Source organism: Mixophyes fleayi, chromosome 2 (genome assembly GCF_038048845.1).
Source record: "Mixophyes fleayi isolate aMixFle1 chromosome 2, aMixFle1.hap1, whole genome shotgun sequence".
Classification (NCBI taxonomy): Eukaryota; Metazoa; Chordata; class Amphibia; order Anura; family Limnodynastidae; genus Mixophyes; species Mixophyes fleayi.
This window is the reverse complement of record NC_134403.1, coordinates 38,575,031-38,639,259: the sequence shown is the minus strand read 5'-3', so window position 1 is coordinate 38,639,259 and position 64,229 is coordinate 38,575,031. Positions and strand designations below refer to the sequence as shown.

The 64,229-nt window shown below is 41.4% G+C and overlaps 1 protein-coding gene across 1 annotated transcript; it reads right to left on the bottom strand.

Moving 5' to 3' along the window:
- Positions 1–6,828: 6,828 nt before the first annotated feature.
- On the bottom strand, positions 6,829–34,618 carry LOC142139791 (hydroperoxide isomerase ALOXE3-like). The gene is made up of 14 exons (XM_075197661.1): positions 34,472–34,618; positions 33,164–33,368; positions 32,731–32,812; positions 15,173–15,295; positions 12,198–12,301; positions 11,535–11,707; positions 11,227–11,373; positions 10,455–10,658; positions 9,671–9,757; positions 9,309–9,478; positions 8,909–9,030; positions 7,978–8,078; positions 7,256–7,426; positions 6,829–7,008 (listed from the first exon to the last, which is right to left on the bottom strand). The coding sequence occupies exons 1-14, from the start codon at positions 34,616–34,618 to the stop codon at positions 6,829–6,831; spliced, it is 2,016 nt and encodes a 671-aa protein (XP_075053762.1).
- Positions 34,619–64,229: the final 29,611 nt, after the last annotated feature.

The window sequence follows — 64,229 nt, the reverse complement described above, 5'->3', positions numbered from 1 at the left end:
CCCAAAGTTCATGTCAACATCAGTCACACTTTTAGAGTTGCACACCATTGTCAGTTCATGGGTTGTTGAAGCAGATTCCTGGTAGCCCTTGGTTACTGGAATTTAAGAGCAAGTTAAATATTGGGGCTGCATGACTCTGGTTAACAACCCCAAGGAAATAGCTGCCCAATCCCTTGGGTGGGTATTCCTTCCAACATTTCAACTTCCACCTCCCCCACCAGCACCCCGAATCAAGGTGAACATGGGCCATGGGAATATCCCGCTCTTGTCCTTCTGCTAGGGTAATTCAGATCCTGCAATTTTTTAGCACCTGTGATCTGATGACCAAGTCGGCATAAACTAAAGAAATGGAAACACTCAAATCCTGCATGCCCTGACAACTTTGTCCTTTCAACTTAACAGTGTGCAGGTGGTCTTGCATATTCTTAGGTGAAGCCATCCCAAAGTCCGCTACATCTTCCACCTTGTAAACTACCTCCTCCACTTTTGGCGCATCAGGTTGATAGTACTCCCCTTGTCAGGTTATCCTGCTGTCTCAATGAGTATTGACTAAAACTTCCCTGGAGGCACTGAGTCTAACAAAATGGAAGGTGTTCACCAGGGATTCCCACAAGGGAATATGGGCTTCTGCGGCATCCACCTTGCAGGTCGCGGCCCTCCAGGAAAGCTCCCACTGTGACAGCTAGAGAACAGGTTACATAGCAGAATAATGATCCAATACGGACATCAAATGGTGGTAATGAAGATTACCATTTATTATAAAACATTAATACAAGAGTTCAATGAAGACTTGAGTAATTTGCAAATGATGATCACAAAGACATGCAAGAGTAGTAACTGTCAGCAACATCCATTAATACAGGCTGCACATGCAATAATCAAAGTCTCCACTAATAGTAGAATTGAGGCACAGGAATCAGCAATGTCCAGACATACTCAGCCACGATAAAACACAGCTTGTTATGAATTGTGGAACCAGTTAACAATAGTCAGTAGTGCAGACAAAATAGATGCAGGAGTTGATCATGGCATTTACCACCAGCAGTGGAATAGGTAGACAGACATCAATTAAGTCCAGCCATACAACAATGATGAACACACAGCAGCGATGAATAGCAGCTTACTACGAATTGTGGAACTGGTAACAGTAGTCAGCAATGCAGGCCGAGTAGGTAACAGGTGTAGATCATAGCGTTTACCGCGAACACTGGAACAGGTATGCAGAGATCGAGGAAGTCCAACATACAGCAGCGATGAACACACAGCAGTGATGAATAGCAGATTACCATGGATTGTGGAACAGGTAACAGTAGTCAGCAATGTAGGCCAAGTAGATAACAGGTGTAGATCATAGCGTTTACCACGAGCAGTGGAACAGGTATGCAGAAATCAAGGCAGTCCAACATACAGCAGCGATGAACACACAGCAGCGATGAATAGCAGCTTACCACAGATTGTGGAACAGGTAACAATAATCAGCAATGCAGGTCGAGTAGGTAACAGGTGTAGATTATAGCGTTTACCATGAGCAGTGGAACGGGTAACAGTAATCAGCAATGCAGGCCGAGCAGGTAACAGGTTCCATGGGTATGCATCCCAGCAGAGGCATCAGAATTAACAGGTATGACTTGAAGAACCAACAATGCAAGAAAGAAAGGAGGGACCTTATAAAGGGAGACTGACCAATGGCAAGAACTGATCAGCACACAGGTGTAACAATCACAGGTGCAGGCCATGACTAATAGTCTGCACTAAGAAGAGAAGTTAAAGTGGCAGTCAGTGTTTAGAGGCTCAGGTAGAGGTACCCGGAGAGCGGAGTGTGACACCCCTCCTGCAGGTTTTGTTCCTCTCGACACACAGCAATCCATGGTTTTGGCTGTGGGTTGCCTGAAAGTGTCCTTGTGAGCATTTTTGAATCAGATGTCCTCGTTGTTGGCAGTTGAACATCTGCATGACTTAGAAAATGCAGGTACTCGTTGTCTGATAGGGCTGGTTTGGGCTATTAGGGAACACTGCACAGATAGCTGAATTGCTTTCGGTAGAGTCTTCGGCCCTTGCTGATACCTCCAAGTAGCTGTACTGTCTCTGATCCACGACCCATTCCTTTATTTCTGTAGTCATTTAATTAAGCAGCTGATCCAGAATAGCAATGGCCATGATTTGACCGAATTCAACATGGGGGAACTCCTCGCCTTGAATCATGCCCTGAAATTTGACTCTGTAATTCTCCTGGCTGACAGAATAATGTGCCAGCAATGTACCTTCACTTTCTTGTGGGCTCAGGACCTGATACGCCGCCAGAGCTTTCCCCGTGAGACTGAGTACTAGATATTAAGCCCATTCCTCCTTATCAATCCTGTGTACTATCATCAGCGATTTAAACACAATTAAATGATTGTTGATATTGGTGGTAGTTTCCACATAGGTTGGCACATCTCTATAGTCCAACCTTGGTGCATATCTCATTGGAACTGCTGGAGCAGGTAAACAAACTGGCACTTTCAAAACCACTTCCAGTACCTCTGTCCTCTCATTTGGTGCCATCACCACTTATGTGTCTGCTGCGGTAATCTCAATTCCTCACAGATGACATAACTCTCTTAGATGCGGTTTCTTGGATGCTTTTTAAGCCATCTTTGTTTAACTTGTTCACTCTATTTCCCTTGTCGGAGAGTGATCCCATTCAGCTGTCACTAAATGTGAGGTTATATGGTTCTTTATATCACTAGAACCATCACAAGCTATAAATCCAACGAGATTTATTTAAGTGTTCAAGGTATTCTTAAAAGTCAGGAACATCAACAGAACACTTCAGAGTAAAATACAATCACTAACTGGGTAACAGTCCGGCAAATTGCAGGTTATAGTTCCCAAAGTAAATGACTGGCAAACAGCCCCAATAAAGCACAAATCCAAAAGAGTACTGATGGCAAGTCCACCCTAACCAAAGCATCACATCTTAGGTCAGCCTTTTTCCATAATGAGCACACCTCAGGATCTTCCTTATCACTCACCCTGGGTGACCATGGGAACTGAAAGCCCCCTGCCCTGAGGTATCCTCTGATAGGATAAAATAGCACCATCAAATGACCAAATGATATGAACTAGGTACCCCCACCCCCTCCCCACTATTAGGGCTCCTGGAAGTCTGCTGATGGGCTGTGTAGAACAATGTGACCACTGGGGATGAAACAATGGGACAGTAAATGGGGTTTCCACATGATTACAACCATTGTTGAACATTAACCTGTGAAGGGCTTTTTACGATCTGTGGGTAGAAGTCCTCACGGATACTTCCAGTCAATGGAGTCTATATTGCCATGTTTTTACGGGTCATCCAACTGGCATAATTTAAACATAACAAGTCCTATAACCCAAAACATTGGTTCTACAACATCTCCCACTGGTGCAGTCAGAGTCCACACAGAGTTTATGAGAGAAGTACAACAGGGCACAATGGCAATTACATCTTAGGAAGTGTGGGCCGGGTGAGATAATTGCCTCTCCTGGTTCTCGGCATCCTGCTTCCCTCACATTCGGTATATTAGAGATATGAATGGTTAGAATGTATGCTACAATGCCCTCCTTCCAAATTTACACAGTGCCCCCACTTTGGAAAATGATGGACACATTAAAAGAACACTATGGTGTTCACAACATTCAATTTTATCTTTGTCTTCTATTTAAGAGAATTCATTGAAATGAAGGTTAACTGGCTGCGTGGCTGACTAAAGATGTTCATCTCATGTCACTAAAAGCCAATATCTGTCAACACAAAAATTAGCTGATTTGTTTCAAAGGTGAGTCATTGCTTTACTTGCTTACAAGCAATAAATAACTGCAGAACTAAACCCTTATCTAACATTTCAGCATTTGGGTGGGTGCAGCTCCATAGCAGAAGTGGTAAAATAATATAGCCAATTGCATCTATACCTGAGTGCTGAATTTCCTGCTCTGAAATTATCATCCTAATGTCAACCCCATTCATCCACACACCAAAAGAACTCCACCCTTTCGTCAACTGCCTGTAGTTATAAATCAATATCAAAACACAAGGAGCAATTAGAGATTGTTTGAGCCCCTGGAATTTTATTAAATAATGCGACATGCGGCATGTTCAAAGAATAAGGAATCCATAAGGGATAAAATATGAACATGTTATTTAGGATTTATATGAACTATATATTTGAATGTAAAGAGCTCCCCTTGACAACTTTTTATCACATTTCTGCGAAAATAATTCTAGCTTATCAAAAACTGTCTACTCCCTAACTTTTTAATGCACACAATACCTGTATAAGACAAAGATATCTTTGACATAATTACATGAGGGTTATTGTTTAGATAGTACCAAACTTAAGGTGTAGATGAAAGAAGTAGTACTATAAAGACGTATCTATGAATATGTAGATTGTAACTATTGATAAAATAAATTGATGAAATAACACAAGACAATTTCAATTATTTAATTATTTTATTCACGCTTTCTGATGTAGAAACTACTTTATTTTGTTTTATTTTGCTGTTTATAACAATGGAAGTTCTATAGAGAAAGACATACATTTTCATTTACACCCAAGTGCAATGTTAAAAAGTAACCAAACCTTTACCTTCTTGTTACTTCTAAGTTGAAGTTAACACAAGAAATACACCTAGACCTCACCAACACTCTGCAGGATAATTTAAAATATGATTTGATGCAACAAGGTATCTCAGAACATTTTAATGTATACCAAAGAACAGCACTGTGGTAATTGACTATGAATTCAGTACGGCTTGAGATTCAAATGAACAAACACATATAAAAGGGATTGGTTATTATGCCGTAGGGCAGCACAGTGGCCTAGTGGTTAGCACTTCTGTCTCATAGCACTGGGGTCATGAGTTTGATTCCCGACCATGGCCATATATCTGTGGAGTTTGTATGTTCTCCCTGTGTTTGAATGGGTTTCCTACAGGTGCTCCAGTTTCCTCCCACACTCCAAAAACATACTGGTAGGTTAATTAGGCTGCTATCAAAATCGAACTTAGTCTCTCTCTCTGTGTATGTGTGTATGTGTGTGTCTATGTTAGGGAATTTAGACTGAAAGCTCCAATGGGACAGGGACTGATGTGAATGAGTTCTCTGTACAGCGCTGCGGAATTAGTGGTGCTATATAAATAATTGATGATGATGTTAAAAATCAGAATTTAATCATATAAATCATGTATATATAGATGTGTGTATATATATATATATATATATATATATATAATATAAATGTCTAGTGGCGTGTGTTAGTCTGTCTGTGTGTGTGTGGAAAAAATAAAACCAAGCTGCAGCGCCACCTGCTGGGCGGAGTTATACACTGACCTACTAAATTCTTAGTGTGTGTGGAAAAAAAAATTCAGAAAGGGCTGAAATTTGGTATACTAAGATGTTTTTAATTTGTTAATTTAATTTGTTAATTGTTAAAAGTGTTTATAAAGATTTTTTAAAAAAATATATATATTTCTTGAAGGAGAAGTGACAGTTGGGAGTGGTTGGTGGTTGCCGGGGGTGACAGTGGGGAGTGGTTGGTGGTTGAGGCCTGGGCTATGGCCCAAATGCATGACAAGAACCTTTTTAACACCTTAAGTAGCTTGATTTGACTAGAATGCATGAGTATCATGCACGGGTTAACTTGTATATATATATATATATATATATATATATATATGTATATATATATATATATATATATATATATATGCAAATCTACACATATGTATAAATATACATATGCCCCACCTCAAAATTGAGAACAGTAAACTTCACCAAAGAATAAGAAAATGTCCTTTTCTATAATAGCTCCTATATTAGTTCCCAGCCCTCCAAGGGTTAATGGGTATCTATAATATAACCACCAGTCTGCTTTATAATTCAATACATCTCTCCTCAGGATTCCTTCACCGACATTCTTAGAGAAAAATATTCCCAAAATGAATAATATTAACCCCGGCATACGGATCCATTAGATTTGGGAAGTGCTCTCACTTGGTGTATAGGTTCCAATAGAATGCAAAAAGTCCTTCAATTCAACTTTTCTCCTTAATGCATTAATCACAAATCATGTTCCAAGTTGCCAGATAAACTCAAAAAAGACTTCCTTACCGGTATTCCGGTAAAGAAGGTAAAGTTTACTGTTCTCAATTTTGAGGTGGTGTATGTGTATCCGTCTGATTTGTGTGAACATATATATATATATTTTTTGTATGTTTTATATTATTAAATTCTGATTTTTAACATAATAACCAATCCCTTTTATAAGTTTTTTGTTAATTTAAATCTCAAGCCGTACTGAATTCATAGTCAGATTCCACAGCGCTGTTCTTTGGTATATTTATGTTTCCTTTCTGTGGGGTTTGCATTAGGCTCCAAACTAGCTGCAGTGTCAAATTGCATCTGATGTATATTTATAAATTTGTATTTTGAAGGTGGTAATATTCCCTAACCCTCTTTTGAGTAAAGAGTATTCCACCATCTCTGTGAGTGCCGGATTTTGCCCCTGGTGGGAATTGGGTTGTAATTCTAATGTATGTAACATAATCACCATATAAAGAGAATTTCTATATCAAAATGTAATCTTAGTGTTGCTAGAGTCAAGCTATATAGTTCCTGTTATTGAATTAGTCTCTGAGTCTTTTAACAGTGTTGCAAATATGTTCCAATATTGAGCTTGAAGATTTTCAACTGGGATTACAAGGGCATCAAATCATATCCCAACACCAGGTACTCAGTGCAGATCAGGACACATGAGAAACGAATACCTAGTTTTGTCACAGCTATTAGATCCACCACTATTAATGTTAGGCAGAGACACTGTTCTCAATCACTTTCGGGTCCAAGTAGGAATAAGCCAAACGCAAGCCTGTGTTCCGGTCATTAATTAACTGGGAAATTTCAGCCACTTTGTTTTGGAAATCTTTTATGAATTTCTGCGGGACCTCCTCTGTAAAATGCACATCAGGGTAATCCCCTAAACGTCTCTGGAGAGCAATGAGAAATCTAGTTAATGGAAGTTATGTTAGTCAAAATGTAGCCGTCATTTCATTATGTATTGACTGGGTCTATTCATCAATACAGTACAGAACAGAGCTGCATGTACATGGACAGCTCTATACACTATTTCCTGTGCAGTATTTTTTTATTACATATTCTCCAAAACCACCAACAAACACTAAAGGAGCAGATCTGCCTATTGCTTTTATATCCGTACAGGATCGTAGTACTCACCCGATCTTTTGGCTCATTACTAAGCAGCCACACTGTGGTCATTCCAGTAGTGGTAGTGTTTACTTCTGGCAATGCATCCAGGATACTCTGGGGTGTGCTGACCCCTTTAGCTGTGGGTGGGGGGCTTTTCATGGATGTGGGACCATTGGGCATCCAGGAATAGAAGTCAAACTGCAATAGAAACATTGATTATCTGAAACATGTTTATATGCATGAATAATTTACCGAAGATGAGTAATTCTCTTCTCACTATTTTCTTAATTATTCAGAGAATATTTACACATTGGCATAATACATTATAAAGGAAGATCTACTGCTCCAGTTTGTAAATGTAACATATAATCTCTGACGCTAAATATATATTCCACACGTGTCAGTAAATATTGTCACATGACACGCACATATGGTTTTTTTGCAGAATATTAAATGTAGGCTTAGAACACGCATGTATCAGTTGTCGGTTGAATGTCTAATCTGTCAACCATGCATATAGCAAATGTAAAAGGGGTAGGAAAAGCTTGAAATGAGTTTGTGCAGCACATACTGTAGTTAATATTGTGTTAGGAATCCTGATTTTTCAGTGACTGATATAGGTGATCTTATTCATAATGCTTGATGTGTAGCCTCAAATCCTCCAAATCAAGGATAGAGTAGGAAAGACTAACACTGCATAGCATAGTAACTTTATACCCTTATACGTTGTGATGCTCTATGTCACTCACCTGACCACTGTTGACAGCTGCATGCTGAGCAGAACAAGTAAAGATAACCATGGTTAGGAACTTGATCAGAGCGGATTTGGTCTCCAAAGATGATGGCATTCCTATCACAGGGAAAAGTCCATTACTAAACTAGACCCCACCAAGACTCTGCAGGATGATCTAAAATGTGATCCAATGCAACAAGGTATCTTGGAACATTCTAATGTATGTAACATAATCACCATTTAAAGAGAATTTCTATATCAGGATGTAATTTTTCTAGAGTTGCTAGAGTCAAGCTACATAGTTCCATATAGTTCCTGTTATTGAATTTGTCTCCAAGTCTTTTAAAAGGTCGGAAAAGCTTTACCATGAACAGAACACTGTATATCTAAAGCCAGACACACACAAGCTGATCTCTGCTGTTTGGTCTGAATGCCAAGATCAATGTCCAAAGTAACTGTACATGTAAGTAAAGGCAAAACTGTGACCTGTTAGTACAGTCAGGAGATGATCATACCACAAGCTGATAGCCAGCTTCAAAACAGTTTTAATAGTATCTGTGAAAGAACATATTGAGCTCTATATATTATGTATAACTGGGTGTTTCCTTAGAAGCATAAATATACTAAATGTTACCTTTTATTTTATGGGTATATAATGAAAGTTGAATTTGAATTTAGAATTTGTCTAGGTTGGTAATTTATTCTGTTGACTAGAACCATAATGTAAATAATGACACTGCACCACATGATATTAGTATTCCAGGAGTGCCCCATACAAGTAGTTGTTCTTCTTCTTCACTTTACCATATTAGACAAATTGAGTGTGAGGCCGGCATAAGAGTTTTGGAAAAGGGGATTGTGATGGAAGGAAATCAAAAAGTCGGACTGACCAGTGTGCTTTGTAACCCCAGTTTAACTAAATACAGAAGAAAGTTCTTAATTCTTACCTGAAGATTTATATGACAAGAAACCTTCTTTAAAGATCTCTGCTACCCAAGCCTGAAGTTCAGGGTCTGCACTGACCACTGCATCACTCTCATAGTAGTATTGAATTATGTTGGACACAAAGCTGAGTGGAGAAATCAACAAATTTTGAGGTACAAAAAAATTGATTTTCAAGTATGGATAATGTACATGGGCAATAAAGGGGTCTGGGGTGTCTGGAACACCCCTTACAAGATATGTTTGAGAAATTGCTATATGTTGTTTGCTTTATAGCACACTTATGCTGTATGAAAATTATGTATAACCCAGTTGGAGGATTTTTAAAGATGGAAATTAGGTCATCTCCCTCTGGTTGGGTGGTTGGAAAAGGCGAATGTTCTGCAGATCTACTTGCATCTCTACCTCTCTACAGCCAGCCAGATCTTCATCCCATCATCCCTGTACAAGTAATTGGGAATGGACTCCACTCCTCTTGTCTGGATGTCATCTGGGAGACAGAGGCTGCTGTAAGTGACCCCATCCATTGCTCTTTTTAGCAGTATTGCAATACCTCCATTTCCAATCGCCACGGCCTGGAGAAAAGTAGACTAAGTGTTAGATTTGTTTTCTGCAATTTTGCATCTTGTAATTCCCTGTCAATCATTGATAGACTACAGTACTATAAATGCTGATAATACAGGATCAAGCCAAAATAAAAACTAAACAGATTAAAGCAGGCATTGGAATGGATACTGTGTGTAACCTTTGCATAGTAAGGGTCTGACCTGATCAAAGAGGCCTCCAGGATTAATCAGCTGACTTCTGGCAATGACATTGATTTCCAGGGTGAAGCGAAGATGTGGAATTATTAGCTGGGGAAAAAGAAATAATGTTTTTAGATACATCTATTCTAGGCCTTAATGAGGACCTGATATAAATATAAACCCTTAAAATCTGCTTCAATTAGTAATTTGTGCCTTAGAATCAGCAATTTATAAAGAAAGTAAATACAAGTCCTGCATTAGTGGTTTTTACAGCTCTGGCATATATTGGAATGGTTGATGTCAAAATATTTAATCAAGTCTTAGACAAGTGGTCATGGTAGTTTGTGAGGCATGATCATAGCACCATTTCATTTTGTCCCATCAGAAAGCACAATGACTACACCCTCACTTAAAATTAGGACATCATCTGATGCTCTGTATGCCATAAAACTGTCTTTTTATACAAAATTTTAACCAAATCAAACCAAATTCTACAATATTAAAATATTAATACAGATCCTTTGCTGTCAGGCAGTGGATGATATTTGTATTCTGCTATTCCAAATTCTCCATATGAACCACAACTATAACATGAAATTTAAAGACCTAGGAGACAAGATTAGCAATTTTTAGCAATGCTAAATGACTACATATGCCTTGATGGTAACTAAATAGTTAGCATCCACATATGTTTCCAACAATAAGCCACAATGAAAGTCTTCATGTGGTTGGTCCTGTAGCTCATTTATTGAAACACTGCAGTAAGACAAACTTTCTTCAGGACAATGGTTTAAACAGGTTTCACCTTGTACACTGGATGGCCCATTGGAAGTTGCCTGGTGGTTGCAATGTTAAAGACCTCAGCAAAGAGATGAGTGCGGAGAAGGTGAGTGTCGATTTCATGTACTTGGAATTCAGAATTGCGCACCCAGATCTTGGCCAGTAACCAGTCAGATTCAGAGTCATTGGGTAGAAAAATTGGAGTGTTCTCTCCTGGGGTTTGAATCAACTGTAAGAGAAACAGATCTGTCACTCTACAGCACCATCTAGAACCACACATTTATCCTTTACCAGTGTTGTACAATCTGTTTATCGTGCTACCAACTGGGGTTTGAATATATATTTTGATATGTACCTGCTGAAAAGAAATTTAATTCTAGCTCCTTAATACCTTTTCCCAATTCATTTTCTGATGTTCAAGGACATTCAGTAACTAGAGTCATAGGAGCTAAAACTGTTACTGGGAACAAAACATATGCAGTTTCCCACATTGTATACAGTTATCAGCATGGTGATATACTAAACCTTTAGTATGCATTAAGCAAGACATGTAATATGCAAAACTCATGTGGAAAAACTGGTTCCCTGAACCATTAATGTTCCAATTACTGGATAACTAACCCACAGGACTAGAGAAAACTGGAGCCAAGGAAGTTTATGTTGTCTATTGTCATGTGTCTAGATTATTATATTGGACACCAGGTTAGATATTTCAAAAAGAACAGAATTCTGGAAAAGTTTATATTTATTTGTTTTCACCACTTACAGTAAATGGACATTAAAACATTGAGACTTGCCTGAATGGCTATTGGGACAAGTTGATCTTGAGGATTTTTCCACAGTAGACACATAGGGACAGCAATGTATTGTTGCTTTCCATTAATGGACTTATTGGCTGGGATCCCCTGAAGAATCTTGTAATCTGCCAGAAAGATGTTGCCATTCTGCAAGACATATGAGCCAGTTTACTGAAAGATATATGGGTCATGAAGGATAAGTTTGAATTAACTATGTACTAAAGGAATAAATGGGAGACTCAACAAGTTTCAAATTAATTTACTTTCAAGAACCAACACTGGTCATCACTTGCCATACAACACCCCACCTCTAGTTCTTTGTGAAGGTTGGTGGACGTCCCCAGAGATGCAGCCACCATATCATCACTAACTGGAAAGTTATCAGGGATTTTGAAGCATTTTTTGATTTGCCTAGGGTTAACTCCATTCAGATACTGGCTACCAAAGAACGGATCCTCTTTCCAAATTGCAGCCACCACATCTAGGGAGAAAAAAAACCCACGATATCCAGAAACATTATACAATTATTCTGTGTGAATGGTGGAGCTACCAGGATCATTTCACAAGATTGTACAACAACATGGGGATAACAGTCTAATGTTATGAGAGGAGAAACTTCTAATAATGATTGAGACATAATCGTACAAACCTTCATTAACAAGTCAGTTGTTCCTAGTCTCAATAGTGTATGATTACCAACCAAATATAAAAGTAAACTTGTATTTTGCCAACATCATATGTTCTACAGATTAATTTTATTTTAGTCATTACAGGAAAGGAGTTTGGAGTTTAAGACCTTTGTAGGCTGACATATAAGGAAATCTCTTTTCATGCAGAGTTAGGTGAGTGTTACCAGAACAGATAAATTGCATAGTTCAAAGAGTAACATAAAGCTCATTTTGCATGAAATGTTTTTGTGGTAAAATTCTGCTGTATAGAAGTAGTTCTTTAAAGAGACAATATAAACATACCTGAATAATCTGACTTTCTGAGGCAAGACACCAATTTAATATCTTCTAGATCAGACCATGAATTCTGATTGGTTGTGAATCCTTCCAGCTTCATTTCATATCCTCTGTGAGAGTAAGTAGGATAAAGGTGTCAAACAACCATATGCACAGTACTGACAACTGCCTGGACTAAATCTTTTACTCCAACATCTAATAGCTTAGTTGAAAGAGAAGTAACCCGATCAATGCCCAAGATGGGAACTAGTATGTTCAGATAAGAAGATAGAGATCACTGCTGTAATGTTATTTTGTGGGGGTCAAGAATTCAATTCAATTCAAGTCTTCCTTTCCTGAATGCAAAGATAAAACATTAGGATACCTTGGCTAAACAAGAGGGATGTCATCGTCTACAAGTTCATCATCATGATCATCATGTATTTGAAAAGAACCCCAAAACTCTGCAGCACCGAACTGTCAGAGTTACAAATACTACAAAATACAATTGCACATAAATCTAGATGGAGAGGGCAATGCTGACACATTAGGAGCTAGAGGGAAAGATAGTGGATACAGGACTGTAGCTGGCAGAAAAAAGGATTAGTATAAGTTGGGGGTAGGATAGAATATAATGAAGAAGTGGGTTGTGAGAGAGCACTTGAAAGTTGGGGGTGGAGTTCTGTCAGGTAGGGTAGGGATCTCCATATGTGAGGAACAGCATGGGAGAAGTCTTGGAAGTGGTAGTGAGAGGTGTTTACCACAGAGGAGGAGAGGCATATTTCAGAGGCAGCTGAAAGAGGCAGAGAGGTAGTATATCGCATGATGAGGTCAGAGGTATATGAGGGGAGCAATCGGTGGAGTTTGAGGATGAATGTGAGTCGCTTGAATTGAATTCTGGAGGAAGAGAAAAGCCAGTGTAAGGTTTAGCAGAGTTTTACAGCAGATTTGGGGTGACAAGAGAGGAAGATTAGTTTTGTATCAGCATTTAGGATGAATTGTAGAGGGGAAAGACAGATAGAAGTAGGTTGTAGCAGTCAAGGCGGGAGATAACTAGATATTGGATAAGGGTTTGGGATCGCCCTGAAAGAGAAAGAGGCATAATCTGGCTATGTTTAGAAGGTAGGAAGTGAACCAGGAAATAACAGTGCAGAGAAGGCCAAGGTAGTGAAGGGTTTCAAGGAGATGAGGACATAGAGGTCAAGGAAGAGGAGTAGTGAGAAGTGAGAATTTGGAACTCTAGCGAAGACAGTCTCGGTGGCATGCAGAAGGAGGAAGCTTGATTGCAAAGGGTTAAGAAAAGAGTAAGCAGAGAGAAAGTGTATCATCTGGTTGTACACAAATCATTTAAGTAGTTTGGAAACAAAGTGGAGTAGAGAGATGGGGTGGTAGCAAGAGAGAGAATTAGGGTCATGTCATGGATTCTTGAGGATAAGAGAGATGAGCATATGTTTGAAGATGGAATGAAAAGCATTAGTGGAGAGGGTCATGTTGAAGAGGTGAGCTAGATGCAGTCAAGTATTGGGGGCAAGGTGTGGAGGAGTTGGGAGGGAATGGGATCGAAAGGACAGGTTGAGAGGGAAGAGGAATCAAGGAATATGACATTGTTTTCAGTAATAAAAGAGAAAGAATGGAGGGTGAGTAGCTGAGTAGAAGAGAAAATGGCTATAGGGTGATAAAACTGGTGAGAGGCGATTTTGTAACAGATGGTGTCGATTTTGCATTTGTAATAAGTGGCAAAGTCATGAGCAGTGAGGGAAGAAGTAGAGAATGGTGGGGTGGACAGATAAGCAAGTTGATGGTGGCAAACAGGTGGTGGAGGTGGGTCAACTTAGTGGATATTAAGGATCTGAAGTAAAGTAAGAAAGGGACGACGGTATAGTAAGAAGACAGGAAACATTTGTAAAGGAGGAAGTCTCCTTTGGAGTAAGAATTTCTCCATTAACTGTTGGTGGCACGTGAGCACTTTGCAGGTGATGGGTCTGTTTGGAGTGGCAGAGTTTGCATTTGGATTGGCAGCTGTGAATGTTGTGTTATAGAATGACACTATGGCATTAGGGCAGAACACGGTAGAAATAGGAGAGAGGAATATTTTAAGTGAGGCAGAAAAGAAGATGAGGTCAAGGCCATTTAGGTGTTGCTGTGTGCACATGGAATTCGGTACAGGAGGGGGCGGAGGAGGCAAGGTGAGGTAGAAGGAAATGAGGTTGTGGTCAGAGAGTGGGAAGGCAAAGTTTGAGAAGCTGAAGGTGAAAGAACACCTGGTCCAATGAGTGTACATCATGATGGATGGGAAATGTTCATCAAGGACTGAATGATACATAAAAAACACTAGGCAGAAATAAATAATCCCATATAATTCCCATATTACTCATCTTTTAGGTCCATAAATGAAAGTTTACCCTATGAACACTCACTTATTTTAATATTAGAATATTTCTCTTTTTAACATTGCCCCATTTTATGGGTATAAAATAGAAGTTAGATTTTATTTCTATTTAGTATCTTATGTATCTTTCTGTCCTTAATGGCGACATATAGAATTCTATGACTGTCTCCGATTGGGGGATCATAATCTGGAACTATTTACACACCTAAATTTATTTTGATCTGTATCCCTTATGTTGGGAGTGCCCCTCATAAATAGTATTTCTCCTTGTTCTCCAATATTTTACATAGGGGTCAAAAATCCCGGTCACTTTCTCTGTTAGCACTTCAACATGAATGCTATCCATGGAGAAATATACTTTCTTCATGAGTATTTGTAATGTTAAATCCCAAGATTCTACCTTATACTGTGAACTGATCAGTACACTTTGATGAAGTTCAGTTATATGTCTGCACACAACAGATAAGAAGATAGATTAGAACCTTGATACACTTTAGTCAACCCCCACAGAGATGGAAGGTAACTGATAGAAAGTAATAAGACTCAGGTTTGGGATTCAGGTGTCATTACAGTTGTATGACTTTACTGCAGTCTTCTCAGACTAGATACATACGTGGATGTCAGGGTGTAGTTAAAGCTGCTCTGTTTTAGGAAGGAATACTGGTCATCAGGGGGCAGATCCGTAACCTTTTCTACATCCATGCAGTGAGGGGCACCATCTGCATAGCATTTCCACCTGCAGGACACAAAATAAGTAAATGCTATAGAATATATTCATATAAGCCAATCCTACATCAACAATGCATCTCTTGATTCACAGACCTTCTGTTTATATATATATATATATATATATATATATATATATATATATTAAGTGTGGAATTCCACTTCGTTACTACTTCTTGCAGGGTGTGATACATATGTTCAATAGTTAAATGATCTATATTTATATGGTCAACACCATAATATAGATAGTGTTGGAAAGTTGACAATAACAACATCGACAGTATTATGAGGTCGTCAACTGAAATGTAGACAGTATTATTAGGTTGACAATTTGAATGTAGAATGTATTAGGTTGACAATTCATATGTAGACAGTATTTTTAGGTTGACACTAATATCCCTAACCCTAACACTAACCATATAATACTGTCTACATTTGAATTATTGACCTACTAATACTGTTGACCATGTGAACTGTCAACCTAATACTGTCAACACTTGAACTATCGAACCAATGTTGTCAACTTTTTTAATGTTGACAAAATTAATGTCTAGTTGTCGACCACATACACGTTTACTTGAAGAGGCAGTAATAATCAGAGGTCATTAGACAGATTGCGGATGGTGTATGGAATGTTAGCTATTTTCAATTTTTGGACAAATCACTACATTCATCAGAAACTTTTCTCTTAATGCTTACATGAAGAGTTGATGTTTTCTTTGAGATTGACAAACATAGTTTGGATTTTGAGCACCCTTTCTAACACTTTGTTCCCGCATGACCTTTTACTAGTAGAGTTCAAAAAAGTACTACTACTGCCAGTACTGGTACTGGGATGCTCCTGCTCTATGGACTGAGTTAAGCTACTTGAATGTGGAGCTACTTGTAGCTGCCACCACACAAAGTGATCACCCAATGAGATAGGGAAAGGAGGGAATGTTACCTTACAATTCTTGTGATACTGCTCCACAATATAATTCAAATTTAGACAATTGGTTCATAAAAAAAACATTTTTTAAATGTTTTATTTTTTGGGGGGTGGTGCTCAGAATCAAAGAACTCCCTGCTTTCGGGCTGTATACTACTAAAGAAGTCTCTGAAACCGCCCCTTACACAATTGCATTCAGATTGAAACACTTAGAGCTAGATTTACTAAGCTGCGGGTTTGAAAAAGTGGGGATGTTGCCTATAGCAAGCAATCAGATTCTAGCTTTCATTTATTTACTACTTTCTACAAAATGACAGCTAGAATCTGATTGGTTGCTATAGGCAACATCCCCACTTTTTCAAACCCGCAGCTTAGTAAATCTAGCCCTTAGGCTTTTAAACTCAAAAAATATATTTGTTTTTTGGCGCATGCTGCTCACAGTCAGTGGGCTGTCACGGTCATGTAGTCTTTTGTTTGACCAGTACCGCTTATCCACATGTCCGTAGTTAAGTGGATAGTCGGAACAATGGCATTTTCTAGGGACTGACTTATTTATTTCTTCAACTTCCCGGCACAGCTGAAGAATTGCTGTTCGGCAGAAATAGATACGAGATGAAATTTGGTAGCTTGGACACATTACCTTAACTAATCAGCTAAAACCTGATGCATTGGTGGTGGAAATTGGACGCACATCCAATGCTAACATAGCTGTCATGGCTTTAGTGATCCACTGTGCAACAGGATGCTGAATGTTATTCTTGGCACCTTTTGTAAAACACTTGCTTCACAGACAATTGTTGTTTATAACTCTGATTACTCTTCTTGGTACTCTTCTGTATAGAAGTACCACCCCTAGCAGTAGCAGCTGTAGCGCACAAGGATGTCTCTTGAAAATCATGAATTTGCATTAGGGGAGTCAGTTTGAACTGGAGAATTTGATGCTTAATATTGAGGAAGTTGATGATGAAGGTATTGACGGTGAAGAGGTGGCTATTCATTTGGCTGCTAGCTGATGCTGGGCTGCTTGCTACTATACACAGTTTCCCAACATTTGAAAAACTTCTTGAATGAACTTGCTGCAAGTAACATAACAGGGAGGAGGTGACTAGATGATCAACATCCCTTCCGCTACTTATTGTGGCATCACAAAGGTTACAAATGACTTGACAAATGTTGTCTTGGTTGGGATAAAAATATTTTCAAACACAAGGGGGTATATTAACTAAACTGTGGGTTTGAAAATGTGGAGATGTTGCCTTTAGCAACCAATCACATTCTAGCTGTCATATTGTAGAATGCACTAAATAAATGAAAGCTAGAATCTGATTGGTTACTATAAGCAACATCTACACTTTTTCAAACCCGCAGTTTAGTAAATATACCCCACAAGGTGCATTTTTTAGTCTTATGCACTGGCATGAAAGCACACTTATCATGGGCATCATGGGCATGATGGCTGCCATTATTTGACACAATCATCATCATCTGTATTCAAGTACAACACATTCATTTTCAAATCCACAATTATTTCCCTCATCCTCTTGCACATTTGTAAGTTCCAAAGCAGCATCCTGAATTTATTTGTCTAAATCATCATCATTATTACCCATACTCATATTTCCAAATGATTGAGAAATTTTGGAAGGCGGCTGGTCTATAATTACAGTGTCAGAATCTAAAACACCAGACTCACATATAACACTCATGGATAACCTTAGGATCTCCTCAGGATTCTGTGGGTTCCCAAGTTGTTCTTCAGCCTCACTGTTCTTTTCATGTATTGATGTGGCTATTTTGGAAGTGACAGACCTGCACTCTGAGCCAGAAGGTGGTGCAGGGGATGTTATCTGCATGACTGTGTTGGGCACTCTTTTGCAATATGCATTCCAGTATGTGTGTCAGCAGTAACAGGACCCCGACTAGCAAACTCTGGGCATAGTCTGAGTCTTTTTTTGCCACTGTGGGTTGTATATGGAATATTGGATTGGATTGTTTGTTAGCGTGTACTGCTCACAGTCATACAGCACCCTGCTTTTTCGCCACTAATTAGTTCAGATGTCTATACTATATATACTAACTCTCTTAATCTTCTTGCCATCACCAAAACCTGGCTTACTTCACCGAAACCTGGCTTACTTCTTTTGACACTACCTCACCTGCTGCTCTCTCCTATGGGGGCCTCTCCTTCACCCACTCCACCAGACCAGACGAGCATCCAGGAGGTGGAGTGGGCCTCCTCCTGTCTCCTAACTGCACTTTTCGGGTCATTCCCACCTTACCTTCCCTCTCCTTCTCCTCCTTTGAAGTTCACTCCATCCGTCTCTTCTCCCCTATCCACCTCTGTGTCTCTGTCATCTACCGTCCCCCTGGCCCTACCTCTCTTTTCCTCAACAACATCGCTGCCTGGCTCCCCCACTACCTTTCCTCTGACCTCCCCTCCATCATACTTGGCGACTTTAATATCCCCATTGTTGAAGAACCTTCTCCTATGATATGATTCTCAAGCCATTTCATGCATTGTTCAAAAGTATCTCCCATCCTCCCAGCCACATGGCATGATTAGCTATTTTGCAAGTGTTTGTAAAACCCCCCACACAACTCTGGTCAGTTTCAGATAACAGCTTTGAAGCCTAAGACAAAGGAGGGTGTTGGGACACTGGGAGGGTCACTTGCTTTTTACTGCTGGACACATACATGGGGGGGAGAACCGACAGGGGTGATGACATCATCATCCCTGGACCCAAGAAGCTCCATGTGTGTGTGGTGAATCACCACTCACATGCTGTTACTTGGGAGGCTGGGAGTTTCCAAGTTTGGACTATAAAAGTCCAGATCCGGGACCCCCTCTCTCTCTCTGGATGCCTGCTGCCCCTTGACAAAGAGCTCTACACTACACTGCAGGAAATACACTAGGGATACATTACACTAGGGATACACTTCACTAGGGATACACTACACTGCAGAAAACATCTATAGGATTACAACACACTAATATATATATATTACACTAAGCTACAAAAAGGATTCTATCACTAGGGATACATTACACTGCAGAAAACATACTAGGAACATTATACAAATAGGGATACACTACACTGCAGAAAAGATCTATAGGATCTACTATACTATATAAATATATATATATATATATATATATATATATATATATGTATATATATATATATATATATATATATATATATATATTACACTAAGCTACAAGAAAGGATTCTATACTACAGGAACGTTCCCTACACTGCAGATAAGAATCGGACCGAGGATACAAGGACTTGATAAGTATCATTAATATATATATATATATATATATATATATATATATATATATATATATATATATGTGTATATATATATATATATATATATATATATATATATATATATATATCCATAGAGCTATACGTGTATTTGTAATGTGGATTTCACTATGTATATACATGTAATTGAGTAGCTATTGTCTGATATCTGAGATAGTTAAATCAATATTATAAATACTGATTCTTATTAAGGATACATATGCAAAGCTAGGATAGTGTAAGGAATAACGGTGGTGAACCTAGGGTTAATGTTATATTTATATACTATGTTATGTTGAACAACGTTATGATATATGTGTGAATTCTGAATACAAGCTTTTCTGTGTTAACAGTAAAATACTTTGATTTAAATACATACATATGTTGTGTGAGTATTGATTATTTATAACGAATATATACTGTGAAGTACTGCTGAGATACAGTGAATATTGGATAAATAGTTCTGTAAAACTTGTGTTATTTAGTGTGGTCAAAAGACTGAGTAAGGCAACACTGTGTAAGGAAAAGTGCATAAAAGTGTGAGTTTTATAGCGAGTGTATCTAAGAATATAATTAAAGGATAGCGTGCGCATGTGAGGAGCTACCACAGGTCCTTTAACATTGGCAAGCTTAGCCCTGGCTGTTTTAATTGCAATATACTAGGATATAGTAGTGAAAATTGTTATATTGTTAATCTAATTCGGTAGAGGAGCGGGGACGAATAGCATAGGTACACAAAGGAGGTGATACTTATGTGTTATTAGCGTACGCTTTCTCTGGAAAGAGGTTTGGACAGATAACATTGTTTTACTTGAGGCCTAGAAGAAATACAATTAATTACAGCGAATCTAGTTTAAAATTTAAAGTTTCTTGGATACTCGTTGTTTTATTTCTTTCTTTAAGAAGGAACGGTTTGTCGCACTGTGAGCGTTTGTGAGAAACGTGGATTCACTTTTCAAGGTTGCAACAGTCATTTGGAAGAGTCCTGCTGTGAGGAGAAAGACGTTCCTGCACTGAAGAGGATCTTTCTGGAAGCAGCATTTTTAAGTCTCGGAGGCTTAAGGGGACCTGTATTACTACAGTGAGAAGTAACACTCAACACAGAACAAAAATGACTTCTGTATCTGGACAGGTGAGTATGAGTTTTATTACCATTGAGAAGTTGTCAGCAAATAGTATGTTTAACCCAGTGATTCCTAATAACTACACATCTGCTGAAACATTATAGGCAACACTTTTAGAACAGGCTTATACACATGATACGCTGTGTATTAATAGGAGAACCGTGTTCAACAAAAAAACTAAACGTCTCCAAATGTTAGCTAAATTGGTACATGCTTATGAAGATAAGATTTGGACATCTGAACACGCTGAAATGATACTTAAAAACAAAAAGGGCACTGATGCAAATTCTCATTGCCAGTGCTGCATTGAAAAGGTTAAAAGTGTTTCCATACTTGAAGCACAATTGGAAGACAAAGATATGGCTAATATAGATAGGGGAAGGCAGATTTGTATGCTCAATTCCTAAATATTAGAGAAAGAAAAATATTACACAGATGTTGATAAAGAATTGGCAGAACTGTATACAGCAATCAATGTTTTCAGGGATAAGGTAGCATCTAATGAAGTTCTAATTGCTGAATTACAAAGTGATTTAATCAATAGAGCACAAATGATAACCAATATGCAAAAAATTATCAATGAGTTATCACCCTTCTCCACAACACAGAATACATCCATGGCTAGAAAGCAGGTATGTATAACAGATAAGAGAAGCAGTGAAACAGGGAGTATAGGACATAATATACATATGCCCATACTTACTCCTGTGATAGATCAGCGAAATCCAATAGTCTCAGTGGCTGATCCTGTAGCACACACATTAACTTAATCCCCAACACCCATGGGGAATGGCTCTAATGGTCGTGCGCAATTTTCAGATGATCAAGTTTTTGGCCTAGGCAGTGGTTGGGAAACTGTACATACCGCTCCTACACCACAAACAAGTCACGGTAATGGCACAGGATTGCATGTTCCCCATCGAAATTATAGTATGGAGAAGACTCAATTTCTGTTGAAAATCCGTAAGGAAATTCCAAAATATGATCCCATTATAGACCCTTTTACCTCCTGCGATATTTTTGAGGGACATTGTGACAAATTTAGTGTCGCCCCAGAACATCGCATGGACTTGTTTAAATTGTGGTTACCCACTCACCTCAATCAGAGGTATGCAGCAACTGGAAAAACTGCTCCCAAAAATGGTAAATTTCACAATGAGGAAGAGAGACTTTCTGTCCTCATGAAATTGGCAACTGGCCATTGGGAAGTTACCACAGAGATCCTATCTAACTTAAAACCAACCATTCACGATGAGCCATTGTCTCTATGTGGTAGGTTTGAAGCAATGTATAGAAAAGTCACCAAAGATCAAGGGGCAGACGTTCCACAAGGCATGATACGCATGTTTGTGGAAAAGTTTCCTTACGTTGACACAGCAATTCGCTTAAGTGCGGCTAAAGAACCAATGCTTGCAGATGCAGCAATGGTTATAGAAGAGTATAGACAAGATTTGATGAAAAATAGGAAGTCACTGAAGATGAGGGAATATGTTGTGGTAAATGGCAGATCACAAGATAACCGTTACACAACATATGGAAATGTGCGCAGACAGACACATATTACACCTACAGCTCCTCCACAGGAGAAATGGGTGAATGTGCAATGTTATGCATGCCTAAACTTTGGCCATGTAAGACGTAACTGTCCACAAGGTGTTCGCAAAGAGTATATAAGGGACTCTGAACACCTGGGCAATAACAATGGCTTTAAAAACAAGCCTCACGTTACAGAGTTAGATAAGCAAACACATACCCAGTCAAAACTGCAGCACCTGAATCAGATGCAAAAATAAGTGTCGCTTGTAAGTACACATACTGGCCAAACAGGACAGTCTCTTGTACAGTTACATAACTCAGTGACTCCACAGACACAGAACTCTTTAGAACAGGTAAACAATTGTGACGTACAGAAAGCACAAGTAGCAGTTTGCACAGCAGATATCCCTACTGGGAGTCTGGTGCAACTAGATTGAAGGTTAGGGACCCCTAAGGATCTGGCACCAATATGCGATATCATATTGGATTCCTCAGGGAGACCCCACATAATGGCCAAAATAAAAAATGAATTACTGAAAATTCTGCTTGATACTGGGGCAGAAATTTCAATCACTAATGTAGAACATGACTTACTACCAGACAGCCCTCAGTGTGTGGTGACTGGATTTGATCACCAACAAGGGGGGGTAAAAGCCCAAAGAATTGAGGAAGTCACTGTGGAAATCAACAATGATTTCACCTTAAAAATTCCTATGTGGTATTATTCAGGTTCTGATAACATTATTGGAACTGATGTAATGACACAGAATGGCTGGATCTTGGATCTAGCAAACTGTTTACTATGGAAGGGACCACGAAACTCAAAGGTCTGTGTGATAAAGAAACATCACTTAGGACCACCCATACATGAAATTGCTAGAACAGTTAACATGGTTGTACACAAATGGCCAGAGGTCTCGCATAACACAGACCTTGAACCTATTGTATACAAATTCCCAGTGCTGTGGGCTCAAGGGAAGAATGATTGTGAAAAGATGATTGATGTTCAGGTGGACATACAAGGACCAGATCCACCACCTCAACGCCAATATCGTTTCCCCCCTGAAACTATGTAACCAGTGATAGAAGCTGTGACTGACTTAGAAGCAAGGGGGGTGGTCATAAAGGGAAATTCCAAGTGCAATAATCCCTTATGGCCTGTCAAGAAGAAGGAGACTAACACCTGGAGACTCACAATTGATCTCAGGGTTTTGAATAAATATACCCCCATGTCAGCACAGGTGGTAGCAGAGACACCAGACATATTGGCAAGAATAAACGGCAAAAGTAAGGCATTCTCTACCATTAATGTAGCCAATGGTTTCTTTTCGATATCATTGACAGAAAGCTGCCGTTACAAATTTGCATTCACCGTGCAAGATACTCAATACATGTTTTGCGTATTACCCGAAGGATTTCACAGTAGCCCCACATACTTCCATCAGGCATTAGCAGAAGTACTGAGTGTATTTTCACACCCAGAATGCCTGCTGCAATATGTGGATGATCTACTACTCCATACAGAGACTATGGAGGAACATTTGACTCTCCTAAAGGAATTGCTAGCCCTCCTTGTACGTGCAAGGCTCAAACTGAGTCCTCACAAAGCAAACCTGGCTAGGTCAGAGGTCATTTTTCTGGGAGTCAAGATCGCTCATGGGACAAAAGGTATAATGGCCGCCCGAGTTGAGGCAATGGTCAAATTACCTAGACCAAATACCCTTCAAGATTTGCGAAAATTTCTTGGGGTTACAAACTTCATGAGGGAGTTCATAGAGGATTTTGCTACAAAAGCGAAACCTCTGTATGAATTGCTCAGAGGTGAGGAACCTTCATTGAGAGGATGGGCAGAAGCATAGGAAGAGGCATTTTCTACTCTGAAAAGAGATCTCTCTTCTGCCCCAGTTTTGGCCACTCCACACCCAGAGGGTGAGCTGGCAATTCAAGCTCACGCTGGCCCAGAGTCCATATCAACAGTCTTACTACAAGAAGTAGGATCTGAGACTAGACCACTAGGCTATTTCTCAAGACTTTTTTCTCCTGTGGAAAGAGGTTTTGATGAATGTGCAAAACAACTGGGTGCAATACATTATGCTGTCAAAGTGACAGAACATATTGTGGGCTTAAGACCCCTTACTATACAGACTCCACACACTCCATTAACCCTTCTACTCCGGGACATGTTGCCTGGAGTCTCTCAACAAAGGTTTGGGAGATGGATAATGGATTTGAGTGTACACAATCTCCAAGTAAGTCACAAGGCCAAATATGTATTGTCCCAACTGCTAAACAACACAGCAGGGATGGAACACGACTGTGGACAAATGTCATATGATGAACCAATGACATTGTTTAGACAAACAACACATCTGGGTGACCGAGTCATTTTTGTTGATGGGTCTCGGTCTCACACGGATGGGAAATATGTGACAGGTTATGCAGTCTTGGATAATACTACAGGGCTTCAGAGTCTTGTTAAATTACCTGGTCACCTGTCAGCACAAAGGGCAGAATTGGAGGCTGTAAAGGAAGCCTTACTACTCCAACCGTCAGGACCACGTACTATATATAGTGACAGCTCATATGTAGTTCGGTCCCTGACATTACACTTGGATACCTGGCACAAGCGCGGATTTGTGGACAGCCAGAATAAACCCCTTGTGCACGTTTCAGTGCTCAAAGAGTTATGGGAATGGGGAATGATGCATCCTGAAGAGGCTGCGATCATTAAAGTTCCTGCTCACCAGAAAGGGAATGATCCCCTTGTCCTTGGTAATAACTCTGCAGACGAAGCAGCCAAACTGGCTTCTTTATCTGGGTTTTTCAGAGACCCAGATTACAAGGAAGTATCATCCTATAAAGTGACGATACGAAACAAGATTCTGGATGAAAGCCCAGTGTCATTTGAAGAGGAACAAGCAAAGGATCCTCTTCTTATACCCCACATTACCATGCCACAAGATCCCTGGTCAATCAAAGAGGGCATCCTGTGTCATACGAACAATGAGGGTTCAGAACCCCTGCCAGTTGTTCCTGTACATCTTCAGGTAGAGCTGACAAGACTCAACCGTCAGCTCCTCGGACACCCTGGCCGAGATAAGCTCATGTCCCTCTTAAAGGACAAATTATACTGGTCAGAGATGTCAAAGACAGTGGAAATTATCACACAACAGTGTCTTGTGTGTGCACAAGTGAACCCCAGAGCTCCAGCTCTCAAGCCGGTTTTACAGCGTGTGCCCCCTGCAGAAGGACCCTGGGCTGCCCTACAGATAGATTTTATAGGACCACTACCAGCTGGCAGTCGCAATTGTCGGTATGCCTTGGTAGTGGTGGATGTATTTTCAAAATGGGTTGAGGCCATTCCTACTGTAAATGACTCTGCTACTACAACAGCAAGGGTCTTATGGGAACAGATTTTGTCACGTTGGGGAGTTCCCAGGATCATTGAATCTGATCGGGGAACACACTTTACTGGCAAGGTCATGAAAGCTCTTTGTGAACTACTGGACATAAAACAGTGATTTCATGTACCATATCATCCCCAATCAGCAGGAATAGTAGAACGAATGAATCGAACAATCAAATCTTGTTTGACCAAGACACTGTTAGAGAAGGGCTCCTCTTGGATGACAGCTCTGCCCGCAATACTGATGGGTATTCGGGCAACTGAGGCAACGACAACAAGGATCACCCCATTTGAGCTCATGACTGGTCGCAAAATGCCTCTTTGCTTCCCCAATGAACCACAGTTGTCAAACCCCATCAAAGAGGTGATTACCAGAGATGTGTTCTTACAACAGGTGCAAAATAACCTGAAAGAACTGCTGCCATACGCAGCCATCCGGCTGAACAAACCCTATCTACAGGGGGAGACTCCCATGCCTCCAGTAGATAGTCTGGTAATGATCAAGACATTCCGAAAGGCAGGTCCCTGGGATGCAAACTGGGAGGGACCATATCAGGTCCTTGAAATCCTGGGTGACACAATGATAAAAGTACAAAGGCCAACGACTACAAAGAAAGACTCTCAGAGAAGACGTAAAGTTCTCTGGGTACACGTTGATCAAGTGAAAACCACGCAAGCCTGCTTAACTTAATAGAGTGCTTCTGAGCTCATTGAGATGGGTAGATTGAGAAATCATACTCCTTCCAAATAAAATTAAAAATAAAAGTTTTAACTGATCATTGAGAACCAAAATGTAAGGAAAGGAAAATCCTAGAGCCCTACCCTGATTACATCTTGTACTGTATATGCAACTAGCAACGCTCCAAGAGGGACACTCCTCTGAGGAGCATATTTTACTCTTTCTCCCACTGTAGGTGTGGATGTAGCGGAGGAGATGGGAAGAACACCAGCAACCCCAGAGAAGCGACTAGGTACCCATCCAGATACTACTGTGTGGCTTCAGAAAATCCTGCTTGGTTTTGGTTCAGAACTCAAGAAATTGCAGAAACTTTCTGGGAATAAAGCTGAAACATGATGCCAAAGTATAATTTTCTCATTCATCCCATAATAGTTCTCATTATATTGGTATTAGTAACACATGAAGACTAAAGGACAACAAATGATGAACTATTAAGGAAAGGGGGGGTATGGACTTTGCGGGCATCATGGACTTTGCGGGCATCATGGACTTTGCAGGCATCTTGGACTTTGCAGGCATCATGGACTTTGCGGGCATGGGATCTGTTTTACATGAATGTCTTTGTTTTTTTTATTATTCCCTTGTGCCTTTTTCTCTTTTCCTCTTCTCCTTTCTTCTCTCCTGCTCTTCACACCCTCGGGGAAAGGGTGGTTTTTTTTCCACTATGGTTCCCCCTCTAGGAGGTTTTTTTTCCTGTTCTGCGCCAATAACATAAGAGGTTTTTTTTTTATCTCCTCCATAGTTGGTAGGGAGAGGAAGAGAGAGTTGAAAATTATCGGGGTCTCTCTCTCTCCCTCTCTCTTTATTTTTTTTTAGTTCACCACCAAATCTAGGGACATGTAACTTCTAACTTGTAGTGTCGGTTTTCCGACAACAGGGGGACTGTTGAAGAACCTTCTCCTATGATATGATTCTCAAGCCATTTCATGCATTGTTCAAAAGTATCTCCCATTTGTAAAACCCCCCACACAACTCTGGTCAGTTTCAGATAACAGCTTTGAAACCTGAGACAAAGGAGGGTGTTGGGACACTGGGAGGGTCACTTGCTTTTTACTGCTGGACACATACATAGTGGGGAAAACCGACAGGGGTGATGACATCATCATCCCTGGGCCCAAGAAGCTCCATGTTTGTGTGGTGAATCACCACACACATGCTGTTACTTGGGAGCCTGGGAGTTTTCAAGTTTGGACTATAAAAGTCCAGATCCGAGACCCTCTCTCTCTCTCTCTGGATGCCTGCTGCCCCTACACTGCAGGAAATACACTAGGGATACATTACACTAGGGATACACTACACTAGGGATACACTACACTGCAGAAAACATCTATAGGATTACAACACACTAATATATATATATAACACTAAGCTACAAAAAAGGATTCTATCACTAGGGATACACTACATTGCAGAAAATATACTAGGAACATTATACAAATAGGGATACACTACACTGCAGAAAAGATCTATAGGATCTACTATACTATATATATATATATATATTACACTAAGCTACAAGAAAGGATTCTATACTACAGGAACGTTCCCTACACTGCAGATAAGAATCGGACCAAGGATATATTTATATACATATAATTGAGTAGCTATTATCTGATAGCTGTGATAGTTAAATCAATATTATAAATACTGATTCTTATTAAGGATACATATGCAAAGCTAGGATAGTGTAACGAATAACGGTGGTGAACCTAGGGTTAATGTTATATTTATATACTATGTTATGTTGAACAACGTTATGATATATGTGTGAATTGTGAATACAAGCTTTTCTGTGTTAACAGTAAAATACTTTGGTTTAAATACATACATATGTTGTGAGTATTGATTATTTATAACGAATATATACTGTGAAGTACTGCTGAGATACAGTGAATATTGGATAAATAGTTCTGTAAAACTTGTGTTATTTAGTGTGGTCAAAAGACTGAGTAAGGCAACACTGTGTAAGTAAAAGTGCATAAAAGTGTGAGTTTTATAGCGAGTGTATCTAAGAATATAATTAAAGGATAGCGTGCGCATGTGAGGCGCTACCACAGGTCCTTTAACACCCATCAACAACTGTTCTGACCCCGCCACCATCAAACTTCTCACCCTTTCCTCCTCTCTAGGCCTTACTCAGTGGACCTCCCCCCCACCCACTGTCTTGGCTACTCCCTCGACCTTGTCTTCTCTCATCTCTATGATCTCTCTGACTTCTCTAACTCTCCCTTCCCACTCTCTGACCACCATCTCCTCTCCTTCACGCTCTCCTCTGCTATTGACCCTACCTCTTTCTCCTCTCTTGAAACTCTCCTCTCACCCCTTCCCTCCCTTGCCTGTCCTGACCAGGCGTCCTCTCTCTACAACCTCTTCCTCTCTACTGCGCTGGACGCTGTCACCCCGGCCTCCGCCATCCGCTGACGCCGCCTTATTCCTCAACCCTGGCACTCCAAAATCACCCGCTTCCTCTAAAAGTGTTCTCGCACTGCTGAACGCCTCTGGAGGAAATCTCCTTCCCTGGCTGACTTCCTTCACTTTAAGTTCATTCTCTCCTCTTTCAGCTCTGCCCTCTTCCTCGCTAAACAATCCTTCTTCAAGTCCCTCATTTCTTCTCAGTCCTCCAATCCCTGCCGCCTCTTTGCCACCTTTAACTCCCTCCTCTCTCCCCCCCCTGTTCCACCTTCCCTCTCCGCTTCTGACTTTGCCACCTTTTTCTCTTCCAAATTGAGGCCATCAGAATGAACATTTCCTCCTTCCCTTCCCCCGCCACCCTCATCGCCTCACCTCCCGCCAACAATCAACTCTGGTGCTCCTTTTGCCCCACAACAGGTGAAGAAGTCCGCTCCCTTATTCTTTCCTCCCCACCCTCTACCTGTCCTCTCGACCCTATCCCCTCACACCTCCTTCGCTCTCTCTCTCCCACTGCCTGTTCTTACCTCGCACACCTCTTCAACTTATCACTCTCCTCTGGTGTAGTCCCCTCCTCTTTTAAACACGCTCGAATCTCTCCTATCCTCAAAAAACCCAAGCTTGACCCCAACTCTCTTGCTAATTATCGCCCTATCTTACTACTCCCCTACGCCTCCAAATTACTTGAGCGGATTGTCTGCAGCCGCCTCACCAGACACCTCTCAGAATATTCACTCCTTGACCCTCTCCAATCCGGCTACCACCCCCTTCACTTTACTGAAACTGCCCTGGTCAAGGTTACTAATGATCTCCTATCGGCCAAGTCCAAGGGTCACTTCTCCCTACTCCTCCTTGACCTCTCCGCGGCCTTTGACACTGTGGACCACCCCCTCCTGCTGCAAACCCTTCTCTCTCTCGGCCTCTCTGGATCTGTCCATGCCTGGTTCACCTCATACCTTGCTAACCGCTCCTTCTCTGTATCCACGTCTGGTTCTTCCACCTCCCCCTACCCTCTCCCTGTAGGCGTCCCGCAGGGCTCTGTTCTCGGCCCTTTACTCTTCTCGCTCTATACTTCCTCACTTGGCGCTCTAATCTCCTCCTTTGGTCTTCAGTATCACCCTTATGCTGACGGCATTGAACTCTACATCTCTTCTCCTGATCTTTCTTCCACCCTCCTCTCTCGGGTATCTGACTGTCTCTCCGCCATGTCCTCCTGGATGTCCGCGCGTTTTCTCAAATCAATATCTCCAAAATGGAACTCATAGTCTTTCCTCCGCCCAGACTCTCATCCCACCATGACCTCTCTATTGTCGTCAACAACACCACCATCTCCTCTGTTACCCAACTCCACTGCTTGGGTGTCACCCTCGACTCCTCTCTTTCTTTTGCCCCCCACATCCATTCCCTTGCCCAGTCCTGTCGCTTCCAACTGCGCAACATCGCCCGCATCCGTCCCTTCCTCTCTCAGGATGCCACCAAAACTATCATCCACGCACTCATCATCTCCCGCCTGGATTATTGCAACCTCCTCCTCACTGGCCTCCCCCACTCCCATCTCTTCCCCCTCCGCTCTATAATCAATGCGGCCGCAAGACTCATCTTCCTCTCTCACCGCTCCTCTTTGGCCTCCCCTCTCTGCCTCGCCCTACACTGGCTTTTCTTCCCCTACAGAATCCTTTTCAAACTCCTCACCACCACGTACAAGGCTCTCTCACACTCTACTGCCCCCTACATCTCTAACCTCCTCTTCATTCACACTCCTGCTCGCTCTCTGCGCTCAGCCAATGACCGCCGCTTCTCCTCCTCTCTTATCACCTCTTCCCACTACAGAATCCAAGACTTTTCCCATGCAGCCCCCCTTCACTGGAATGACCTCCCTCGTTCCATCCGTCTCTCTCCTACTTTGTGCTCCTTCAAACGTGCACTGAAAACTCACCTCTTCCGTAAAGCCTACCAACCATCTACTTGACCACCTCACCACCTCCACTCGCTCTCCCTTCTCTCTTCTGGCTCCCCTTGTGCCTGTTCTGTCTACCCTCCTTTAGGATATAAGCTCACATGAGCAGGGCCCTCTTCCCTCCTGTCTCCTCACCTGTTCTTCTGCTCCGTGCTTATTGCATCAGCCTGCCTGGAGTTTCTGAAGTATTGGTATTTTTTGTTTATTGTTCTGTACAGTTTCACCCTGTATAGTCTACTGTTTGTACTGTATACGGCGCTGCGGAAATCTTGTGGCACCTAACAAATAAATGATAATAATAATAAAAATACTATAATATACTATTACAACAATCAGTAGTCACTGCTTGTCTACTCTTCATTCTCACACACCCAATTGATAAGCACGCAATTCCAGCAGACTGATCTCTAAATAAAGACTACATTTCTGCAGTACAACCACAGTTATTGTAATATAAATTGCCTTTTTCATGCTGTCCAACCCTCTACAAGTATTTTCTGAGCACAAAATTGCAACAAACCTCTGACCCACATGCTATCACTTCTAAAATGGCAGATGAGAATTGTGGGGAGGGCTATATATAGAAGATATTGACCCAACTCATGAGATCCGTAATTTTACCGGTAATGTCATTTTGCTCAAAAGCCATGACTCAAAAGCGAGTCATGGCTTGGTTCGACTCAGAAATCCAAATTTCGGATTATCAGATTTGTCTGAATCCGAACTGCTCACCTATAAAATATATATATATAAAAGGGAAACTCTGCACTCTCCAAACACATAATTAATGCTGTACTAAATATTTTTCTATATTAAAAACAGGGAATGTTCGTTCCAAATTATGCAATATATGTTAAGCTGATCAACTCACGACAAAGTCTTCCCATTCTGGTTAGTCCCAACATGATCAATTGCTATGTTTTTTTTATCTGGGCTTGAGGCTTACCTGCACACAGCTTTTAAAGGCAAGGCTCTCTCAAACACTAGCAGTCATGGGAGACCTGGGACTCACCTGATACAAGGTTGAATTAACAAATGTAAAGAATGGGGTGCAAGAGTGACGGGACTTACATTGTATATATATACATATATATATATATTTGTGTATATATATATACATATATATATATATAGATGTATATATATAAATATATATATATATATATATATATATATATATATGTATGTATACATGTATATATAGATATATATTTATATATATATAGATATATATATATATATATATATATATACCCTTTTGAGAAAGTCGTGGAGGACAAAACGCGTCAAGGGAGTACTGGTTCATTGACTGTTTGGCTGGTGATCGTTAAGGAGGTCTAATTCCAGAGGAGTCAAGGAAATAATTACTTGTGGCTATCTCCTGTTCTGGTGGAAGGAACTGACATCACCTGTGGGACTTAAGGATCTCTGGATGAGTCCTTGTTACAGATAAGCGTGACTTAATTTTATACAATGTACGGGCAATTTATTGTCATGAATCGATATGGCATGGTTTTTAAATAAAATTTTTATATAGAAGGAATTCTCTGTATGTTATGAACACACTACACTATTATTTGCTATTTCTTATTGAGTCCTAGTATTGGATAAGACGCAGAAGGTTGAGGTCACTTGAGAAGAATTCTGTGGAAGATCTAAGGGATATTATTATCCAGATAAGCGATTTTATCTTCTGTTTTTGGTAGGAGACCAATTTGGAATATATGGTCACTGTGTTGCTAATTGACGTTATCACACTATGATATATATATACTACCAATTATGTAGACGGGTGCACAGCAAAAATGTGTTGTAGTTTATAGCAGCCAATCATGAGTTTGCTTTCATTTTCTAAACTACACTAGATAATTGACACAATCCGATAAATCAATATGAGCTATAACATATATTACTTGTTCACCAATTTTCAGATTTTCAGAAAATTTTAGTGAATCTTATCTCCTGGAAGATAGGACATTTCTTCTAGGCAGCAAGTACACAAAAAATGACTTCATGTGCATTGGACACTCACTTGTGGGTCTCTCTCTCCTTCTCTAGTTCTACTTTCCGTTGTTGCTGAATTATAGGGTGAGTTTTCTCAGATAATATTATGCCTGAAACAGAGAAATGGTTATAATACAACCTCCAACATCCACCAGTACGGTTTTTATTGTAATTAAGTAAATGTGACATGTTACCCAGTGATTAGAGGTTGATATTAAAGTCTCGCATGGCTAAACCATGTCATTCAGTGTGAGATGGTCCCCACATGGAAACCTTCACAATTATAGTGTAACATGTACTCCTGTACTGCACAACCATTCTACATAGAACCAGTCTTCTCAACTCTGTAATATCTACTCCTGTGCACTAACATTCAGGTGGAGAGACTTATATTAGCATAAGTATAAGTTGGTCTAAGAGTTCCTATCTGTTTCCAACTCCTACAATAAATTTCAACTTACCCTTCCCCTCTGGGATCTCCACAGTAAATAAGCCAGGCATCCACCGATAGAAAGGGAACTGGTAGAGTTGACCATTGGGGCAGGTCACGTCAACATACTGGCAGTACCAGGCATCCATTTTAAAGTTCTTGTAGGGCTCTGTGAATAGCCGAACCAGCAGGAGCTCTCCCAGATCTTTCTCAATGTTAACATCAAAGTCAGTCACCTTGCAAAGCAGAGTAGAGCCTTAAAATACTTGCATGGAATAAGTCTAGAATTCCCACCAGGGTAGACCGTGAGTGTCCCAATTATACTAGGTGAAGTGATAGGTTTTTACCATCAGAGATCAGGGACTTTGTGGACATACAAAACTACATAACAATGGCAATGGCATTTTTCTAGAAAATTGCATATTTTGTGGACTTCTTGGTTTATATGATTGACATGTAATATCAAGTTAATCCATTATATGAATTAAATAAAAGAACCAATCAAAAGCAAAGCATGAATGTTTCTTATTTTACTGTATGCATAATGGTTTAAGGGTTAGGGTAGACTTGTTTTTAGTTATATACAAGAATAGTAGCCCTACTGGGATCTATCTACAGCATGACATATTTGTTTTTGAGACCTTTAAAAAAGTACACAATAATTAACATATATAATGTTCTACTTCCTTCCCCATATTAGGAAAATACTTCTGACAAATATACACTGCAGGGACTTCCTAAATATTCAGTATATTCACATTAACTTTTAAAGGATATTGCCACTAACAAGATGTTTTTTTAAAGGCTATTATGCCAAAACATGCATATTCGTAACATGGTATTTAAGAGTTTTAATTTAGAAAATGTAACAATGACTTGCCCCCTCTGGAGTAATATTTTTTATTTTGTTGCAGACACTGTTCTGAAGATGTATTACTGTCTGTCCCACACATTTTGCTATTTTGCTTTAAATGAGATGATTCCCTCATTGTAAACTATCTCTGATATCCGATCCTTGAAAATGTAACATGGTGGTTTGACACTATGGAAAATGGATGAATAACAAGTAGAACCTTGTATGAATTTGTTGGATCCTCTGGGGTTCCCATTGGCTGTAACGTCTACTGCTCTCTCCTCTTACAGCTTGGCCTGTTTCAAGCAGCCTAAGCTTGGGTCAGTGACCCTCTGTGAATTTTCTATTCTGTTTAAAAGAGGCCAAGCAGTAAGCTTAGAGAGCATCATCTGTAAAAAATGTTTAGTTTGAGTGAAGTTCTTCTTCAATTCTATTTATTTGTAGTATAACATTATTCCCATATTGTGACTCTTATAAGATACTCACTGCTCCAGGTCTGAAGTTATTCCACTTATTGGGCAATTGATGTTTAGCACTTTCACCTTGAACCCCCACAAGAACAATGGAAACTTGAGCACAGCTCCCAGCACACAAGTCAGTCCCTGTTGCAACTTTCAGCTTGTAGATCCCCATGTCTGAGCCAGTGACCTTGTGAGAGAAGCTCTGTAAGACACTAGAACAGTCAGGAATGTTTTATACTCATCTCTTATACCATACAAAATAAGACAAAATGTAATAATAATAGTAATAATAACATGACTAATCCAGCAGAATGGGACTATGTTAGTGTCAGGGGACCAAGACATGGATTAAACTGCTGGTGTAAATCATTGCAATAGATCATGAGTGGCACCATCATTAGTAAGTCTCTATTGTACCTTCATCCCTGTAACATTATAACCTGTGTCTGTACCCAGAAATCTCTGATCTTCCTATAGAATCCTTTCACTTCTCCAGTCATCCTAACAGGCCAGACATTAAGACTGTTCCAGTCTCCACAAGTATCTAAAACCTAAGCTTTGAGGAATGTATCCACATGTGAATTATCTTGTTGGATACTTTTAGTAATCTTCATCAGTGTATTCTTCTTTAGTCAGCTCTATATAATAGTTTTTACTTTTCTTTGCCCCCTCATTCTCTCGCTCCTCCACGTACAAATTAATCGAATTTCCATCAAACTTCTCAATTTCTTCTTATCTTTACCAACTGTAAGAATGTTCTTATTTATTCTACACCAGTGATGGCTAACCTGTGACACTCCAGGTGTTTGTGAAACTACAAAGCCCAACATGCTTAGCCAGCTATCAGCTAGTTATCTACTGGCAAAGCATGCTGGGGCTTGTAGTTTCATAAACACCTGGTGTGTCACAGGTTAGCCATCACTGTTCTACACCATAATCTGTATCTCATGAACTACAAAGCCAAAGCTTGAACTCACAATGAATTTTCCCAGCATAAAAATCAATTAAATCCATACTCACGTAATAAGGGTGTCTTCTGTTGCTCTACAACGTGTCTTCTGTTAATGGAGAAAGTCCTGTATACAAAATACATAAAATTTATACCATGAAAGAAAAAAAATGATAGAACAAAATAATGTATAGTAGATACAGCACGTGTGAGAGTCTGTATGAATCAGTGTATCTGTGGGTCCTTTTTATGTCCTAGTGTCAGTGAGGACGACTCCCTTTTTACATCTCAGTTCCCAATTGGAGCACATTACGCTTCAATGTTAGTACTCAATATAGCATACAAAACCTAATACAGGTATTTGAGATATTTATATGGAGACGAGAATACATTGGACTTAAAATACATCTATAGTGAAAAATCATACAACATGAAATATGTATTGGGTGTAAAATAATACAACGTATATTAATAGCACTGTACTGCATTTTTCACCCTCAGTAATCATATCTGTTAGTTGTGTGACATTACAGGAGCAACTGTTATCATTCATTGTCAGTACACATTTAGTCAGTTTACCAGTAAAACACCTGTTAGCAGGGCCGGACTGGGACTAAAAATCAGCCCTGGCATTTAAAGCACACAGGCCCACCTCTGTTGATTAGCAGGAAAAAAAAATGTGTGCCGCAGTGCAGTGGCGGTGCCGCCAAGAACGTAGCTACATTATGTTGGGGGCATGGTCAAAATGGTGCGTTAATACATACATTATAATAAAACATTACATTTATCAGACCCTCCCCATCCACATTACGCCACCCCCCCAGATACATTATGACACCTCCAGCCCACTGTACTTATCTATGCTTCTGATGCTGCTGACATTCCTGTAGAGTGAGCAGGGAAGCTCTTAGTCTCATGAGATTAATAAATCTTGTGAGACTTAGAGCTCCTCGGCTTGCTCTGCAGGCTGTGCCTTGTCTGGGACGGAGCAAAGATCCTCCAGCTGACCAACTGGATTAAGGCTCGGGGGGCCCGGGCACTTAAGTCAGGGGGGCTCCTATGATGTAATTTGGCTATTAGACAATTTTTTGACAAATACAAAGGCAATACTGTGTGCACTACTGTTAGGTGCATGCAGTTCTGCCTTAACAAGCAGTACAGTGTGAAGCAGGACATATCTCCCAACTGTTCTTGTAGTCAGACCAAATACTGTCTAAGTGGGACAGTCACCCACCAAATTCAGAACAGTTGGCAGACTGTCCTGGTCTCTCCTACCTGTCTTGTCATGGTCACCACTTGTGGCTGCTGGTGTCTTTAGATCAGTTGCTGCTTGTCTGGATCCTGGAATGCTGGATGCCCTAATTGGAGAAAAAAATGAGCAGTTGAAATTTAGCCCTGGTGTTAAATCAATATAGCATCCATGTTTTAAAAGTAGGCCTCACTGCAGCCACAACATTAAAATACTAGTATTCACATTTGATAAATACATCTATTTCCCTCCAACTAGCCCTGACATTAAATAGTATTCCCATTTAATAAATAAAACTATTACCCTCTCTCCAAAGCACCCCAGCATTAAATTAAAAATGCAATCACCCCATCTGAAATTAAATTGCCCCCACCATCACCCCACAAATTGAATAGCACCCAATAATTAGGCCCCACTTGCAATTCCCTATTAGATTAACAGCCTACCTCCCATATTATATTAAGAGCTACCCATACACACATTATTGTCATACACCCGCCCTCACACACACACACATTATGGTCATACGCCGGCCCACACACACATACTATAGTTATATTGTTACACACATACACACTATAATCATACCCTGTCACACACACACATACTATAGTTATACTGTTACACACATACACACTATAATCATAAAGGTCATTTGTCACACATATAGCTCCCCTGTCACACATATAGATCCCCTGTCACTTATATAGATCCCCTGTCACTTATATAGATCCCCTGTCACACATATAGATCCCCTGTCACACATATAGCTCCCCTGTCACACATATAGATCCCCTGTCACACAAATAGCTCCCCTGTCACACATATAGATCCCCTGTCACACATATAGCTCCCCTGTCACACATATAGATCCCCTGTCACACTTATAGATCCCCTGTCACACATATAGCTCCCCTGTCACTCATATAGCTCAACTGTCACACATATAGCTCCCCTGTCACACATATAGATCCCCTGTCACACATATAGATCCCCTGTCACACATATAGCTCCCCTGTCACACATATAGATCCCCTGTCACACATATAGCTCCCCTGTCACTCATATAGCTCCCCTGTCACACATATAGATCCCCTGTCACACATATAGATCCCCTGTCACTTATATAGATCCCCTGTCACACATATAGATCCCCTGTCACTTATATAGATCCCCTGTCACACATATATATCCCCTGTCACACATATAGATCCCCTGTCACTCATATAGCTCCCCTGTCACACATATAGATCCCCTGTCACACATATAGATCCCCTGTCACTTATATAGATCCCCTGTCACACATATAGATCCCCTGTCACTTATATAGATCCCCTGTCACACATATAGCTCCCCTGTCACTTATATAGATCCCCTGTCACACATATAGATCCCCTGTCACACATATATATCCCCTGTCACTTATATAGATCCCCTGTCACACATATAGATCCCCTGTCACACATATAGCTCCCCTGTCACACATATAGATCCCCTGTCACACATATAGCTCCCCTGTCACTCATATAGCTCCCCTGTCACACATATAGATCCCCTGTCATACATATAGATCCCCTGTCACTTACATAGATCCCCTGTCACACATATAGATCCCCTGTCACTTATATAGATCCCCTGTCACACATATATATCCCCTGTCACACATATAGATCCCCTGTCACTCATATAGCTCCCCTGTCACACATATAGATCCCCTGTCACACATATAGATCCCCTGTCACTTATATAGATCCCCTGTCACACATATAGATCCCCTGTCACTTATATAGATCCCCTGTCACACATATAGCTCCCCTATCACTTATATAGATCCCCTGTCACACATATAGATCCCCTGTCACTGTCACACAAACTAACCGCCCCCCCTCTTACCTTGTGCCCTCCGCGGCGCGCTGCGTAGTCTCTTCTAACAGATGGTGCTCGTCCCATGTGACATCTACAGAGCCATTCATAGAAGAGAGGGGAGGAGGGGAGGCGCGGCCACACCAGGAAGTAAGTGTAGTGCTGACCCCACCGCTCAGCACACAGACTCTCATGCCGAATTCTGGCATGATAGTCTGTGTGCTGAGCGATGGGGCCGGCCAGCTAGCAACCGGCCCATCTGGCCATCGGCCCTTCTGGCATTTGCCAGAAGTGCCAGATGGCCAGTCCGGCCCTGCCTGTTAGGAAGCTCTTGAGTCAGTAAAGTTATATAACTTGCTATAAGCACCATAACCTGTATCATATATGTGTTTAGATACGGAGGCTATGTTATGTTAACTGGTTTATTGTTAACAATGCAGTGGCTGAAACAAAAAAAATATTTGTATTCTCCACTTTTCATTCGTGCAGTTAACTATTTAAATGTACAAATACCCAGGGAATACATCGGCATTTCAAACGGTGTATTTTTTTTCCAACACCCTAACTGGTTCAAAACAAAGTCAGTCTGTCCATTCCCTCTAAATAAAGCCCTTTATGTATTGGAAAGTTACAATATCATATTGTATTGGCTGTACTTTTTAAAGAATGATGACTTGGTTGAAGAAAATAAAAGTCCCCCACCTGACCTCCAAAAACTGTGCAAAACTTCCCTTAAGTTACATAAGTGGTTATATAGATATGAGCAAACACATGAAATTATATACTGTTTATGTTTGTATTACATGTTCAGATAATAATGAAACATGTTAATCTGTATCAGCGCATTTATTAAATAGTGACACAGAGCGTTCTATAGTTAGTCACACCTTTGGAGACCTTTGGGGACAATGTGTCAGGTTCTAGCAGTAGTGAAAACAAAGTGAATCTGAAATCACAATTAAGTGCGAGTAACTAGTTGCAGTAGTTTGAGAATAATGAGACTGTGGTACTACAATATGATATCCGTTCTCAGAGGGATGATGAGGATGAGGAAGCATTTACTCTCGTACCATGCTCTAAGGTGGTGAGATGAAGAAGAAAATATATCACCAGGCAATAATCCTAAATCTGGAATGGGCAATAAAAGGCAAATGTGTTCAAACAACGATAGCTAAGTACTGTGTACAAGAAAAGAAGAAATGCTAGTGTAATATAAACATACCAGAGGTCTATTTATACTGTAAGGGGTTTCCCTTGACAGTGTGGCAATACTCCTTACAGTATAAATAGACCTCACGTCTATTGATCTATTCTATTTCATTCTACAGCACCCTGGGTGTCAGGACATGGTGGCACTTGTGGTTCTCCAAGTTTTGTTATGCACTAGCTGCCATGGGTATGCTGGTGCTTGTAGTTCTACCAGCTCCAGCAAGCACAGACTGTTAATGGCAGCCCGGGCTGCTGGAACTTATTGGTCCACAAACTAAAATGATGTTATAAATAGGGATGTGCACCGGCGACTTTTGAGGTCTCGTGTTTTGTGTTTTGGATCCGGATTTTCGTTATTTTTTATGGTTCGGATTTGTCTCGCAAAACACTTGACGAAAGGTCTCGGTTCGGATTTAAGGTATTGGATTCGGATTTTTTTTGAAAAAAACATAAAAAGTTTAAAAATCAAGTTTTTGGGCTTATTTTCACTCCTAGGCTATTATTAACCTCAATAACATTCAATAACAAGCATTTCCACTAATTTACAGTGTATTCTGAACACCTCACAATATAGTTATTAGTCCAAAACGTTGCAAAAAGGTATCTTTCTGGACTGCGTAGAGGAGTGGGTCACCACAATATATCTTAAAAACCCTGAACTTTTATGATTCGCACCAATAATTGTACCTGGACTGCGTAGAGGAGTGGGTCACCACAATATCTTAAAAACCCTGAACTTTTATGATTCGCACCAATAATTGTACCTGGACTGCGTAGAGGAGTGGGTCACCACAATATCTTAAAAACCCTGAACTTTTATGATTCGCACCAATAATTGTACCTGGACTGCGTAGAGGAGTGGGTCACCACAATATCTTAAAAACCCTGAACTTTTATGATTCGCACCAATAATTGTACCTGGACTGCGTAGAGGAGTGGGTCACCACAATATATTAAAAACCCTGAACTTTTATGAATCGCACCAATAAATGTACCTGGACTGCGTAGAGGAGTGGGTCACCACAATATATATAATAAGAAAACCATCAACTTGTTTGATTCGCACCAATAAATGTACCTGGACTGCGTAGAGGAGTGGGTCACCACAATATATATAATAAGAAAACCATCAACTTGTTTGATTCGCACCAATAAATGTACCTGGACTGCGTAGAGGAGTGGGTCACCACAATATATTAAAAACCCTGAACTTTTATGAATCGCACCAATAAATGTACCTGGACTGCGTAGAGGAGTGGGTCACCACAATATATATAATAAGAAAACCATCAACTTGTTTGATTCGCACCAATAAATGTACCTGGACTGCGTAGAGGAGTGGGTCACCACAATATATATAATAAGAAAACCATCAACTTGTTTGATTCGCACCAATAAATGTACCTGGACTGCGTAGAGGAGTGGGTCACCACAATATATATAATAAGAAAACCATCAACTTGTTTGATTCGCACCAATAAATGTACCTGGACTGCGTAGAGGAGTGGGTCACCACAATATATTAAAAACCCTGAACTTTTATGAATCGCACCAATAAATGTTCCTGGACTGCGTAGAGGAGTGGGTCACCACAATATATTAAAAACCCTGAACTTTTATGAATCGCACCAATAAATGTTCCTGGACTGCGTAGAGGAGTGGGTCACCACAATATATATAATAAGAAAACCATCAACTTGTTTGATTCGCACCAATAAATGTACCTGGACTGCGTAGAGGAGTGGGTCACCACAATATATATAATAAGAAAACCATCAACTTGTTTGATTCGCACCAATAAATGTACCTGGACTGCGTAGAGGAGTGGGTCACCACAATATATATAATAAGAAAACCATCAACTTGTTTGATTCGCACCAATAAATGTACCTGGACTGCGTAGAGGAGTGGGTCACCACAATATATTAAAAACCCTGAACTTTTATGAATCGCACCAATAAATGTACCTGGACTGCGTAGAGGAGTGGGTCACCACAATATATATAATAAGAAAACCATCAACTTGTTTGATTCGCACCAATAAATGTACCTGGACTGCGTAGAGGAGTGGGTCACCACAATATATATAATAAGAAAACCATCAACTTGTTTGATTCGCACCAATAAATGTACCTGGACTGCGTAGAGGAGTGGGTCACCACAAGATATATTAAAAACCCTGAACTTTTATGATTCGCACCAATAAATGTACCTGGACTGCGTAGAGGAGTGGGTCACCACAATATATTAAAAACCCTGAACTTTTATGAATCGCACCAATAAATGTACCTGGACTGCCTAGAGGAGTGGGCACTGGGCACCACAATAAAATATATAAAAAACCTTCAACAGGTCTGCATTACACTACACATACGGCTGCTCCTCCATCCTCTCCATCATATACATGTTGGAGTTTTAGCGTGTGACAACCTCTTGTTTTTGATAATGTCAGTGCATTTTGAATATTTTTCAATTTGCCCCACACCACTGAATGTACTTTATCTATGATACGCATCTATCTATCTTGACTGCGTAGTGTGGTGGCCCCGGTACACAATTTGGTACCGAGGCCACAATATAATTAAAAAACCCTCCACGTGTCAGAATTCCACCAAACAAGTATCTGGACTGCGTAGTGGGGTGGCCCCGGTACCCAATTTGATACCGGGGCCACAATAAAATAAATACACCCTCCACGTGTCAGAATTCCACCAAACAAGTATCTGGACTGCGTAGTGGGGTGGCCCCGGTACCCAATTTGATACCGGGGCCACAATAAAATAAATACACCCTCCACGTGTCAGAATTCCACCAAACAAGTATCTGGACTGCGTAGTGGGGTGGCCCCGGTACCCAATTTGATACCGGGGCCACAATAAAATAAATACACCCTCCACGTGTCAGAATTCCACCAAACAAGTATCTGGACTGCGTAGTGGGGTGGCCCCGGTACCCAACTTGATACCGGGGCCACAATACCTCCTCCAAACATGCTACAGACAATTCGTCATTGAGATCCCATCAAGTATGTTAAAGACAGACAGGGTCCAAGTGTTATTAGTTGACTTTGTAAAGAAAAAAACTGTCCCTGTTGCACATAGTCGTGCAATGAAGACTTACTTTTTCATTTAAAGGCACGATCTTTCAAGTGTAGTGTTTGTAAGTCTAAGTCATATTATACTTTTGGTAAAATTGGTTTTTTTTGTTCCTCTTTATGTTAATTAATTAGTAATAGAATTAAAGTAGGAAATAGAATTAAATAGAATTAAAGTAGGAAATAGAGTGGTATAGAGTTGTAGTGTGGTATAGATAGAGTGGTCCACACAATATAATAATAAAACCCTCAACTGGTCTGAATTCCACCAAACAAGTATCTTGACTGCGTAGTGTGGTGGCCCCGGTACACAATTTGGTACCGAGGCCACAATATAATTAAAAAACCCTCCACGTGTCGGAATTCCACCAAACAAGTATCTGGACTGCATAGTGGGGTGGCCCCGGTACCCAATTTGATACCGGGGCCACAATACCTCCTCAAAACATGCTCCAGACAATTCGTCATTGACAGACCCCAGACAGACAGGGTCGTAGTGTTATTGTTTGACTTTGTAAACCCAAAAAAATGTCCCTGTTGCACTTGCACATAGTCGTGCAATGAAGACTGACTTTTTCATTTAAAGGCACGATCTTTCAAGTGTAGTGTTTGTAAGTCTAAGTCATATTATACTTTTGGTAAAATTGGTTTTTTTTGTTCCTCTTTATGGTAATTAATTAGTAATAGAATTAAAGTAGGAAATAGAATTAAATAGAATTAAAGTAGGAAATAGAGTGGTATAGAGTTGTAGTGTGGTATAGATAGAGTGGTCCACACAATATAATAATAAAACCCTCAACTGGTCTGAATTCCACCAAACAAGTATCTTGACTGCGTAGTGTGGTGGCCCCGGTACACAATTTGGTACCGAGGCCACAATATAATTAAAAAACCCTCCACGTGTCGGAATTCCACCAAACAAGTATCTGGACTGCATAGTGGGGTGGCCCCGGTACCCAATTTGATACCGGGGCCACAATACCTCCTCAAAACATGCTCCAGACAATTCGTCATTGACAGACCCCAGACAGACAGGGTCGTAGTGTTATTGTTTGACTTTGTAAACCCAAAAAAATGTCCCTGTTGCACTTGCACATAGTCGTGCAATGAAGACTGACTTTTTCATTTAAAGGCACGATCTTTAAAGTGTCAGAAAGAGAGAGAAGACACAGGAGAGGAGAGTTGTAGCTGGGGACCTGGGGTGGAAGCTCCCAGGCTCCCCCAGCATTGCCTGGAAGTCTGAGCGTGGTGACTGAGCCAGGGCAAGGAATGTGTGCCCTGGATGAGGGGGAGAACTCCATGCCACTATAGTGAACCCAAGAGAGAGGGGGACACTGCACATGGAAGAGGCCCTGGAGTGAGGGCTGCTACAAGAGGCATGGTAGCTGTAGTTTCAGATCCTGAGGCTGAGAGTACACAGAGTGACGTGTCAGAGCACAGGAGACATTATCCCCGCAGAGGAGGGATGAGCTGCAGTTGAGAGGTCTGTTGTTGAAATAGGACATGCACACTTTAACAAACCAATCATTTCAGCGACAGGGCCTACCAAACAACTTTGACTGAAATGATTGGTTTGTTTGGGCCCCCACACCAAAAAAGCTATTCATCTCTCCCTGTACAGACTAAACAGGCTCTACTGAGGCAAGATGTCGTCCTCATCCTCAACCTCTGATTCCTCTCCCCCTACAGTGTGTACTTCCTCCTCATCACACATTATCAATTCGTCCCCGCTGGACTCCACAACCACAGGTCCCTCTGTAGTATCTGGAGGGCAGTGCTGTACTTCATTGAGGAATTGATTATTCATTTTTATAAACATCATTTTTTCAACGTTGTGAGGAAGCAACCTCCTTCGCCGCTCACTGACCAGGTTCCCCGCTGCACTAAAAACTCTTTCCGAGTACACACTGGAGGGGGGACAACTCAGGTAAAATAGAGCCAGTTTGTACAGGGGCTTCCAAACTGCCTTTTTTTTCCTGCCAGTAACAATATGGACTGTCTGACATGTCTACTTGGATGGTGTCAGCAAAGTAATCATCCACAATTTTTTCTATTGTCACAGCATCCAATGCAGCGAGAGTAGACATGTCTGCAATGGTTGGCAGGTCCTTCAGTCCGGACCAGATGTTATCAGCATCCCCGCCAGTGCCTCTTTTGGGAAAACTGAGCTTTTTCCTCGCAGCCATAGATGTGGAAGAAAATGAGGGTGGAGCTGTTGGCATGTCACGGTCCTCTTCAGAGGACAATCTCCTGACCAGCAGGTCTTTGCACCGCTGTAGATTTGTGTCCGCCGGAAACAGAGACACAACATACGCTTTAAACCGAGGATCGAGCACGGTGGCCAGAATGTATTCCTCTGACTTTAAAAGAGTGACCACCCTCGGATCCTGGCAAAGCGTACGAAGGGCTACATCCACAAGAGCTACATGCTTGCTGTAATCGCAATGGCTTACCAGCTCCTCCCTCACTTTCTCCAGCTGCTTCTGCAACAGCCTGATCAGGGGAATGACCTGACTCAAGCTGGCAGTGTCGGAACTGACTTCTCGTGTGGCAAGTTCAAATGGCTGCAGAACCTTGCACAACACGGAAATCAGTCTCCACTGCGCTTGACTCAGGCGCATCCCCACTCTTTTGCCTATGTCGTAGGTGGCTGTGTAGGCCTGAATGGCCTTTTGCTGCTCCTCCATCCTCTGCAGCATATAGAGGGTGGAGTTCCAGCGCGTCACAACCTCTTGTTTGAGGTGATGGCAGGGCAGGTTCAAGCTTTTTTGATGTGCCTCTAGTCTGCGGTAGGCACTGGCTGAATGGCGAAAGTGTCCAGCAATTTTGCGGGCCACCGCAAGCATCTCCTGCACACCCCTGTCACTCTTGAGGTAATGCTGCACCACCAAATTAATGGTGTGGGCAAAACATGGGACGTGCTGGAAATTGCCCATATTTAATGCCCGCACAATGTTACTGGCATTGTCTGACACCACAAATCCCCATGAGAGTCTAAGTGGGGTAAGCCACTGGGAGATAATTTCCCTCATTTTCTCTAATATGTTGTCAGCGTTGTGCCTCTTATTAAAGCCTGTAATGCACAATGTTGCCTGCCTTTGCATGAGCAGCCATTTTGTAGATGCTGCTACTGATGCAGCTGTTGCTGTTGCTGCGGAAGGGGATGCATCTACCCAGTGGGCTGTCACAGTCATATAGTCCTTCGTTTGCCCAGAACCACTTGTCCACATGTCCGTGGTTAAGTGGACAGTGGGTACAACCGCATTTTTAAGAGCACTGAGGACACTTGATCGTACTTCTCTGTACATTTTTGGTATCGCCTGCCTAGTGAAGTGGAATCTCGAGGGGATTTGGTACCGGGGACACAATACCTCCATCAACCCTCTAAATCCCACTCCACTGATGGCGGACACCGGGCGCACGTCTAACACCAACATTGCAGTTACAGCCGCAGTTATACGCTTTGCAATAGGGTGACTACTATCGTATTTGGTGGTCATGGCAAACGACTGTTGGACGGTCAATTGTTTGGTGAAAGACTTAGCGGTCTTACGACTTCCCCTCTGGGAAGATGACCGACTAACAGCAGCAACAGCAGCAGTGGCAGTAGTAGGCGTACCGCTGCAGGATTCCTCGGATGAATCCCGTATTGAGGAGGACTCAGTCTGGCTGGTGACTTGGGCTGCAGGACTGAATCTGATGGAGATTGTGGAGGAAGTTGACGAGGAGGGTGTTGCTGGTGTGTATCCAACTGGACCACGGGATTTAGGTGTCCCTGTACCGATGAGGGTCCTAGCCCCAGTTCCTGAACTAACCACTGAACTATGAAGGTTATTCAGGTGACGTATAAGGGAGGATGTTCCTAGGTGGGCAAGATCCTTACCCCTGCTTATTTGAGCTTTACATAAGCTACATATTGCCATACATTGGTTGTCTGGATTTGGATAAAAATAACTCCAGACCGAAGAGGTGCATTTTTTGGTCTTCTGACCAGGCATGACGATGGGCTTTTTCATCCTATGGACATCAGCTGTTTTCCCCCCTGGTGCCTCATTTACAATAACCACATCACCATCCTCATCATCAAGTTCCTCCACAGCGCCAGCTACATCATCAATAGCCTCCTCCCGAGCCACCTCTTCCCGTACAGTGATGGGAAGGTCAGGCTTGACAACCACCAACACCCTTGGACTCGCCTTGGGGATTTGTGATAATTTCTCTTTAGAAGGCAGAGTTGTTTGCTGTTTTGTTGCTGACAGCATAACTCTCTTCAATTTTTTGTAGGGGGGGGGAGGAGGAGGAGGGCTAAGATCCGTGGGTGAAGCTGAACCACTAGTCATGAACACGGGCCAGGGCCTAAGCCGTTCCTTGCCACTCCGTGTCGTAAATGGCATATTGGCAACTTTACGTTTCTCCTCAGATGATTTTAAGTTTCTCTTTTTGCTACTTTTTCTTAACTTGGGCTTTTTGGATTTTACATGCCCGGTACTACGAGATTGGGCATCGGGCTTGGAAGACGACGTTGATGGCATTTCATCGTCTATGTCATGACTAGTGGCAGCAGCTTCAGCATTAGGAGGAAGTGGGTCTTGATCTTTCCCTACTTTATCCTCCAAATTTTTGGTCTCCATTATATGTAGCACAAGATACTGCAGAATGTGTGAACTTGGTAATATTGCAGTACCAATGGACTTATACTGCTGGATTGGTTTTGCAAATTTGGTTATAATTATTATATATATTTTTTTTTTTTTTTATTTTATTTTTTTTTACTTTTTTTTTTTTTTTAAAAAACTTGGGAATAGTGGGGAAATAACTATGCCCTTAGAAGCACAGAGCACAGGACACAGCACCACTGGACTGAACAGGACACGGCACAGGACCCAGCAGCACTACGGAACTCAGCAGGACAGAGCACAGGACACAGCACCACTGGACTGATACTGCAGAATGTGTGAACTTGGTAATATTGCAGTACCAATGGACTTATAATGCTGGATTGGTTTTGCAAATTTGGTTATAATTATTATATATTTTATTTTTTTTAAATTTTTTATTATTTTTTACTTTTTTTTTATTTTTTAAAAACTTGGGAATAATGGGGAAATAACTATGCCCTTAGAAGCACAGAGCACAGGACACAGCACCACTGGACTGAACAGGACACGGCACAGGACCCAGCAGCACTACGGAACTCAGCAGGACAGAGCACAGGACACAGCACCACTGGACTGATACTGCAGAATGTGTAAACTTTGTAATATTGCAGTACCACTGGACTTTTACTGCTGAATGTGTGAACTTGGTAATATTGCAGTACCAATGGGCTTATACTGCAGGATTGGTTGTGAAAATTTTGTGGTAATTAAAAAATATTAAAGTAGTTTTTGGTATTTTTTAAAAAAAGCCATGAGGAATTTGCCAACCAGTTTCGGCAGTTGGCAATAAGATGGACTAATGGATCTGATGCCAAATCCTGGGAAGAACTAGTGGACTTAATTTGTAGAGAGCAGTTTCACTGTAGGAGCGCACCGGAGGTGAAATAGTGGGTATTGGACCTTAGCCCTGCAACCCTGGAAAAAGAGGCCCAGTTGGCGGACCAGTATGTGGCAGTGATGTCACACTGGCAGAGCGCCAGTTTCAAAGCCAACAACAAAGGACTGTACAATTAGGGGGACACCCCACTTTTACTCACCACCAAAAGCAAGTATCCAACCAATCAGTTCGCCAGCCACCACCCGTCCTATCCCTTGCAGTTATCAGAGGCCACCGGAGCCCAGGCTGGATAAGAAATGCTAAAGCTGCGGGAAAACCAGTCACCAAAGGATGGGCTGTCCCACAGCCCCAGCACCCCAGACTCATGCCCCCAATGCGAGTCCCGTGGCCCGGCTGACTTTCTTAACTGGCGATAGTGAGCCATTTTAGACTGCTTCCACCTCTGCTAGCCCAACGGAGTGTGGCATGTCTAAAGGTGACTTGGAGGGAAGAGTCACCTGTGTGTCCAAAAGACTCCCCAAAAACATGTGAAGGAACCTGCAGCTAGTCCAAGTGGGGTCCCTGCAGGGAGAAGGACTGAGAGACTCAGGGGACTCAATCACTGTAGTGAGCCCCCATCTTATTGATACTGCTGCCATATTGCAAGGTCGCACTGCCAAGGTTACTGTGGCAGATGGACTAGAGAACTAAGTGCCTGTCGCATGGGTGTATCTGGACTGGGGAGATGACCAGGATTTGCGAGATATTGCCATTATGGATGGCCTCCCAACTGATGTGATCTTGGGCAATGATGTTGGAGGTGGAATTGTGACCGCATTTCTCAAGTCTATTACCCGGAACCAAGCTGCTAAACTACAGTCTTCAGGATCTACACCTGCACAACCCAGCCCAGAGGAAAAGACCACAGCTGCTATTTCTTCAGGAAACAGCCATCCCTTTGCCTCTGGAAAGACTATGTCCCCTAGCAATGCAGAGGATGTTGTCTCTTGCCAACCTGATCTTTATGGGGGTGCCCGGTGATGCTCCTGTCCCTAGCACTATGCCAGCTCTAGCAGTGATTATAGCTGACCACAGAGACCCCCCCCATTGACTGACCCCACTTTGACTGACCCTAGTAATCCCAACATAGACCCGCCTGCAGCGTATCCTGACTTAGACGATAGTGAGGGCCACAGGGAATAATTCAGGGCAGCTCAGCTCTCTGATCCCTCAATGGAAGGCATGAGGCGCCAAGCTGGCAGCGGACTTCCAGTAATAGAGGTAGGGAGTGTGACCTGGCATAAAGGGTTGTTGTATCATGTAGCTAGGAATAAAAATGGGAATAGACCAGTCTGGGAATAAGTTCAACTGGTGGTACCAGGGGGATTTGGTGCAACAGATTTCAATTGCCCACAAAATCCCTATGGTGGGACACCAGGGAAGAGACAAAACACTGAAGGCTCTGACACAGAACTTTTCTGGCCTGGAATGTCGGATTAAATCCAGGCCTACTGTAAATCCTGTGATGTGTGTCAGCGTCTTGGGTGCCCCAGTGCTCATGCTCCCCTCAGGTCCTTGCCAATAGTTTGGGAAAATTTTCAGCAAGTGGCTGTGGACATAGTAGGTCCTCTGCCTGTGCCCAGTACTGGGGAAGAGGTATACCCTCATTGTTGTGTACTATGCTACCCAGTATCCAGCGGCTATAGGCCTGTCCTCCATAACTGCAGAAAAGTTAGCAAATGCGCTCCTAGGAGTATTTAGCGGTGTAGGGTTCCCTAGTGAGATCCTAACTTATCAAGGGACAGATGAGTGAACTGGTCCAGTGTCTCTAGGCAAAGTTCAGAGTGCAGCAACTCCGTACAGCCCCCTACCACCCCCAGACTAAAGGACTGTGCGAGCGTTTCAATGGCAAACTGATGCACATGCTATGGGCATTTGTAACTTCGGAGGGGGAGCTGGGAACGCTACCTGCCTCACCTCCTGTTTGCTTATTGGGAGGTGCCACAGGAGTCTACCGATTTTCTCCCCCTTTGAACTACTATATGGCCACAGAGTATGTGGGCCACTTGACCTGTTCCAGGTGTCTTGGGAAGGAGAGCTACCCACCCAGGATGTCTCTGTGGTGGAGTATGTGTTAACGTTGAGATATTGGTTAGAGAATTTCATGAGACTCATGCAGGCTAAACTAGTGGAGGCGCAGGCGAAGCAAAAAACTTGGTGCGCATGTCAGAGTATTTGAGGTAGGGCAAAAGGTGCTTGTTCTGATGCCCACGCACCAGAACAGGATCCAGGCTGCCTGGGCTGGACCATACATGGTCTCAAAATGTCTGAGTGACATTACTTAAGTGGTGTCATTTGATAGTGATTGCAGGTGGCAGCGCACCTTCCACATAAATATGTTGAAGGCATACCACGAGCGTGTGGAGTCTTTAGCTGGGGTTTGCTGCTTACCGACTGAGGGAACAGGAAGTGATCCACTACCTGACCTTCTCGCGGATGCCCGAGGTGAAGGTGGTGTAGAGAAAGTGGGCTGGGATGAGCAGTTGAGTGCCCGCAAGAGGGAGCAATTTGAGGCAGTGCTTTGACCCTTTGCTACTCAGTTTAGTAGGAAAGCCCAGGAGGACTTCCATGGTGATGCACCTTGTGGACACTGGTGAACATAGGCCAATTAGGCAACCCGCTTATCTGGTCTCTTCAGAGGCCAAGGAGTGCATATCCAGGGAAATGTGGGGGCTTCTTGAGCTAGGTGTGATCCAGCCATTGAGCAGTCCACCCGCTTCCTCCATTGAATTGGTTCCCAAGAAGGACAAGACAACGCGGTTTTGTATATACTACCACCACTTCAGTAATGTGACCATATCTGCCGCCTACCTCTTGCCCTGTATTAACGCTTTGGTAGATTTGCTGAACAGATTTCAGGATTACATAGAAGACATTTCCATTTTCAGTAAAATTTGGTAAAATAATCTGGAGCAAGTAGGGCTGGTATTAGGGAAAATTGGGTGGGTATGTCTGACTGTTAGGGCAGAAAAGTGCCAGATGGGGATGTCAGAGCTACAGTACCTGGATCATCGTGTGGGGGTAGGTAGGGGTAGGTAAAAACCAGCTAAGGTAGAGACAATCTGACACTGGCCCCAGCCCACAACTAAGTTAAATGTACTGGCATTCTTAATGCCTGCAGGGTACTACAGACATTTCGTCACAGACTTTAGTACTGTTTTGAAGCAGATCTCACTAAGAAGAAACTTCCCAAAGTAGTTGACTGGACACCCGCTTGTGAGCTGGCATTTCAGTCATTAAAGGAAGCCCTGATTCGTGCTCCAGTACTGATGGGGCCCAATTATGACGAGGACTTTATTGTGCAGACTGATGTGTCCCACTACTGACATTATGGACTGGGAGCATTACTTAGCCAGATGGAGCCAGATGGGCAGGACACCCCGTGGCCTATTTGAGCAGAAAACTGCTGAACCGGGAGGTGGGTTATGCTACAATTGAAAAAGAGTGTTTGGCCATTGTTTGGGCAGTGAAAAAACTTCAACCTTACTTGTATGGACGACATTTTACTGTGGTAACTGATCATAGTCCTTTAAAATGTCTACAACACACCTCAAGGGAGAATGGCAGACTGTTGCGCTGGAGCCTTGCACTTCAAATTTATGACTTTCACATAATTCCCAAACAAGGACGTCTCAGCAGGAAGAGCTGGATCCTCCAGGTCACCTCCGATAACCTCAAGAGACTGCAGGACCAGGGACCAAATCGTGGGGTCATGGCCCACTGGATGCCTGCATGGACAAAGTGGGAAAGGAGTGTGGCTGGATCACCTATAAATAACTTATTGTAATAATATATTTAAATTATTAGCATAGTGTGCCAATTTATATTGTTGCAAATGTACTGATTCTTGATACTGTGTATTAGAAATGTACTTATTTGTAACACCCCCTTTCCTTGACTAGGCTGTGTGTTCTAATCTCTGTGTGTCCTGTTCTGCAAATGGACTCTTTACCTTGTGTTCTAATTTGCGCAGTGCCTCCACCTTGGTCTAAGTACTTTAGGCTCTTCGTGGGGTAGTGTTCTGGAGTTAGCAACACCATTGAGAGACCAAGGAACCCTCTGCCCCCCCTACACTGAAACACTAAATTGGTCTTTCTAATTTTATATAGAATAATACTATTATAGTGTGAACAATACAGTAGCATGAGCATAACATAAAAAAAACCACTACAACATTTTGTGCATTGCACCTAGTATATTATAAACTTGAGGTACCTATATTATTACTTAAATAATACATCCTATACTAAAATATTGATAAAAATATATATATACAATATATATCTCAATTATTTTAAACCTCTATAAACATTTAAAATAGCAATACAGTCCTCATTACACAAATACAAATATATCTATATGGATATGCAGCTTTATCACAAAGCAATTGGAATATAGGCCCCTTGTTCTTTCAGTTCCAATATAAAGCAGTTGGCAGCCTGGACTGTAAGACAATGTCCTCTCTGTAAATATTACTTGTATAACAGAAGACTTTTGCTGCTTTCTCTAGATATGATTAAGACCAGTCAATCTAACTAACTGTCCCTATCTAGCTAACGAATGTGGCTTAGTCTAATCACTTAAATACTATAAGAAACATGGGTACTTATCAACCTCTCTCTTTCTCTCTTTGCTCCTCTGTTCATATCTCTCACAGCAGTCCAGCTTACAATGTCTCCTGTTATAGCACTCTCTCTTTCTATACAGTGCTGGTCTCTCTCATCACCACTGTATCCTTTGATCAATACTGTTTCCTCTCCTCTCCTTCATACTTCTTCTCCTCTTCCAATTGCTACACATCAAGTGCCAGTATCCAGTCATTCCTCTCACCTAACTGCCACTTTTTTCCCGCTCCCTTGGTCTCAGTGATGTCACTGTGAGCAAAGCTCTATCAATCCCTGACATTAATATATATGTGCGAGCCATCATGTCCGGCCGGCACTACACATTTTATTATATTGTGTTATATTTCTGTATAGGAAATGTATTCATTTCTGAGGTATTGATTTGTAACTTCTGAGACAGAATGTCATGATTGAATTTCTATAACTTTTCTAAAGAAAGTCCCTCATGTTCGTTAGACCTTTTCATCTCACGGGGGGGGGGGGGAACTTCCTCTCGGTCTGTGTGACTTGTATCGTGCATCTCAGATCCAGACCAAAAAATGTGCACAGAAGGTTTTGGGATATAGCAGATTAGTGTAAATTTTGTTAACTTTGCATTGCATTTAAATCCACGTTTTGGGGAAACATATTGCATCCTGATATTAAAAATAACTCAGGTTTCTAGGTTTCTTGGGGCCAGCAAAGAGTTCAGGGAGCTGGCTTGCAAAAGTGTGTCAAAAACTGTATAAACAGCACTGGTTTGTACTGAAATGTATAATTATTGTTCCATCTGACTTTCTGATAACTGGTACCTTCAACCAGTGTGAACTGTCCTTATCAGAACACTGGAGCTAATAAACATCACTTGCTTCAAGATCCTGCTTAGACAACCTCTTCCCTGCTGTCTTTCCTGTTACCTACAAATTACACCCAAATCTAATCCGTTTCTGGCTATTCTGAGGTTTGGACCCAGCTCTACAGTACCACCGCTTTGCTCACTACTCAGCAGTTCTGACCAGTATGATAGACCAGGGGGATCCATCCAGAGCAACCCTGATCTTTAGGAAGAGGTCAGGGGTACCAGCCTAGGTGCACCAGCAAGAGGGTACACTAGCAGCAACAGTTACTCAGAAGTAGAGATGGTCACTGACCCCCGTGTTTTGGTTTTGGATTCGGTTTTGGATCTGGATTACCGTCGTGTTTTGGTTTTGGTTTTGGTTTTGCAAAACCGCCATTGCATGTTTTGGTTTTGGTTTTGGTTTTGTTTGGTTTTGTTTTGCTATTTTTTTGGAAAATCCATGTTTTTGGGCCTAAATTAACCCAATTTAGTGCTCCAACTATTTTAGAGATAAGTAATCTAATTGTTGAGGTAATAAATCATCCAAAAAAACAGTTTAATTCTTCGTTGGTAGGCCTATTCTACACACAAAACAGATTGTCTTCCTCTCCATCTATGCATATTGGCAATGCAGCCATCGTCTTTGAATGTATATTACACCCTACACTTATAGTTAAATATGTAAAGAAATGGAAAAAGCCAGTTTGGTTTCTGTCTCTCAAGGCCCCCCTCCACTTGTATAAAATACCAAAAAATTCAGCCATTATAGACTGTACAATATTAATTGACATGGAGAAAGCCAGTTTGGTTTCTGTCTCTCTTGGCCCCCCTCCACTTGTATAAAATACTAAAAAATTCAGCCATTATAGACTGTACAATATTAATTGACATGGAGAAAGACAGTTTGGGGTCACTCTGTCTCTCTAGGCCCCCCTCCACTTGTATAAAATACCAAAAAATTCAGCCATTATAGACTGTACAATATTAATTGACATGGAAAAAGCCAGTTTGGTTTCTGTCTCTCTAGGCCCCCCTCCACTTGTATAAAATACCCAAAAATTCAGCCATTATAGACTGTACAATATTATGAAAAATGGACAAAGCCAGTTTAGGGTCACTCTGTCTATGACACCCTACCCTTAAGGATAAATTGCCCTAACAGCAGCCTTTCAAGATAGTATGTGATATGGAAATGCCACAAGTCCCTTTCCTCTTTGGAGGTAGATTGCACCCTACACTTACATAGAAAGTTTTAAAAAGATGTTATCGGCATCATCTTCAGCTTAATCCTCACCCTCATCAGTGTGTACGTCATCATCACAGACTATCAATTCATCGCCGCTTGAATCCGCCATTAGAGAACAGTCAGTGCTTGGATGTCTTGGATGGTGAAGGCCTTCCTCGTGGAAGATGTAGTTCATTTTTATAAACATCATTTTCTCCACTTTTTGGGAAGTAACCTTCTACGGCGATCACTGACTAAGTTCCCTGCTGTGCTGAACACTCGTTCAGAGTACACACTGGAGGGTGGGCAGCTTAGGTATTGCAAAGCAAGTTTGTACATGGGTTTCCAAATGGCCTGCTTTTCTTCCCAGTAAGGAGAGGGACTGTCTGACATTTCCATATCAACTACCTCTTGAAAGTAATCCTCCACCATCCTTTGCATGTTTATACTCATATTGGATGGAGTTATGGGCAAAGTGACACATTTTTTTGAAAAATCCTTCAAACCAGCCCAGATGTTAAATTGTTCTGGTCTGCCCCCTGTGTCTTCCCTGCTTCTTTTTTGGAAATTTAATTTTTTACGAGCAACAGCTTGAGAAAGTGAAGGAGGACACGTCGTCAAGCCGAGGCCCAGTTCAGCGGCCAACTTGCTGAGCAATAGCTCCTTGCAAAAGTTCACATCTCGCTCATTTACAAGTAAAGACTCAATGTAGGTTTTAAACCTTGGATCAAGCACAGTGGCCAAAACGTACTGATCCGAGTTCAAGATCTTAATAACTCGAGGATCATTGTGAAGTGAATTAAGTACTTGATTGACAAGGCCAACATACTTTGCTGAATTGCTTGCTTTCAGCTCCTCCTTCATTTTCTCAAACTGCTTTTCCAATAGTCTAATTAAAGGAATGACTTGGCTCAAACTAGCAGAGTCTGCACTGACCTCACATGTCACAACTTCAAATGGTTTCAGCACCTTGCACAGCACTGAAAGGATTCCCCACTGTGCAAGAGTGAAATACATCCCCCCTCCTTTCCCAATGTCATGACTTGTGCAATATGCTTGGATGGCTTTGCGCTGTTCCTCCATCCTCTGAAGCATGTACAGGGTGGAATTCCACCGAGTTACCACCTCTTGCTTAAGTTGGTGGCAGGGCAAGTTAAACTGCTCTTGGAGCTGCTGTAATCTCCTACATGCTGTGGCTGAATGCCTGAAATGGCCTGAAATTTTACGGGCCATCGAAAGCATCTCCTGCACCTCACGGTTATTTCGTAGGAAGCTCTGCACCACCAAGTTGATGGTGTGAGCAAAACAGGGAATATGTTGGAAATCACCCAGCTGTAATGCTCGCACTATATTGTTGGCGTTATCTGAAATTACATACCCTGGGGAGAGTCCGAGTGGTATAAGCCATGCATCAATCACATCTCTCAGTTTGCGTAACAAATTGTCAGCCGTATGCCTGTTAGTGAAGCCGGTGATACAAAGAGTGGCCTGCCTGTGACAAATGTTACGTAGTGGTGTACATGCTGCTGCTGCTCCTGCTGGTTAAGGTGAATGACCAACCCAGTGGGCTGTCACAGTCATATAGTCTTTGGTTTGGCCACTTCCACTTGTCCACATATCTGTGGTTAAGTGAACAGTGGGCAGAATGGCATTTTTCAGCGCAATCTCTACATTTTTACACACTTTTTGGTATAGTTGTGGAATAGCTTTACGGGAGAAATGGTGTCGCGATGGAATTCTGTAACGCGGACACAAAACCTCAATTAACTGTGAAAAACCAGCTGCGTTTATTGTGGAGATTGGACGCAGATCTAACACTAACATTGCAGCCATGGCGTCTGTGATTCGCTTGGCGACTGGGTGACTGCTGTCATATTTGCTTCCCCTCGCAAATGATTGTTTCACAGTTAATTGCTGAAATGTAGGACTGCTCATTTTATTAACCTGCCTCTGGGATGACGATTCACCCCCAGCAGCAGCAACAGCAGCAGCAGGACTAACGCTTTCTTCAGAGGAATCAATAATAGTGCCGGAGTCATCCAGCCTTAAGTGGGATGCCGGGCTAACTCCGAGCGCTACTGAGGATATTGATGAGGATGGTGTGGTGGGTGTATTTTGTAGCCGTCGGTATGTCGGTGAGCGGAGGGTCTTAGCTGATGAGGGAGTGCTTGTATTCTTTTGGGAAGAACTTTCAGCTTTTCCCAACACTTTGCCATGAACTCTCGTTAAATGGCGTAACATAGACGAGGTTCCAAGATGGTTAAGGTCCCTCCCTCGACTGACTGTGGCTTGACATACACTACAAATGGCTATACAATTGTTGTCTGGATTTGGGTAGAAATAATTCCACACATAAGAAGTGGATTTTTTTGTTTTATGCCCAGGCATGACAATGGCCTTTTTCTTGTCACGTGCCAGAACTGCTGCCACTGGTGCAGGACTTACACAAACAACCTCATCCTCATCAACATCCTCATTAGCGCCCTCGTCGCCTACACAAATCTCCCCCTCATCCTCTTCTAATTCCAAAGTGGCATCCTCAATTTGGGTATCACCGGCTACACTCGGGCTATTAAGGCACACATCAGCAGAATGCTCAGGATTAGACATCCCACTGTTGGATGGACTCTCCACAGGGATTGTTGTCATTTGTGAATCAGAGCAAATATTCTCCTGTAATGCCTCACTGTTATCTTGCAGCTCGGCTTTGACGCGTAACAGTAGTTGTGCACCAATTGTAGGCTGGGTAACTTTTTGGGATCTGCCACTAATAGCCAAAGGTGAAGGCCTCATTCTCTCTTTGCCACTGCGTGTGTAGAATGGCATGCTTGCAATTTTTTTTTATCGTCACTTAACTTTTGCTCAGTTACACTTCTTTTTCGCTTCAATACAGCAAATTTTTTTTTGGTTTTTGTTTTTTGCACTAATTTGAAAACACTCTGTTGTTTGACATCGCCTTGGCCAGATGACGTACTGGGAACACTAACATCAGGACTGGTGACAGAACCTGGTTGCTCATTCAGATCATATGTGGACTGCTTTGAATCCATTCTGAGCGCAAACCACTGGGGAGTGCTAAAAATGATTTAGTAGATACTGCTGACAGTTATGACTTTTGACAGCCAGAAATATTAATGCACAATTAGGGAGGACACCCCAAAAGCACTGAGGAGTGCTAAAAATTATTTAGTAGATACTGCTGACAGATATGACTTTTGACAGCCAGAAATATTAATGCACAATTAGGGAGGACACCCCAAAAGCACTGAGGAGTGCTAAAAATTATTTAGTAGATACTGCTGACAGATATGACTTTTGACAGCCAGAAATATTAATGCACAATTAGGGAGGACACCCCAAAAGCACTGAGGAGTGCTAAAAATTATTTAGTAGATACTGCTGACAGATATGACTTTTGACAGCCAGAAATATTAATGCACAATTAGGGAGGACACCCCAAAAGCACTGAGGAGTGCTAAAAATTATTTAGTAGATACTGCTGACAGATATGACTTTTGACAGCCAGAAATATTAATGCACAATTAGGGAGGACACCCCAAAAGCACTGAGGAGTGCTAAAAATTATTTAGTAGATACTGCTAACAGATATGACTTTTGACAGCCAGAAATATTAATGCACAATTAGGGAGGACACCCCAAAAGCACTGAGGAGTGCTAAAAATGATTTAGTAGATACTGCTGACAGATATGACTTTTGACAGCCAGAAATATTAATGCACAATTAGGGAGGACACCCCAAAAGCACTGAGGAGTGCTAAAAATTATTTAGTAGATACTGCTGACAGATATGACTTTTGACAGCCAGAAATATTAATGCACAATTATGGGGGACACCCCATAAGCGCTGGGGAGTGCCAAATATGAAGAAAAAATAATAAACCTCTATCCTCCTCTCTGCACTAGCGATTTTGGTTAGAGCAATTGCAAGAACAATATTGTATTCTCTGTCCCTGCTCTAATTAGCCTATGACTACACCCTGCTCTCTCCCTCTGTCAAATGGCGATGGATTGCTGTGGAGGCGTGTATTTATAAAGTTGAAGTATCGCGAGAACCGAGCCCCGAGATCCGACGACGTCACAATGACGTTCGGCCTCGATTTGGATTCGGAATGGGCGGGAGAGTACCGAGCTGCTCAGCTGGGTACTCGGATACCCAAAGTTCGGGTGGGTTCGGTTCTCGGAGAACCGGACCCGCCCATCTCTACTCAGAAGGAACGCAGTTCTGGATGCCGTTAAGGAGTCCAGTGGTGGCAGCATTGTAAGCCCCTCCTACTACGGTCAGGGCACAATTGGGATAAAGAAAGGGAATGGTGGCAAAGTAAGGCCAGCCAAATCCCAGCAACAACAGACAAGGTAGCATAGGCGGTCCATCCTGTCACAAGGGGGAACCCTATAAAAAAATATTCTCCCCACAATTTCACAAAAATTTGCGGAAACCAGCACAAAGGTGACAGCACTAGAGCAAATACTGTTTAGAGGGGAAACCACAAACATTTGTTTTTATATACTCTAAGGAGCTCTATATACTCTATAATGCCAGCCAACCCGCAGGCTACCTGGGAAATACACCAGCCCTGTGCCGGAACTCAACAGGCCAAGGATTTGATTAATTCAGGCGCACGCAAAGCCTAAATACGGGCGTGAAATTCTGAACACGAGCTACTCTCAGAATGCTTGCCCTGATGAATCAGGTCCATTATGTCCGGAGTGTGTATATTTTTTACCACAGACTTTTATGTCAGTCATTTATGAAATGTTGAATAAATATAAACAATCAGGGAGACAAAATTCAAGAAGAAGAATATAAAAATATATATAATATCATGGAATATGACAGAATTATACTAAAAAAAAAACCTAGATTGCACATAAAATATAATATATTTATTAAAACATATAGATCAAAACTACCAAAAGCACAATAAAACAAAACTAAATATGTGCTAATTCTCCTAAAAACTAGATCTTATATTGTACAATATCAGATTAAATACAATATTATAATTTAGATATAAAAATATTCATAAGAAACCATGGGGTAAACTTATCAAGCTGCAAGTTTTCAGCCTATGGCAACCAATCAGATTCTAGTTAACATTTTTTAGTACATTCTACAAAATGACAGCTAGAATCTAATTGGTTAGGCAACAGCTGCACTTTTCAAACCTGCCGGCAACTCGAAGTTTGATAAATGTACCCCATATATTTCCTGTGTTAAATTTAATGTTAAGGAATCTCAGGGCTCGGTAATTGCCTTTGAATATCCACTGTTTGTCTTATTAGGAGATTAAATAGGTGGCCGACACTTCTATTGCATCCTTCTCTTGCGGACACGTCAATGCTCAATCCTTCTTTTGCATCACAAAGAATAAGAGCACTTGCTGACTATGTAGAGCCCAGTTGAATAGGTTATATTCTAAATTTAAGTCTTTCTTAATAGCTCAAAATCACATAAAAAAAATGAGCCTTGTGCAAAGAGACATAATTACAGTATGACTATCACATAATTGCCAGTAAATAAGTATACTCAGGCAGGATGCCGACACACTGCACAGATACAACCTTGTTCTGGTATTTCATTGACAGATGAATGTAAGTGTCACCCGACACTGGAACAGATGGCTGTTAGGGAACCCTCTTATATGCACGGATCAATTTGTTTGTGCTCAGTACTCGTCCTGGTGAAAGGACATTCCCTCGCAAGAATGCAGAACGATCGTTACAGCGTGTCCTCCAAACATATCCAGAAGGTGAACACAGTGGCAATATAAACCCTGAGAAAAACAATTCCAAACTTGGGTTCAAATTATTGTCGGTCTCAAGTTATTTGATGCGTTTTGTCACTAAGTATTGACTTTCTCAAAAGAAAACAAATGTTAAATGTTATGATTCAACAACAACATTTTGCGATTTTATAGAAACAAAGTGTGGTAGAAATCATCATCATTATCAACAACAACATTTATTTATATAGCGCCAGCAAATTCCGTAGCGCTTTACAATTGGGAACAAGCATTACTAAGACAATACTGGGTAATACATACAGACAGGTAAGAGAACCCTGCTCACAAGCTTACAATCTATAGGACAATAGGAGTTTGAAACACAAGGGCATGTGCTACATCATATTGCACAATGGACCAGCTAGAATACAAAGGTAAATGTATTGAGTGGGCTGTGTGTGTACCAATGTTGGTCAGAGGGTTGTTGTCTTGTGTTAGCTGTGTAGAGGATGGTAATAGGGGAGATTAAGATGGTGGTTGAGGAATATCATAACCTTGTCTGAAGAGGTGGGTTTTCTGAGAACACTTGAAGGTTTGAAGACTAGAGGAAAGTCTTACTGTGTGAGGGAGGGAATTCCACAAAGTGGGTGCAGCCCGGAAAAAATCCGGTAACCGAGAATGGGAAATGAAATGGTTTATAATTTCTTTGGAGATGACTTAGACGAAAGGCTATCTAATGTGGCAACAATATTGAAAGCGAAAGCCCCTTTCATTCACTGTTTTTTTTCCCATTAATTCAATTATTGTAATTGTATTAGCATTGAAATGACTGGGAAGGCGTGGGCTGCCAGTTAAACTCGGGGACAAGATGCCTTTTTGCTGATGACACAAATATATTCAACAGGGTAGACACACCAGGAAGGGTAAAACAAATGATTGATCATCTTGGAGACTAGAGGAATGGTCAAGAATGTCGCAACTACAGTTTAATGCCAATAAATGCAAAATCATGCACTTGGGTCTCAAAAACCCAAAGTCTAAATATAGTATTAATGTCACTATAATGGAAACTACTGAGGAGGAAAGGAATCTAGAAGGGATCTAGAAGTCACTATTTCACTATTACTTACCTTACTTAAAGGCAGATAAGCAATGTAATAAAGCAATTTGAGAGGCAAGTCTGATGCTTGGTTGCATAGGGAGAGGAATCAGTATCAGAAAGAAAGAAGTAATAATAGCACTGTATAGGTCAATGCTAAGGCCTCATCTAGAATACTGTGTTCAGTTCTGGAGGCCATATCTCCAGATGAATATAAATACATTAGTGACTGTACAAAGGAGGGCAACAAAAATGGTGCATGGCCTACAGCACAAAACATAAAGACTAAAAGATCTTAATATGTATAGTTTGGAGCAGAGAAGAGAAGGGGGGACATGATAGAAACTTTTAAATATATCAAGGGTTTAAACAAGGTACAGGAGAGAAACATTCTTCAAAGGAAGAGAAGTATTAGAACACAAGGAAATGCATTGACACTGGAGGGAAGTAGGTTCAGAGGAAATGTTAGGAAAAATTATTTAACAGAACTAGTAGTGGATAAGTGGAAAAGCTTCCCATCAGAGGTGATAGGTACTAATACTGTAGTGCAATGTAAACATCCTTGGGATAGACATTAGGATATCCTTACAAAGAACTAAAGATCAAATAGGGTTTGAGATTAAAATAGGTTAAAATATGGGCAGACTAGAGGGTCCAAGTGGTTCTTATCTGCCCTCAAATTCTATGTTTCTGAATTTCTATGTTTCTGTGAAGTAACTGATTAATCCTTCTGACAAGATGGGGAGTTAATGTCCAGTGCCCAGAGATCAGAAGAAAAGGAAAGAGTTATAAGATAAGAGTGACTGATGTATGATCAGAGGGTAGAGAACAGAGCTGGTAAAAAGAAGCTGATTGATATGAACAACACCTGGAGAGAGCACACATGAAGAAAAGAGTGCAGTATCTGTCAACTGGTATATCTGTAAACCACTATCCTGCTTGTAGCAAAGTAACGGCAGAAGGAACTGAAACACTACGACTACATCTGTGTCTAAAAGTGCATAAAGTGCTGAATATTGTATGGGAAACATACAAGTGAAATTGCATCTGCGGCTTTTACCACTCCTGACTTGATCATTAAATAAGTCAGTAAAGATAATGTGATAAGGGAACTGATGCAAGTGTGACAACTTAAGGAGTACTTATATTGAAAGGCTGGTGATTAATCCTTAATATCAGTTACTTTCTAAGGGACTGAGAAACCACATTAACCAAGAATATGTTAATTCCAACAAACAGTTTGAATTTTGCTTGACATATCCTAAGGTGTATTATGCTATAGTTTTTATTAATATATAAAGATTACAGCCATAAACCAAAAAGGAAATATTTTGTATCAACATTGCTCCTCACTAAAACTAGCCAGAACCTGTGTCTACAATGGCACCACTGTCATGTGCAAGCTAATTTCTGGGCATATAAAACTGCAAATATGTGTTTGTGAATTACCGTATTTCCCCATGTATAAGATGCACCTTTTTCCCAAATATTTGGGGTCTAAAAGATGGGTGCGTCTTATACAAAGCCAGCGCTATTTACCCCTGAGTCCAGAATGCAGCATGACATTGCTGACAGAGACTCAGACTCCCGCACCCTTGCTCTAGTCTCTTCTCTCTCTGAGCTGTCAATCACGTGACCCAGAGTTCCGATGAGCTCCGATGAGTTCCGATTACACAAGTCTACTTGTCTACTGCACAGCGTTGTTGACAAGAGACAAGTCACGTAGACACGCTTTGGGCATATCTACATGACTCGTCTCTTGTCAGCAACGCTGTACAGTAGCACTGCCTTCCTGTAACTAAAGTGGGACTTTATTGTAAACTCTGCTCTAGACACCTTGTGAGATCTCTGCCTTTGTAGAATGAAATCACAACCAGAGGAGCTATCAGCTAACTCCTGCTGCACACTGTATATAATAAAAATGCGATTCGTCATCAAACACAGATGAGGACAAGCTAATGGATGAGAGTTTTGACAGTGATGAGTAGTTTTATGTAATACATTTTTTTTCATATTTTGTGCCTCAAAATTAAGGTGCGTCTTATACATGGGTGCATCGTATACATGGGGAAATACAGTAATTCTAGTAATAGTTTGATGTGGTTCAGAGGAGCTGTGCACAGCCAGGGGTTAAACGTTCAAACTGAAACTAAATCAATGTGTGCGTTTCATTGTGATAATCTCCTCTGTCCTCCCCAGATCATGCTTGTAGATAAGAACCCAGACCCATGGGTATGGATGAACACCTTGTATCATTTATGGTGGGTCAAAAAAAAAACTGAAAGCCTTTGAAAATGTCTCTTTTAGGACAGTGATATGCCCCAACCTCAGACATCTGGACTGCAGAGCCTGGAACCTGTGTTATATGTTAATG

What these genes read in the sequence shown, in the direction of transcription:
- LOC142139791 (XM_075197661.1), bottom strand. Translation starts at nt 34,618, where the DNA reads ATGGGGATCTACAAGCTGAAAGTTGCAACAGGGACTGACTTGTGTGCT. An exon ending in CAGAAAGTCAGATTATTCAG is followed by an intron (nt 11,708 to 12,197) that starts GTATGTTTATAT and finishes TTTTCTCCCTAG; the next exon opens with ATGTGGTGGCTGCAATTTGG. An exon ending in CTTGTCATATAAATCTTCAG is followed by an intron (nt 8,079 to 8,908) that starts GTAAGAATTAAG and finishes TCCCTGTGATAG; the next exon opens with GAATGCCATCATCTTTGGAG.